At 45.6% G+C, this 60948-nt stretch overlaps 2 protein-coding genes and 4 non-coding genes across 9 annotated transcripts; 4 read left to right on the top strand and 2 right to left on the bottom strand.

The window, feature by feature from the left end:
* Nucleotides 1-7536: 7536 nt before the first annotated feature.
* Nucleotides 7537-33843, bottom strand: LOC112664047 (neuroblastoma breakpoint family member 6-like protein). Of its 4 annotated transcripts, none has more exons than XM_025453210.3 (8): nucleotides 33719-33843; nucleotides 25112-25324; nucleotides 22882-22981; nucleotides 21004-21239; nucleotides 17616-17667; nucleotides 16762-16922; nucleotides 13841-13960; nucleotides 7537-7690 (listed from the first exon to the last, which is right to left on the bottom strand). In XM_025453210.3, exons 2-8 carry the CDS (start codon nucleotides 25287-25289, stop codon nucleotides 7584-7586), a joined length of 954 nt encoding a protein of 317 aa, XP_025308995.1. In that variant the 5' UTR covers nucleotides 25290-25324; nucleotides 33719-33843; the 3' UTR covers nucleotides 7537-7583. The 4 variants fall into 4 exon arrangements, with proteins under 4 accessions (XP_025308995.1, XP_048951821.1, XP_025308997.1 ...); XM_049095864.1 differs by lacking the exon at nucleotides 33719-33843 and adding an exon at nucleotides 33068-33295; XM_025453212.3 differs by lacking the exon at nucleotides 33719-33843 and adding an exon at nucleotides 25533-25688 and having other exon boundaries at nucleotides 7537-8019.
* On the top strand, nucleotides 33404-52663 carry LOC125752730 (translation initiation factor IF-2-like). Its single transcript, XM_049095356.1, has 3 exons — nucleotides 33404-33407; nucleotides 33575-34493; nucleotides 51650-52663. The coding sequence occupies exons 1-2, from the start codon at nucleotides 33404-33406 to the stop codon at nucleotides 34408-34410; spliced, it is 840 nt and encodes a 279-aa protein (XP_048951313.1). The 3' UTR covers nucleotides 34411-34493; nucleotides 51650-52663.
* TRNAV-CAC (transfer RNA valine (anticodon CAC)) lies at nucleotides 46988-47060 on the top strand. The gene has a single exon. It is a non-coding gene; the product is annotated as a tRNA-Val (tRNA).
* On the bottom strand, nucleotides 50407-50480 carry TRNAN-GUU (transfer RNA asparagine (anticodon GUU)). Its single transcript has one exon. It is a non-coding gene; the product is annotated as a tRNA-Asn (tRNA).
* Nucleotides 51040-51111, top strand: TRNAH-GUG (transfer RNA histidin (anticodon GUG)). Its single transcript has one exon. It is a non-coding gene; the product is annotated as a tRNA-His (tRNA).
* An 887-nt stretch (nucleotides 52664-53550) lies between the features above and the next one.
* On the top strand, nucleotides 53551-53622 carry TRNAE-UUC (transfer RNA glutamic acid (anticodon UUC)). Its single transcript has one exon. It is a non-coding gene; the product is annotated as a tRNA-Glu (tRNA).
* The last annotated feature ends 7326 nt before the right edge of the window (nucleotides 53623-60948 follow it).

The following is a 60948-nucleotide window of genomic DNA, read 5'->3' as shown; positions in this document are numbered from 1 at the left end:
CCCATACTCAAGATAAGACAATCATGGAAGACTGACCTAGACTTCATCCAAATGTTGAAAGTAAGAGGTAAGAAATACTAAGCCAGAATTATAAATATTTTGAGATTGTAAAGGAAAATATAACCATAATAAATAAAAAGTTAGAAAAAAGTATCAGGAAATAGAAATAGTAAATAAAGGACCAAATGTAAATGTTGACATTGGAAAGAGTTCTCAAAAAACAATCACTGGATGGATTTAACTGCATAATAGAAATGGCAAAAATTCAGTGAATTTCAAGGGAGAGAAACAGAAATCATCCTACCTGAAGCACAAAGAAAAATAATTGAAAAAAAGAAAATAAACAGAACCTTAGCAACCTGTAGGGCAATATCAAAAGTTCTAACATATGTAGAGTTCAAGAAGAGGAAAAAGAATAAAGCAGGGGGAAATTTTGACATCTTAATTTGTTGAGAAATATATATTTAGTACACAAAGAGCCTTTCATTGTTGGCTACAGCCTACAAAAGTCTGTCCCGTTTCAGGAGAGGGTAACAACCTGCGAACAACTGCAGCTCTTCCGCGGAGCGAGGACCTCACCCACCGCTCCTGTGCCTCCCTTCCTCGCCCCACGGCCTCCAGGCATCTCCTCCACACGCCCCCAGAGCAGTTCACAAGCACAGAGAACCGGACCCGCTGAGCAGAGCAGCCCATTTCCACTTCCAGGGGATGCCCAGAGGCTGTGCCTGTCGCTCACCGTCCGCAGAGCGGCTCAGGCGCGGCGACCGCGAGAGCGCGGGGTCGGCCCGACCAGGGCGAGGTTCCTGTCTGCGCTTGACCGGGTCAGTTCGCACAAGCGCTTTGGTCGCTTTTCAGGCACACAGCCCGCGTGTGAGATGCAGGCAGGACCAGAGCGGGGGTCCTCCGACGGAACGCAGGGCGCGCACAGGTCAGAGGGTCCCCTGTGGCGAGCGGGGGGCTGGGTGCTCAGCACTGAGTCTGAGAAGCCACCAGGGGACCCCCACCACCTCCCCTTCTTCCCCGGAGCCTCTTCTGCAGCCGTCTTTTGCAACACGCCGAGGACTCAGGGCTAAACAGAATTCCCGCGTGAAGGGAGACGTGGCCAAAACTCCTGACCCAGAATCTAGCCCAAGCCGTGGCGGGGAAAAGCGCCGAGTCCCCGCCACGACGTCACCAGGGCACCGCATGTTACTTGGTTTTCTCGCCCCCTCCGTCCCCTCCGTAGACCTACGCGCCAGAAGCTCCGACCACTCACCGATCCTGGGGTCCTGGGGGCCGCCGCCCTTCCTTCCGGGGAAGATCCAGAGGACTGTCCCTTGCCTTCTTCCCCCAAAACCAAGCCCTCGGGCCACGCACTGAGCGTTCAGAGAAAGCAAAGGCGCGCCCGAGCCCCGCCAGGTCCACACGTCCGGCCGCACCTCCGGGCTGCCGCGGAGACGCACCTTTGGGAGGCGGCCGCGGGCGGACACGAGGAGCCGCGAGGGCGCGGGAGGGGAGGCGCCGGCGTGAGAACCCGGGGGGGGGGGGGCGCCTCGCCCGGAGGACCCCGAGGGACGCGGCCGCCGAGCCGCGCGGACGGAGACCGCCTCAAGGAAGGCCGGGCGGCCCAGCTGGACCCCGGGTCTCCGCCACAACCTGCGGCCCCTGCGGTTCTTCCGCTTTAGCTAATGCCAACTCTGCCTCCCCATGATGGGCCCAGGCCAAAGTCTTCTCTCTGACACCAGTTTTCCTCAGACTCTATATCCAGTAAGTCAGTAATTAGTATAGTCTGGTAAATACAGTGTGGACATTGATCTACACCACGGGGTCTCAGCATCGCACCACCCATACTGATGTGGTAACTCTTCGTTCTGCAGGGATTTCTGTGCATCATGCTATTTGAATGCACCTTAGGCTGGGGCTTCCCAGGCCTCTGCTTACTAAGTGCCAGTAGAGGCCAAACACACTCTCAAGTGATAATCAAAGTTTCCAGACCTTAAGCAATGTCCTAATGGGGAAGGGGAATGGGGATAGGGGTAGGCAAGCTTGTCCTCTGTTGAGAAACACTGATGGGCGCTACGACTCCTGTCCAGTCACTGAATTTGGGCTAACGACTCTCTTATAAATGTGGGAAAGCCATCCAATGCATGGCCCTTACCTTATTCAGAGGTTGAGATTTGAGACTTTGGTCTCCGAATCCTCCAGTTGTGCTACCATTGCTCCTTTTCTTTGGTTTTATCCTAAAATTAGCCCCATTCAAGCCTGTCCTGGAAGGCCAGGGCAGTAAAGTTCAGTAAAGTTGTTCTTGACCTTTTTGAAACCTCACACCTTATTCAGTTTAGCCTGCAGAGAAGATTTAGCGATAGTATTTTCTTTACCAGAAACCCAGGGAGCAAGTGAACAGTACCCTCAGGGCAACCTGGGCTGAATTGTAGTCTCTACAGCCTGCACTGCTATCCAGATCCTTTGTCCCACCAGCAGGGGTTCTGTCATGGGTCACTTCTGGTCATTGAAAAACAACCAGATTGGGAGAGACGCCTAGAAGTCAGCTACCTACCCTGGACATGTCCATGAGGGACCCCAAACGAGTGCTGACCAGAAAGAAAAGCAGTGAATCCCTCCTATTATTAGCTAAGACTTCGTTCAAAGAGAAGGGAAGAAATCCTATGAGTTTTCAGGATCTAAAGTTACCAAAAGTCAACCTCATCAGGATCCCTGTTGGCTCATGGCTGGTGCAAATGAGTTGAGTCTCTTTGCCAAAGTAAAGCAAACAGGCATTGGCCAGACTATAGTGAGTGGACAATCTCCAATCTTGCCCTGAACTTCCTTCGCCAGTATTTCTGTGGATTCCAAGGCTGCAACTGAGTATTTTTCATCTGCCCTTGTTCAAAGAAGAAAGGAAGTGTTGGCTAGCTCAGAGGAGCATGGGACTCCTGATCTCTGGGTTATGAATTCAAGCCTCATGTTATGTGTAAAGATTATTTAAACTTCTCAAAAAATAAGGAATCAGGTATGAAGGGAATAGGAAAACTGCTACATTAGGGAAAGCTATCTTTGAGACAGTCACTACCTCTCTCCTTAATTTTAATTGCACTTTCCCAGGTAGATCTCCAGTGTGAGCCCATTTTACCCTCAGTGCACAGCTGACAGGGCCATGTATGTGGTTATGAGATTCACAGATGAATATCTTAAGTATAACTTTTTAAAAATACACATTCCAGGGGTGCCTGGTTAGCTCAGTCAGTAGATCGTGCCACTCTTGATCTCAGGGTCGTGAGCTCAAGCTCACATTGGGCATAGAGCTTACTTTAAAAAAAAATAAAGTAAAAATAAACATTCCAAAGAACATATAATACATCAAGCTCAACTTTGCCACATTTACAAAGATGGAAAAGAATTATATATTAGCAAATAAACAATGTCATAAAAGGGACTTTAAATGTCGGTTTTTCTAAGTAGGCTCCACACCTGATGTGGGACTTGAACTCACAACCCTAAAATCAGGAGTTACACACTCTACCAGGTGAGCCAGCCAGGCACCCTGAATGTCTGTTGTTTCCACTGAAGTTTTTTTCCCCTAGTTATGTTCATCCAATCTCTTCCCTTTCTCAAACTGACATTTACTGCCAAATCCTAATATTAGTATTCTGTTTCCAGACTATTCTTCCCCTTCTGTATCTTTGCCTCTCTCTCATCTTCTTTCATAATCTTCAGTTTGCAACATAGATCTTATAATCTGGTTAGCAAATTAGGGATCCTATATCGGACTCTATTTTCTGGGGCACCTAGGTGGCTCGGTTGGGCATCTGCCTTCAGCTTGGGTCATGATCTTGGAGTCTCTGCTTATTGGGGAGTCTGCTTCTCCCTGTGCTCCTCACCCAGCTGATGCTCCCAATAAATAAATTTTTTTAAAAGGCTCTATTTTCCTAGAAAGAAAAATTATAAATAACACAAGGCTTTATAAGGTTTTATTTCACAGTTAGAAATAAGTAAAGGAAACACACCTAAGATCAAAGACTAGAAAAGTGATCTAAATTTTTTTTGTTCAGGAAAAATCCAGATTCTGCTGAGTGTCACAGCAGACATTTTGCCTGTTCCTCAGCCTGCAGATAATAGATCTACTTTTCCTAGAGAATACAACAGAGAATCTTTGACCACAGGGGTCAACCAATACATAAGTAAGCATGTGTCCTACAATGAAATGAGATGAAAATGACAGCACATCTTAATCTGTTACATAGAGTTTTACATTTTTCAAAATTGAGCTGTTGAAAAAGAAGGCCAGAAGTAGAGGACTTGCACTACCTGATTTAAGACTTTTTGGGGTGCCTGGGTGGCTCAGTCCATTGAGCATCCAACTCTCAGTTTCCACTCAGGTCATACCTCAGGATTATGGGATGGAACCCCCCAGACCTGCCCTGCAGCAGTAGGCTCCATGCTCAGTGGGGAGTCTGCTTGAGGTTCCTTTCCTCTCTCTCTCTTCTTCCCCCCACCCTCTCCCTCTCTAGAACAAATCTTTTTTTTATTTATTTTTATTTTTTTAAACATTTTTTTTATTTATTTATGATAGTCATACAGAGAGAGAGAGAGAGAGAGGCAGAGACACAACAGGCAGAGGGAGAAGCAGGCTCCATGCACCGGGAGCCTGATGTGGGATTCGATCCCGGGTCTCCAGGATTGCGCCCTGGGCCAAAGGCAGGCGCCAAACCGCTGCGCCACCCAGGGATCCCCACAAATCTTTTTTTTAAAAAGACTACTTATTATAAGCTATGACAGGCAAGGCAATGTGCTAGTGGCAGCAGGATACATACACTAATAGGCCGAATTGAGAGCCCTGAAATTGACATCTATTTGGTCAACTGGTTTTCAGTAAAATGCAGTTCAATGAGGGAAGGAAATAGGTCCAATAAATGGTGCTGGAAGTAATAGTATCCCTATTGATGGGGAATGGAGATAAACCCATGTAGACCTATGGCTAGAGGAGTTTGGATTTTATTTAAAATGCACTAAGCTCATCCTCATTTCTCCTAAAAAGTCCCCACTATTTTAAATATCTCAACCAGAAAAATAGCTATGATGGCACTATTGCATCAATGGAAACTATAGACAGGTCTCCTTGAGAGGAAGCATTTTGGAGTAGTCTCTGCACATGCTCAGACATGAGGCATGTCCAAGTTTCCCAAATGCTTGGCTCTGGAAGTGCTTACTGTGGGTTTTCCTTCCCTTCTGACCACATCTGCTGGTGAGTCAGCAGTAAATCTCTGCAGGCAAAACATGGTCACAGTCAGTGCTGGGATTAAAAGCAAACCAAAAGACTAGTCACAGATGCCAGACCTAGTTTTGGATTGGAGCTGAGGCTACTGCTGCCACAACACAGAGTTTGCTGTGCAGATGCTGCATTTCCTTTAGTATTTTCAATGTAAAAGTATTCACAATATTTTGTTGCTTTGTTCTTGAACAGCTTGCTTGTTGACAGGATGCAACAGGAAACACAAATACCAACATTTTTGAAAAATGTTGATCAGAAGGTAGGATACTGAACAAGATAACTAGCCTGTCCTCTTCAAAAATGTAATGCCATCAGAAACAACAAAAACAAAGATATCAGAACAGAGTTCCAGGTAATAAGGACTGAAGTGTAAGTTGATTAGAGTCAGGTAGGGGGGCCCCTGGGTGGCTCAGTGGTTGAGTGTCTGCCTTCAGCTCAGATCAAGATCCCGGGGTCCTGGGATCCTGGGATTGTGTCCCACATCAGGCTCCCTGCAGTGAACCTGCTTCTCCCTCTGTCTGTGTTTCTGCCTATCTGTGTCTCTCCTGAATAAATAAATAAAATCTTTTAAAAAAATATAAAAATAAATAAAAATTAAAAATAACAATTAGAGCCTGGGAAAATATCAGTACCATAACATACACTCCTTTTTTTTTTTCTAAGATTTTATTTATTTATTCATGAGAGACACACACAGAGAGAGAGGCAGAGACACAGGCAGAGGGAGAAGCAAGCTCCATGCAGGGAGCCTGACGTGGGATTCAATCCAGGGTCTCCAGAATCACGCCCTGGGCTGAAGGCAGGCACTAAACCACTAAGCCACCCAGGGATCCCCCATAATATACACTTTTTTTTTCATAACATATACTCTTAATCCTTAATCTCTCTCATATATGTATGATACAGCCACAGATATTAAATGCATCTATATCTATATACATATATATAGATAAGACATTTTCTAAACAATGGAAAAAGTTATAAATGCAGCATATATTAGATATAGTTCTTAAATGTGATAATTGAATTGTATTAATTGTATAATTGTATGGTTATACAGAATAATGACCTTAATATCAGGAAATATATTCTGAAGTATTAGTGGTGAAGTGGCCTTGCATTTACCAAACCAATGGGAATGCAGGTTTGGGTCTATGTAGACAGAGAAAAGGAACAAGCAAACATTGTTGAATTCAGATGAACAGAATAGAGTGATAATTGTATTCTTCCAATTTTTCTATAGGTTTGAAATGTTTCAAAGTAAATTATTTTGAGGGAAATTGATTGTAAAATATGGGAGACTGAATGGCTGAGTCCTGAACTAAAAATGTCCCTCTATGGGTCTCCCCCTTGCTGGAGGGTATGACAGTTCTCAGTATTACCTTCCAGTACAAGAAAATGTAAGTCACTAGTTTGCTGTGACTAGTGACTCATCTAAAGAATCCTTTCCTGGGATCCCTGGGTGGCGCAGCGGTTTGGCGCCTGCCTTTGGCCCAGGGCGCGATCCTGGAGACCCGGGATCGAATCCCACGTCGGGCTCCCGGTGCATGGACCCTGCTTCTCCCTCTGCCTATGTCTCTGCCTCTCTCTCTCTCTCTGTGACTATCATAAATAAAAAAAAATAGAATTATAAAAAATAAATAAAATAAAGAATCCTTTCCTGCCATCCAGGATTTGTCTTAATCAGCTTTACAGCCTGGAAATCTGGTAATTTTGAGGCTACTTTATATGTTTCATAGCTCCAGAATAAGATGTCTGGCTTTTATATTTAATTGCAAAAGACTAATCAATGGATACTTATTTTCAGAAATAAACTAACTGCAGAAAAAAAAAAATCCAAATGAGAGTGATCTGAAACCTGCCAGTTCCTATAGATATACTACTTCTCCCTGTGTATTCTAGAGACCTCTGGGATGTAACTTTTGCTAGACCTGTTCAGGAAGTACAAGAGTGAACAAAAACTCTCAGGATTCTATCATTATTTCTTTGGGTCCTCCACAGGTAGACATGTATAAGACTGCTGCTCTGCTTACAGATGCCTGTGAAGGCAGAATTTTTGCCTGACTTATCTCAGTTCCCACGGTGTGAGACACAATGTAGTTTTGGTATCTGATACCAGGTGCTCAATAACATTTAATTTTGGAATGAAGTGATGCACCCAGACTTGGTTGCTGTCACTCTGGGATATAAATACAGTGGACATATTGTTTGAGTTTCCTGCTGTTAGCTGGAGAACAAAAACTTTGTAATTTTGATTTGTCAAAAAAAAAAAAAAACAGGCAACAGAATGTTATAAAATAAACTCTATTATCTGAGATTTCTAAACTTTTATCCTTCAATGAAAATGAACACATGCTGAAGAGCTGATGAATAGTCTGCAACGACGACATTCGACATTTGGACTTATTCTTGATCCAAGTCCTTGACATTTTCTTCCAGCTGCTGTTGACTCCAGTTATCCATAGGATGAGGGTAGGGAGAGGAAAGGTTAGGCATCTCAAGATCATCTGTGAATCTAGGTGTTGATGTCTCTTACATAGTTATCAAATTTGCAGACTGAAAGGGCTATTATTTCTGCAATCAAGCTATCCCTTTGGAGTAAAAATCTAGAGTGGCTATGAAATCTGAGTCTTAGAGATGGAGCCCTCTTGCTTTCAGATTTAGGACTTTCTCTGTTTTGTTGTTTTAGTTTTTCTCATCAATGGGGGAACTGTTTGTGACTAAGCTTTGTTGAAATAAGAAATTTTCATATTTCCACTATTACTTCTTACCTGAAACAGAAGAAGGGGAGAAAAAAACTAAATTAAATGAGAATCTTCCACTGGTTCTACTGATACCTGAGGCTGAAGTGACAGCTAAGGAAGAAGAGGCCAAGTGCACCCTGAAAAGTGGATAAGCCATGGTGGTAAACTACAGTGTGGAAAGAGTTATATGAGCAGATTAAAGGTAAGAAAAATTAAGGGCCCTCATACCTCCCAGGAGATGTGCCTTGTTTCAAACATGCACATTCAGAAACAGTCTGTTCTAGAAATGAGAGGATATTTTGCATGGAAATCTTGCTCCTAAATGCATGTCATTTTTTGGGTTTTTTTTTATAGGAAGGTGGTGCCAAGGGAAGAGTCCTAGAATGTGAAAAACAGCAGAGTCCTTAGATACTATCTGTAATATTGTGGTTTATAATAAGAAATGTAAATTTGGTCTTTGTTCCAGTTTCTGGCAGAACTCCTAAAATGCTTATAATTACTCTTTTGTTATGTTAATGAGGTGACTTTTGGAAACTGCTGGAGGGCTGGAAGGTGATTCCCCAGGGAACCAACCATGATTTGGAAGACTGAAACTTTTACTTTTTTTTTAAAAGGCTTTATTCATTCATGAGAATACATAGAGAGGAGAGAGGCAGAAGGAGAAGCAGGCTCTATACAGGGAGCCCGACGTGGGAATCGATTTCAGGTCTCCAGGATCACGCCATGGGCTGAAGGCGGCGCTAAACCGCTGAGCCACCCAGGCTGCCCTGAAATTTTTACTCTTATCCTCCTGACCTCTGAGGATGAGAGAGGGCTGAAGTTGATTTCAGCCATCAGCTGCCAATGATTTATTCAATCGTGCCTATGTAATGCAGCCTCCGTTAAAAACCCAAAAGAGGGATGCTTCGGTGGCTCAGCAGTTAAGCATCTGCCTTCGGCTCAGGGCGTGATCCTGGAGTCCTGGGATCAAGTTCCACATCGGGCTCCCTACATGGAGCCTGCCTCTCTATGTGTGTGTCTCTTGTGAATAAATAAATTAAATCTTAAAAAAAATAAAACTAAAAGGATGGGGGCCTCAGTGAGCTTCTGGGTTGGTGAACACACAGGTGCTGGAAGAGTGGAGCTCCCAGAAAGGACATGGAAACTCTGCACCCTTTCCCCATGACCTGCCCTATATACCTCCTCCTTCTGGCTGTTCCTGAATTATATCCTTTTGAAATTAACCAGTAGAGCTCCTGGGTGGCTCAGTCCATTAAGCATCTGCCTTCAGCTCAGATCATGATCGATCCTAGGGTCCTGGGATTGAGCCCCGCATCAGGCTCCATGCTCATCGGAATCTGCTTCTCCTTCTACCTCTCCCCCTCCCCCTCTGGTCATGCTCTCTCTAATAAAATCTTTTTTTTTTAAGATTTTTAAAATTCATTTATTCATAGAGACACACACACACAGAGAGAGAGAGAGAGAGAGAGAGAGAGGCAGAGACACAGGCAGAGGAAGAAGCAGGCTCCATGCAGAGAGCCCGACGTGGGACTCGATCCAGGGTATCCAGGATCACACCCTGGGCTGCAGGCAGCGCTAAACCACTGCACAACCGGGGCTGCCCTCTCTAATAAAATCTTTAAAAAATTAAATTAAAATGGGATGCTTGGGTGGCTCAGCGGTTCAGCGTCTGCCGTTGGCACAGGGCATGATCCTGGTGTCCCAGGATCAAGCCCCACATTGGGTTCCCTGCATGGAGCCTGCTTCTCCCTCTGCCTGTGTCTCTGCCTCTCTCTGTGTGTGTCTCTTATGAATAAATGAAATCTTTAAAAAATTTAATTAATTAACCAGTAATCAGGGCTTCTGGCAGGCTCAGTCAGTGGAATATGCGACTCTTGATCTTGGGGTCATGAGTTCCAGCCCCACCTGGGGTGCACAGATTACATACATACATAGAAAAAAATAAACCTGTAATCTAGTAAGTAAAATGTTTCTGAGTTCTGTGAGCCACTCTAACAAGCTAATCAAACCCTAGGAGGAGGAGGTTCTCAGGAAACTGATTCAGTCAGATGTACAGGTAAAAACTTGGATTTGCTACTAGAATGTGAAGTGGGGGCCAGGATGGAAGCAGTCTCACAGGACTGAACTATTAAGCTTTGGAATCTGATGCTATCTTCTACGAGGTAAACCTAGTAGGTAATGTCAGAATTGAGTTCAATCGTAGGACACCCAGGTGGTGTCCCCAAAATTTATTTTTCCAAAATTTTTCTGTTGGTGTGGGAAGGACCCATTCTATATTAGAATTGGTACAGGAATCTATTTACCATCCAAATACAGTTCCACTTTTGCCATGAGGAAAGAGTGGTATCAAGAGGCTCTATACAGGGAGCCCGACGTGGGAATCGATTAACTAAAGCCACAAGACCTATAAATGAAAAATTTGAAGCTAAAATCCATACCTTGAGCCCTTTCACTACATCTCAAAGTTTAAGAAAAGAGAGAGGAAAGGCTCCAATCTAGAGGAAGCCAACAGACTCTACAGTTTATTGGGTACTGCGGCTGGGACAGGAATAAAACATTATAAAAAGTCTCTTAAGTATTCTTCTTAAGAGATTAGAGAGAAAGAAAGGAATCATCAGAAAAGAGAAAAGGGAATATTAATAAAGGGCAAAGTTAAACCTTGGACTGATCTATTTACACCCTGTAGAGACCATTATCCTGTAACGTTAATTCTACAGCAGGTTGTTAGAGGAGGCAATTAGGTTCTGACGGGGTACCTGGAGGTCAACAATGAGGAAGTCACTGGCAGCTACTGGGAAGATTAGAGTCCTGTCCTGGCAGGGCTCCACAAGAAGCCAGATCAAACCTGACCAACCAAGATGGCAGATGCCATCCATCCCAGGAAACCCCTGCAAATTAGGAAGAAAAAGCCAAAACTCTGCTTCCCACCCCAGGTAATAAATATTCCACCCCCTAAGTTAACAACTGTGAATAGAAGAAACCCAACCTGAGTTGGTCTGGTCTGCCTGAGTTCTGCCTCTCTCTCTGTGTATTCTCTCATGAATAAATAAATAAAATCTTTTTTTTTAAATAAAATCTTTTTTTTAAATTTGTTCCTTAAAGTTTTAGGTTTTTGGGTTGTTGTTGTTTTGTTTTGTTTTGTTTTTTCTGCTATCAATTCTCTTTATGATAGTAAGATCTAGAAGCTTTTGAAGGTATCATATATTTGGTGTAAAGATTATTTTCAAGTTAAAATATCTAAAATCTTATCTGAATTTCATTTATCTGACTAGAGCAGAACATCCTCAAAATACAGCTGCCACTTGAACCTCCCCCCACTCCAAGGGAGTTTCCTGAGAATTCAGCTGCATAGACACAGACCAATAGCATCAAAAAGTCCAAGAGAATTTTCCATACTTTTCCACTGAAACCCTGAAACCCTTTAAGTTGCTTTACAAACTTTTACCTCTGGGTATTCTGGGAGTTCTTCATTACTATGCAACTCCCACATGCATATGTAAATGAACCTTGTCTTTTATCTAATGCTAGTTAATTCAAAGGTCCTGGATCATTCAAACCTAAGTGGGTAGAGGAAAAATTTTGCTCCCAATACTCCTTTAGAATTTTGCTTAATCAAAAGCAAAATTTTTCAAACTGCAATTGGGAACCACTAATAGGTTGTAAAATCAATAGACTAGACTGTTTACTACAGGTTTTACTTAAAGAATGAGGAAGGAAAATAGACACATTACATATAATAAGGCCTTTTGTTTGTTTTAAACATAATATTGGGTTAATAAAGATTTGTGTTTTTTACTGTGTCTTGTAGTCAAAAAAATCTGTAAAACTGCTCCAGAGAGAATATAGATCTAATCCATCTACCCCTTCTTTTCTCTTTTTTCATGCTATACAAACATGATAGTTGAGAGAGGAATGCAAATCCCATCAATGGCTAGTGTTGGTCTTTCATAAGTAACTGTACATTTGGGATATTTCTATATTGGTGACCTGAGATCTCAGTAGGTTGTGGTCCTTCTCACATATTTCAGTTACCTAGTAACCTTTAAAAAATACCCCAAACTGGGATCCCTGGGTGGTGCAGCAGTTTGGCGCCTGCCTTTGGCCCAGGGCGTGATCCTGGAGACCCGGGATCGAATCCCACATCGGGCTCCCGGTGCTTGGAGCCTGCTTCTCCCTCTGCCTATGTCTCTGCCTCTCTCTCTCTCTCTCTCTCTCTGTGACTATCATAAATAATAAATAAAAAAAAATACCCCAAACACATGTGAAACCATTTTAATCAACCTCTAGCTGTGATATCTAGGCTTTTGTGTCAGGCAAAACCTTACCAGGTTCTTATAATGACAGCATGATTTAAAGCTACTTAGGAGGCCTGCCCTATTTCCCATGGTTCTCTTTATTTCTCTCTAACTCTTCCACCATGGGCTTCTTTTCCATTGGGCCTAAAGATTTTAACCTTCCTTTTTATGATCTGAGATGAATCTCTCTTTCTTAATTGGATTGCCAAGGCAAGAATCTCCTTCTGTTTATCTACCTGGGTCTTTACAAAGTTCACCTCTAGATTCCTCTTCCCAAAGCTAATTCACCACAAAGTCTTCCTCAAGTCAAGTAGCTGGGCTTCCCTATGCTTGTACTTGTCAATCATGGATAATGATTTACAGGTAGGGTCACTGGGTGCTGTGGGATTAACATAAACTTCCAGGTCCTTCCATTTTTCTGAGCCACAAGGCAACTGGTTCTAGTAATCTGAGAATAGTCCTATTCAGAAGAGGCCTTAGAAACAAAAGCAACATAGGTACAAGAAGGTAGAAGGAGAAGTGCCTGGGTGGCTTAGCCACTTAAGCGTTTGCCTTTGGCTCAAGTGATGATCTTGGGGTCCTGGAATCAAGCCCCACATCAGGCTCCCTGATCAGTGGGGAGTTTGCTTCTCCCTCTCCCTGTCCCCCTCCTCTGCTCCTGCTCTCTCTCTCTCAAATAAATAAAATCTTAAAAAATAAAAAATAAAGAAGGTAAAAGCAATCTTAGGTGACCTTTCTTAACTGGCACCTAACAGATCAGGCAGGGATGTCTATCGGGGTGGGCACTGCACACAGCAAAAGCTCAGTAAATACCGAGTCTGGTGTTTAGGGGATAGGCTGAAGATATTTTGGAGGTTTGTATATATTTTTGCCAATCTGAAGGTAATTTGGTTTGGTTTGGCTTTTCTCAACATAAGAGTTGAGAATCAAAAGGTGACTGGAATATTATAGTTTGAGTGCAATAAATTTGTATTTTGCCAAGGATCAGTATAAGCTATACTTATTTCAATTTTTTAGTACTTTATTTTTTTAGTACTTTATTTAGTACTTTAGTACTTTATTTTATTTATGAAAATAAAATTGAATTGAATATTGGGGTTTTGCTCCTTTTAAGCTCATGGCACCTTTCTGGTGCCACATTTCTCACATTTCCTCAAAGATTACTGACTTAGAATCTAAATTCTGCTTGCTTGTTCTTTTAGCATTATAAGACAGAGTTTATCTAATCTTGGCAAATTTTACTCAATTAAAATAATTGTTCTCTTACAATTTCCCATCTTTGAGGATTGTTCTTTTCTTCTTAGGCTTGCATTAGTGAGGTGTGATTTGTACCTAAATGATGGATTTCCCAGAGCTACTCATTCCCGGAGCCTAGAGTCTGGGGACATATGGAAGGAGCACCTAGGAGATAGCCCACTCTAGATTGAGGATTATGAGTCATGAGGCTTTGAGTAGCTGTGGCCTCCCCATCATCTTTTGTTTTCATAGCTGAGTATGGCAAGAGAAAAGAAGGCTCGGAGAATGACCTCCTCTTGTGGGTTTTGACCACTTACCTCTGGAAATACGATTCAGGTGAGCCAGAAGGCTCAGACTCTGTTCCCTGATATCTCTGTTTTCATTATACAGCTGGGCAACAGACTCCAGGCTCTGCCTGTCAAGGTTTGTTGTGTGTCCTATTCCAGGAAATAATTACAGTTTAGGCAAGTTAAACAGATTTGCTTGAGATAATGCTTTCTGCAATTCCCTTTCCCTTTCTTAGCCCAGAAGAAAACCCTGGGGACTCACACATTGGGACTTTAATGTGATGGGCCAGAAACTTAATTTTCACAAGGCCCTTAACAAATAGAGCTCATTCATTTGTGTTATCACACCTAATGTCTGAAATGATGAAGGAGACTTTTCTCATGAAATAGCTGCTGCTTTGGTGTGGAAAAAGAGGCCCAGTCACTGTTCTGGTCCAGCCCAAGACTGAGGAATAATGGGCACTGTGTGAGTACAATCCAGGAAGAGGATGTGGGAAGAAGATCCACAGTGTAGACAATGAAGGGTAACCAAGACATTAGGGAAGGAGATGAGGATGAGAATGGCAGCAGCAGAGACCCTCACTCTGAATGACTATCACACGAGAGGAGAGGAGCAGCAGAAAGTATATAGCAGAGGAGCCAACAAGATGGGTTTGGAGATCAGACAACTCTAAGATGGAGGGATAGCTCAGCCTTGGGGCCAATCTCTATCTGAGCCTATTTACTCATCTAAAAAGCAGGAATATTTATCCATGCCCTCTTCTCCCTAGTTGAGTCATTTGTAAGAATAAGTGAAGTAAGGTATATCAAGTTCTTGAAATCTTTGAAGCCTTGCAACACACAAGTCCTTAGATACATACTGCCAGAAGCAGGCAGACTTAGGCCACCCCTACTGTTTCCTTGATCAGAAATGCTGAGATGATGTTCCAGCTTTTCTTGAAGGCAGTCAGTGATGAAAAGAATCCCTTCAGGTGCTGGTGCAGGTTCTGAATCTCATCTTCTGGAGCCATTCCACCAAGACAGGGAATGAGGTAGAAGATGGAGAATCCTTATCACTAATGGGGTGGCCAAGGGCCTCTCAGCAAGATCCCTGCCTTTTACTATTCTTCTGCCAACTTCCTCTTTCATCAGGGATAACAGAGAACTTCCTTTAAGAGCCCTTAAAGGCCCTGAAACAAAGTATGGTCCAGTGTTAAGCAAACTCCACAGGACCACCTCTCAACACAAGGATATGGGAAGTATAAAGGAGGTTGACACAGGTGGAAAACTACCTGAGTAAGGTTTATCTGGTACTAGGAAAGATAAGGCCACCTTTTATGTAAGACTTCTGGGTACTAGTGGATGTCCCTACTAAATACCTCTCCCGCATGATTTATGACTGAACATCTTTTAATAGATGAAAAGACCTCCCTCTACATCTCAAGGTGAAATAGGAAATAGGAACAAGGAAGGCTTTGTAAGGGGACTGCCTGAGTAATAAAAGGCACCTACCATTGGCAAAAAGACAAAACCTGACATGGATTATATCACTATTTAAAAACTCAGTTAACACTGAGTGGATTAAGATAGTTTCATTCTCAGGGTGCATAGGTGGTTCAGTTGGTTGAGCACCTGACTCCTGAGTTTGGCTCAGGTCATGATCTCAGGGTTGTGAGACTGAGCCCCATATTGGGTTCCATGCTCAGCACATAGTCTGCTTGTCCCTCTCCCTCCACTCCTTCCCCTGCTCTCTCTTATAATTTAAAAAAGAAGTCTCTTTCTCATGCCTACAAGAGGACAGAAGACATACAGTTCTCTAATAATCCTAACCATTAACCCCAAAGGAAAGTCAAACAGTCAAGGGAAAGGAGATGAAGGTTGAGGTTTTAATCTTAATCTACACACACACACACACACACACACACACACACACACACACCAGTGTCGCTGCTACACCTTGGGACTCTTACATACCTGGAGGAGCTACACTGGCTAGTTTGGGTTTTTTTAGGAGAGGGGCATGCTAGTGGAATGGCTATTAGATTGGGCCTTTTTTCTAGTTAATAGGCTGGTTGTTGGTTTAGATCAGATGACAGCGCTAAGACTAAATCCACAGCCATTTTTTAAAAATGGTGTCACACAAAGAATGGGAACCCGATCATTTATCTGAAGGTTGCCAAGAGCTGAGCCTTGTCTTTAGGGAAACCACCTGATATTCTGGTACTAACATGAAACAATAAGAAAGCAAGTCATCTGAGGGGAGATGAAGACTGGATATTGGAACCATGATTCTGCATCTCCAAAAATATAGGCAAGACTCTCAGTATTTTGGGATGCTTAGGTGGCTTAGTGGTTAAGCACCTGCCTTCGGCTCAGGGCGTGATCTTGGGGTCCCGGGATCAAGTCCCACATCAGGCTCCCTGCATGGGGCCTGCTTCTCTTTCTGCCTGTGTCTCTGCCTCTCTGTGTGTCTCATGAATAAATAAATAAAACCTTAAAAAAAAAAAAGACTGTATTTCTCAGTTAGAAAAGCTTAAGGGACACTGTTCAGGAACTATAATTAGCAAGGACATTCCCTGAAAGCTATGATGCTTCATTTTAGACAAGGTCTATTAGATTTTATACACATGCTGAAGTAGTGGCAGAGAATCTGCCATGATCCCTTTAACTCTCAATCTGGTTTTTGCCTGGAGTCCATCAGTTTGTAAATGCCAGTGGGAGCCAGAGTGACTGAGGTGAGGTAGACCAGGAGCAATGTATATTACCTGACTCACCAGGGACCTGTATCTGAAACTTGGTCCCAGGTCTGTGTTCAGCCTAATCCCTTTCTCAAGGTTAATCTTTGGGGCCTGCCTACAGAGATGATCTCATTCAGCCTAGACAGAGGTACTAAGCATGTAGAAGTTACTGGAGTTTTATTCTCCATTCTTCCAGTGTTGGAGTTTTATTTTCTTTATAACGGGAGTACTCACTGGTGACTTCCACAGCAGAGCTGGCTTCCTGCACATCAGACAGGAAGGCATTGCTGCTGCGAGGTTGGTGAGAGTCATGGCGACTGGAATGAGTCAAATACCGTTCATCTAGTGAGTCTTCCAGGACTTCATTCACTTCTTGCTGGAGCTCCCTGCTGAGCCTGATGTGGTGATAGGGAAGGAGATAAGACAAGAGATTAAACTAAAGCAACCTGGAACCACAGCTTCACAGCTGGTCCCACCCGACACTCCTGGAAGAGTGCCAGAAACCCAAGAGGCCACTCAGATGAGAGAGCATAACAATCCACTTCTGACTGGGCTTAGTGTGCCTAGAGTTGGGTAGAAGGGAGCAGCCAGAGCTCAGTGTGCTGACTTCACCACAGGCAGATGGGGAAGTAGACTAAACTACTCTCAAATACACTCATGACATGTGCAGACCTAGGATAGTGGTTTGAAAATGCTGCAGACAACTTTTGCTTAATATAATATGAAATGGTCCATTGTATCCTGGCTTCTGAGACAATATTTTGCTTTGTTTTTGTTTTGTTTTTTTACCATACGGATTTTTAGAGTACAGAAACCAGGGATCTCTGGCTACTTTGCCTTTAGGTCAGACTAACTCCAGCTAACTAAACTTGATGAATTACTAGGAAATGGTAACCAGTACAAGAACCAGAGAATAAACAACATTGTTTAAAAGGACATATCACTGTACGATGAATGAATGAAATAGGTACAATTGGCAGTTTCTGAGGGGTTTTTTTCCTGGATCTGGGACTTTGGCCTCTCGGTCTCTTGCTTCAGGAGTCTTCTCTAGACTTTACCATTCCATTATCATTTCATCACTGAGTTACCTGGGTGCCAGTGGCTCCTGTCTATCTCCATCCTTCTTATCATTGTGACTTTCTGCGAATCACAAAATAGAAACAGCTAGTCAGAAATTGAGCAGATCCCATTTCACACATTACAAATATGAGGGCCTATATGACCAGAAATGTAATACTCTACATGTTTGTTCAGAATGCTCTGAGAGAGGGCTTAGGTTGTGTCTTCAGAGAAGTAGCCTGGCAGGCTTTCCTGAGTAACACTGGACAGTGTGTTCCTAGTGTGGTGAATCATCACTATGACATCTGCTACATCTGACATCAAGGCAAAAAGTTTATTTTTTTTTAAGATTTTATTTCAAAAAGTTTAAAATGTCTTTTGTCCAGTGCATAGAATACTTGCTCGGCTACTTTCTGGACTTCTCCAGCTGTAACCTTCATTTTTGCCACACAGCTAACTGGTGGCTAGACCATGGTTGTGTGTCCTATTAAGCTCTCATAAAGAACTCACTGCAGTCTCTGAGGAGCAAAAACTTCAGGAGAAACTACCTAACTCTTCTAACCAAATGACTGGGAAAAGGCACCTATGCATGCCAAAGTGTATGGAGAGAATTTTCCCTCCTTTTTTTCCCCTCCTCTTTCCTGACCTCACCTAGAGACCAGCCCAGTTGCAGAACTGCATTTATTGTCAAGGCAGCTAACAGTGATCTAACCCACAGGAGAGAATCTAGCTCTCTGATCAAAAGAAACAGGATAAAAGGACCTCTTGCCTAAAAAGTGTGAAGAGTGCTCCCTTTTATTTTCTATTTCTCAATTTTCTTGCCTCCTTGCTCTTAAAGTTATGCAGAACTGCAACGTAACGTATGAAGAGACATCTCTGAGAGAACTCAATTTTTCTGAACAGAGGAACTTGGAAAAGGGACTCCTGGGAACCTGAAAGTATGGAAGAAATACCAGAGAGAAAAGAGGCTGAAAAATGGTCTATGAGCTGATGACAAAAGCCCCAGGGCTCATCCCCAAACTGAGTATGTGTAGAATAGACCCAATGAATCATGACAAAGGATTAGAGAATTGAATTACCACACAAACCACCACCTACTCCAGACTAAACCAAGTAACATATTTGCTGGACAGACCCAAACAGCATATCAAAAGCATTGAACACGACCTGACATTGGAACTACTGACTATAGAAGGTGAGACAGAACTTGGAGTTGAACCTAATGGGGCTGATTGTCCCAAAACTTAATTTCCAGAGGGTTTTAACAGGACCCAGGGTCTTACAATATTCAAAATATCCAGAGTACACTACAAAAATATTCAACATAATAGAAACATATAATCATTTCAATAGATGAATAAAAAGCATTTGACAGAATTCAATATCTAGTCAAAATAAAACTCTCAGAAAATAAGGAATAAAAAGGAATTTCCTCAAATCAGTTGGAAACATTTCTTGGTTGGACCATACCTATTCATGTTTGCATTAAGAGACATATTTTTCCCCCTGTTGTCAGCAGTCACTAACATAAAACAAAAAAAAAATTCATTTGTTCATTCAAATATGAATAAATAAAACATAAAAAACCCCAAAGGGAACTTCCTCAACCTGATAAGGCACTACGATTGTTAATTAGAAAACTCAATATTATTTTAAGATTTATTTGAGAGAGACTGTGTGAGGGAGGCGCAAGGAGAGAAAACCCATACAGGGCTCAATTCCACAACCCTGATCATGACCTGAGCCAAAATTTAGAGTCAGATGCTCAAGTGACTGAGCCACCCAGGGGCCCCAGAAAACTCTGTATGATTAAGAATGTCAATTCTGCTCAAACTTTTCATAGATTCAAAGCAATGCCACTCAAAATTCTGGGAGATTTTGTTGCTGTTGCTTTTTTTAAAAAAAAAAAACACATAATGACAAGCTAATTGTAAAATATATATGGTAAGGTGAAGGACCTTGTTTTCCAAAAGGAGTTCTTAGATACAACTACAAAAGCATGATCCATAGGTTGGACTTCATTAAAATTAAGAAATTCTGCTCTCTGAAAGACACTATTAAGAGAATGAAAAGATAAGCCATAGATGGGGAGAAAATATTTGCAAATTAAATATCCCATAAAAGGACTTGTATCAAAAAATGTTAAGAACCCTCAAGATTTGATCATAAGAAAACAACTCAATTTTAAAATGACAAAGTGTGGGACCCCTGGGTGGCTCAGCAGTTGAGTGTCTGCCTTCAGCTCAGGGCATGATCCCAAGGCCCGAAGTCAAGTCCGGCATTGGGCTTCTTGTGGGGAGCCTGTTTCTTCCTCTGGCTGTGTCTCTGCCTCTCTCTCTCTCTCTTTCTCTCTCTCTCTCTCTCTCTGTATGTGTGTCTCTCATGAATAAATACATAAAATCTTAAAATAAAATAAATAAAATAACAAAATGTTTGAACACTGGCTTTACCGAAGATACAAGGAGAGTCAACAGGCATATCAAAAGATCCTTAAAATCATTAGTCATCAGGGAAATGCAAATTAAAACCACAATGCCATATACCCCACACTTACTAAATTACTGAAACAATAAAAAGGAAAAGAAAAAGAAAAAGAAAAAGGAAAAGAACAACAACCTAAAAATATCAAAATATCGAAAGTTGATATTGGGGAACAACTGAAATTTTCACCACACTGTCAGTGGAAATTTGAAGTGGGATGGCCACATCAGAAAACAGTTTGGCAGTTTCTTCTAGGTTAAACATACACTTACCACATGACCCATCAATCCCACTCCTAGATGTTTACCCAAGCGAAGTGAAGTGCAGTGAAAATGCATTTTTACACAAAAATCTGTATGTGAATCTTTATAGCTATTATTCATAATTGCCCCAAAATGGAAATAACTCAAATGCCCTTCAGTGGGTGAACAGATAAATAAAACTGATATATCTATATAATGGAATAGTACTCAACAGTTAAAAAAAGAAACCAACTACTGATACATTTTGCAGATGGAAAATCTGTATGGACAGAAAACAGATTCAGGGACTGGAACTGGGGCAGGAGACAATAGTTGACCTACAAAGAAGCACAAAAAACTTTTAGTGGTGATAGAACTGTTCCGTATCTTGATTATGGTGTTGTTTACATTACTGTATGCATTTCTCAAAGCACACAGAACTGAGGCTACAGTGGACTATTTTTATGTAAATCAATAATCCTTAAAAGAAAGAGGAAATACCTGTGAGGGTTCACCTTGGGCCCAGGTGAGTGACTCTAGGTATTTCTACCTGATAGTATCACTATTAATAGGCTGAGAAAAAGCACAAAACAGCAGGACATCTGGCTAAAAAGTCACTCTTAGAGTCGTTGAAGCATGGAGACTTACTTATGTGAGGATCTAAAAGGTCTCCGTAGCATGCAAGCCAACTTACCAGTGGTGAGTTTGCTGGCTAGGCTCTCTGCCAGCTGGCTTCCTTGGGCCAGTTGCTCACAGAATCTCTGCCCCTGGTAGGAAGCAATGTCAGTGCTCCTGAGGAGGCCCTCAAAAGACTTGACCGTGTTCTTTGTATGCTGAATAAAAAGGTAACAGACACCTTTCCCTTCCTGTATCCTCTGTCGTAAGTGGGTCAGTTCTTGGGCCTGAGCCTGAATTAGGGGATCATATTTCCTAAAGTAAAAAGAAAAGTAAAAGGTAACAGTGCATAGGTTACGGAAGTTTCAGCAGAGATATCTCATAGAATGCCCCTAAGGAATTTCCCAAGTTGAATTCTTACACAAGTTGTGGGACTTGCCTGTGGCAGAGGGAATGAGGAAACAGCATTGGGTTTGTTTCTTTGTTTTTCATTAACCTTACTTTGAAAAGATGCCCCTTCAGTTTCTCAGTTAAGCCCACATCCATTTCCATGGAATATATATCATCAAGCATTATGCAGAAAGTGACATGCACACACACACACAAACCTCATATAAAAGTATTCGATAGGTAGATGTGGTGTTGACTCAAAGGATGAAAAGAAAATCCATGAAAGGGTCAAGAAGGACAGCATTCTTTGAAAAAGAATGAAAAAAAAAAAACCCATAATAAGTAAGAAGACACTAAAGAGTAATAAAGTTCCAAGTAACAACAATTACATCACTCTAAATGGGTTTTCACCATTTTCTAATGATTATACAAATACTCTACATGGATTCTAATCTAAAATGTGAGCTCTCTGAAGCTAGAGACAGTGTCACATACTACCCAACTTACAGTACCCAACAGAGTGTATAACACAGGTAGGCACTCAGTCAATACTTAGAACCACATAATCCTAAAGCTGGACTAGACATTTATAGTCATCTACCTCATCTGATGCCTGAATCTCCTCCCTGCTGTCCTACTAAGTGATACTCTACAGATTGTCTTTCAAACTCTATTCCACAGAGTTCCTATAAAGTGTCAGAGCTGGTAAAGGCATAGACTAAAGAGCAACAGAAGCTCCAGACCTGGGCTTCCTGCAAACAATTATCTCTGTTTTAGTAGGTTTAATGAGTTTCTCAGATTTAATTTCAACAGAGTTAAAAGATATCTTGAATGCCACAATCCACCCTGTATTTGAAACCCTTCTGAGGATAAACAATGTTGGTCCTCAGCACATTAATAATCTATTTTCTATACAACAGCTGCTTGATTATCTATCTACCTAATAGCCCTACCAGTTAGTACTTCATATAGTATGATACTTAGAAAAAAAATCAAAGTTGAGAAGGAAAAACATTTTTATCCTGAAAAGGCACTTTGGAAAGCTTGGAAAATATCTCTTGTGGTAGAAAATGCTAGTCCATTAATGACAACCACCATACCTATAAAAAAAAATAAAAGCATAATAATTACAGAAAATATTTGTTGAGATGACCTCCATATGTGTCAGAGATGGTTCTAACTTGTAATCATGCATTTAATCTTCATAACCTTCTGAAGGTTATGATACTGTTCATATTTTCATTTTACAGATGAAATAGCTGAGGTAACTGAGATGTAGGAAAGTTAAGGAAATTTGCCCAAAGTCACACAGCTGGAAGCCACATTGTTAGTATTCTATCTCAGGCATCTGTCTCCATTTTATTTATATGCTATTTAAGGAAGGACCCCAGAGACTTAACTACTCTACCAACTCACTCCCATAACCCCACAGTTGTCTTTATCTAGTTCTGTGCCTACCATGTACTTTTCTGTTTCTGTCCTTGGACGAATGTGCTCCTTATACTAGCAGCCTGGGCTACCCCACTTCAAAATAGTAATTCACACTTTCCCACAGGTACCTCCTTACCCAAGTCTTGCAGATGGTTTCATCTTCTCTGCCAGCTCCCTGCCAAACTGCACTTCCTCCTCCAGCATGGGGTCAATGAGGGCTTTGTACTCTTCATTCTCTGAGAAAATAGACACACTTGCCTCAGTGGAAAGCTGGACATGCTGCTATAGTCACTGCCTTCAATGGAAGAGGCAAGGTCCATCCCAAGTACAAATATAACTCCATTACCAAGCTCCATACTCCGATATCCACATCTCATTCCTCAATCTCCTACAATTTATTATCAAATTCCTCAACATGGCATTTGAGATATGAGGATAGAGAAGTTCATGGGCAGGTAACTTACTGAAGATTATTAAACTAGAAGGAAACAAGTCAGAATTCACATTGAGGTCTGGCTCCAAATCTTGGGCCACTTTACTAAGCCTAAGCCTCGTAGGCTCTTAGGTAAACCATTAACCTGGGACATGAAGTAGTGATTTCTTGTGTGTTGAGGGAAGGCTCCAAAGATTTTTTTTTAGATTTTATTTATTTATTTGACAAAGAGTGAGGAAGTGAGACAGAGAGAGAGAGAGAGAGAGACCATGAGCAGGGGGAGGGGCAGAGGGAGAGGAAGAAGCAGACTTCCCTCTGAGCAGGAAGAGGTGGGGCTCAATCCAGGGACTTCAGGAAGATGACCTGAGCTAAAAGCAGCTGCTTAATCAACTGAGCCACCCAGGCACCCTAGACCTCCGAAGATTATAGGACTAGTCCTCCTATGTTGAGAGTTTCAATAATCCTCATATTTCAAAGATTTCAAAGTTTATCTGGATACAACTGTGTAATATGTATATGAAGGGGAAATATCTGAAAGACATGTTCAAATGCTACCAGGTGTTGTGTTAGATTAGAGGGAGAACTAATACATAGTGCTTCCATGGCACTGGTCTAGTAGATTTTTCAAGAATTATCATCATGCTGTCATCACCACTAGTTAAAAAGGTAAATATTCTTATTACCATTAGAGATGAGGAAATTGAGGTATAAAGAGGATAACTTGGATTTTAACCCAGAAGTCTGACGCAAGGATACATGCTGTTAATCACTGCACTGTAATATCTTTACACCGAGATCTAGGATGATATCTTTTTTCTTCTTTAGCTTCAAAAAATTTGTCTTACAATTGTGGTTTTAATGAATGATGTTAATAAAAAAAAACACTTATATTTCCATACCCCAAAGCTCATCTTTTTTCTTTAATAAGTAGGCTTTTTAATTTTTCTCCATGTCTAGTAAGTTGGATAGCAAATTTTATCCCCCATTGATTTATTGAAATATAACTGTAGAAATTTGGAAGCAAACTCAACTTCAATATCAGCAAGAATCCTCCTAATATTCCTATCTCTCATGTGCCCTCACTTGCATCATGTTTCCTTCAGTCACTATAGCTTCCTGCGGGCCCCATTACCAACAGTTTTGGAATTGTCCAAGGATTTCCAAATGTGAGAACTGAGCATGGAGACGGAAGGGCCAGCTCCTACACTGACCCGGTCTGCTGGACTAAAGGCCTTGCCCACTTAGCCTCATTCTCATTTTGGCCACACATCTCAAAGTCCAGATCCTGGACTAGCTTGCTGTCTGCAAAGCTCATATTCAGGGAGAGATTGAAAAGGTGTTACAGAGTCTCTGACTTTCCTGGAAATACTTTCAATATCACCAGCGTGTGAGGAACAGCTTCTTAGAACTTGTGTAGGGAAAAAAATCTTGCTCCAGGCATAAGAACTTCCCTCTGTGTCTGCTACTGATGTTCTGATCTCCAGGTATCTGTGGTTCAGTTGGGAACAGATAGTTCTAAGCTCCTATAAGGCAGGAAGAGAATACTAACTAGTACACTTCTAGTGCATCTAGTATAATGCTTTGCAAATGGGTACTTAGTAAAAGTTGGAATTGAATCCTGAGATTTAATTAAGCCAACAGTGATGCTATATGTTTCTAGAATCTGACACATGTTCCTGAGACAGAAAAGACAGCTTAGTGCCGGAACCAAGATTTTAGCTTCTGTGCTTCTGTAAACTTTATCCCTTTCTGCCTCAGTGTTTCCATCTTTTGCAAACTGAGGGTAAAATACTCACTTCTACCTTCCTAGGACTGTGGTCAGGATGAGATTTATTTTGATGAAGAGAGAAGAATAAAGTAGAGTGTTTAGTTTCTCCTAGGGAAGATAGGCAATCATTTATCACTATGGTGACTGTGAACCCATAGGGCTTACTATATTTCTGCAGCTGGTTGGCCAAGATGTAAGCAGTAGCCCTGGATGTGAGGAATCTCTCTGTGAGGTCTCGGAAGTTCTGTTCGTTTTTTTCCAGCTGGGAGCACAAGTACTGGTTGGTTTCCAGGCTGCTTATTTCTGTCCTTGGATCAGAGAAAGTAGTGAGCGATTCTGCCATGATGAAGCTTGTGGTGGTAGAAGTAGAGCCAGAACCTGGGGAGCAGAAACCCAAACAAATAATTAGAAACAAGTGAATAGATTATGGTGATGGTTGCACTGCCTGGTGAATTACTAAAAATCCTTGAACTGTACAACGCTAATAGTAAGTTTTATAGTTTGTAAATTATACCTTGCAGTGTCATTAAGTGGGAAAAAATGGACTTAAACAGGTCAAGAGTATACAGATGTAATTCATACTTACTTTGGGGCTAAACTTTGTAAGCATTCCACAGCTGTAACAATTCTTAACCACAAAAACAAGGCCAGAGCTCAGAGCCTAGGGCACTGCCTGCACTCAGGCTCTGTTAACAGTGCCAGACAGAGCATCCAGCCTGCCTGGACTGTTCAGAGTCACAATAACAGAACTAGAAAGTGGGGAGTGTCATGGAATCTTAGATGCCACTGCCTTCCAGTAGCTGAGGCCATGCTGATACACAAGGCCACCTGGTTTGTTGTGAAGGTCACCACTGACAGGACCACCCTCGAGCCCTAAGCAGCCACTCTCAGTATTTGTAGGTCCATGTGCTGATACCACAAACTTATCTCTTTCTAAATTTAAACATATTTTCATTGTTTATTCCTTTAAGTGCATAGAAAACACGAAGGAATCAATAATTTTCCAAATTATTTCATTGTCTTAAAGACTGTTATGAAGTCACTTCACTTTTCCTTCATGAAAAATTTAAAACTTTTAGATACTCTTGGTGTTCTTTTGTTCTCTAGGTTTATTCCATATTAGTCTAATACTATAAGAAAAAATTCTGAGTAGAATATTTAATGTGTAAATAACTGTAAGGATTTCTATCTCATGTCTGAATTTTCTTCCTGCCATAGTCCAGGGTTATGTCCTGGGGAAGCATACTGACTTTTCAAAACACTTGAAGTCAAGTTTGACTTCCCTACTTCCTAGCCCTGTCCTACCTGTGTGGGTTGCTTTGTGTTTTAATCTCTATATACATATTTTGAGATTGTCACTTATGAATTTTATTCTTGCTCCACAGGGTATCTTTCCCATTTGTCAAAGTCATGAAAGAGTTTTTGTATAGGTCTTTGAATGCATGTAGTGGCCACCCTGGGATGACTTATAAACTAATTGTATCCTTTACGTCCAGAGTAGTTTTTGCAGAACACTGACAGTTTGTGTTGGCCCATGTATATTGACTTGCAGTTGTTTTCTCAGAACAAGGTAGAAATCAGGTCGTGGGTGGATGGTGGTTGGTTGTGATTCACAGCATTCCTGTGCAATGACTTCATGATGTAGAGGCTGAAGTTTTCAAGAGAGGCACAGTTAGGAGAGCAAGGCATCCCCTGACACCTCCTTACTTCCTACGGAGCCATTTCTCCCTCAGGTTTTGTGAGTCTGACACTAGAGAAACTTCTCTGGAGTATCTGTCTCTTCCCATTTTTCCAGGCTAGTGGCCCATACTTGTATGACAATGGCCACCTCCATATGTGTCACTGAACATTCATGACAAAGTGAAAGATGACCTGACAACCTACCTACCCCACTTGCCAACTTGAACTGGACTATGTGATAGTATTGGCTTGTGAGATATCTCAAAATTTTATGATTTCAGTCCTTTTAAATGTATTGAGGCTTTTTTTATGGCTTAGTGTATGGTTGAATATTCTAAGTACAATTGAAAAAAATGTATTATTCTGTTCTTTTTGGGTGGAGTGTTCTATAGATGTCTGTTATGTCATGTTGTTTAAGTCTTCAATCTCCTTATTGATTTATTGATCTTCTGCCTGGTTTTCTACCTACTATTCAGAGTGTGGTATTGAGGTATCCAACTATTATTGTTTTGTTTTGTTTTGTTTTTTAAGATTTTATTTATTTATTCATGAGAGACACAGAGAGGGAGAGAGAGAGGCAGAGACATAGTCAGAGGGAGAAGCAGGCTCCATGCAAGGAGCCCAATGTGGGACTTGATCCCAGATCCAGGGATCACACCCTGGGCCAAAGGCAGACACTCAACTGCTGAGCCACCGAGGCATCCCTCCAACTATTATTGTTGAATTGCCTATTTCTCTCTTTGATTCTGTCAGTTTTGGTTTCTTGTGTTTTAGGACTATTAGATGCAAATGTTTTTATTAGTATTATAACTTCCTCATGGTTTAACCTTTTATCATTATAAAAGATCCTTCTTTATCTCTCATAAATTTTTTTAAAGAATTTATTTATTTATTCATAGAGATGAAGAGAGAGAGAGAGAGAGAGAGGCAGAGACACAGGCAGAGGGAGAAGCAGGCTCCATGCAGAGAGCCTGACGTGGGACTCGATCAAGGGTCTCCAGATCACGCCCTGGGCTGCAGGCGGCGCTAAACCGCTGTGCCACTGGGGCTGCCCTCTCATAAAATTTTTAAAAATTTATTTATTTTTCTGAGAGCGAGCACACACAAGCTGGGGGGAGGGGCAGAGGGAGAGAATCTCAAGCAGCAGACTCCCCGTTAAGAACAGAGCCTGATCCAAGGCTTGATCCCAAGACCCTGAAATCATGACCTGAACTGAAATCAAGAGTCAGACACTTAACCGATTGAGCTTCCAAGGTGCCCCTCTCATAACATTTTTTATGTTTTAAAGTCCCCTGTCTTTTTTGTCTGGTACTAGTATAGTCATTCCAATTTCCTTATGATTGCTATTTGCATAATTCTGGTATGTTATATGGCAAAAGGGATTTTGCAGATATAAATAAGTTGACCTTAAAATGGGGGAAATTATCCAGGTGAACTGACCTAATTACATGGACCCTATAAATTTGGGTCTAGAGGTCAAAGAGCCGAGAAGTCAGAGAGATTCAAAGCTTGTCAGGGATTCATTGAGGGAGAAACTCCTCATTGCTGGCTTTGAAGATGGAGGGAGCCATGGGCAGAGAAACCAAGTCCTTGATCCTACAACTTCATAATTAGTGGTACCTAAAATCATAAGCTGATAATTTTTTAATGCATTTATAATATCTGCCATACAGATTCAGACAGACTCTCACTGCTTCTGTGCATCCTTCTCTTCTGTTTTGTACTTGCATGTTACTTTGTCTATCTAGATTTGGAGGCATAACTGCCAGTTATCATTCAGCCTTTTCTCTTTTTTTTGCACGTTCTACGTCTCTTTGGAGCCAAAGTCACCACTGAGGGAGGCTGAGTACAGGCAGCTGGTGTTACTGGAAGCCACAGGATTCTGATTCATCTAGACTCTGAATTTCACCCACCTGGAAGGTCCAAGCACACTCCTCACATCTTCCTGTCCGCAATATGTGGTTACTGCATAAAATCCTTGCCCTTCCCTGGACCCATGACATCTTTACTATTATTGGGGTATCTGGCCTACCCCAGAGCTACTCCTTTTCCTGGAGGTTCACTACCTCAACCCCACTGCATAGGAAGAAGCTACTTACTAGGTGACCAGCTCAAGGCCAAGTATGCAAATCAAGGTTAAATGGTGACCATGATACTTTGTCTGGATCAGTCAGAGGTGTAGGCAAATGTGCCAAGGATATCGTATCTAATATTCTACACTACAGAATCACACCAGAACTTAACTCCCCACCTTGAAAGATATAACCTGGAAGAGTACTTGTTATACTTCAATCAGAATACTAATCCTTCCAGAATCATAACTTGGCCCCTAATGCTTTTATTTCAAAAATCATTGCCAGGTTCTCCATATTTTTTTCGTTTCACAGCTTCTAGTTGCTAGATCTCTACATAGACCAGATTAACCTGTACAATAAACAGTCTAACAGAAGTAGTAAAAAGAATTACTGTTCTAATCTTGTATACACAATAAAGATTCCCACTGATACTCTGCAGAGGCAGCAAATGAACTGTGTTAGAGTGAACAGCAAACAAATACATTGGCCAGGAATCAAAACTAGGTAGTCCACATGAAGCCACGGCTACTGCCACTGAACTACCAATGGTCTGAACTCAAGGCTCCTTGCATAGTTCATAACATTCCCAATAGTTCAGGTTCAGGACTCAGTGACTCCATAGGTGCCAACTATGCTGAGAGCCCTTCTGGTTTTGGAGTTTGGTTTGGAAAGAATCAGCTAAAAGAGAGCTGCACTACATGAGGCTACAAATTCCCAGCCGGGGTCTGAAATCTAAAATTGTACAAAGGTCTCCATGCTCCAATGACACCTTGGAGACTTGACTCCTAAGAACCTCTCTAAGACCAAGTTCCATAACATTTCTTCCATGGGAGCTTCCTTAGAGGGATTTTTAGTGGCCTTTATTTATTTCAGCTGTTAGAGAACTGACTTGAAGCCAGAAGGTCAAGGCACACCAGGGTTGTTACTTGCTTTCGTCCCTGTTTTCTAATTTCTAAGCACTGGCAGAGGTTCTTCCTTCTTCCAATATGAATCCATGTTTCAAAGCTAACACAGTATAGTTCCCATTGCCTCAATTAAAGTCAGTTCCTGGCAGTTGGGCCCTGCAAATCTTCTTCCATCATCTCTCAGGGTCAGTATGGTCCCAATAGCCAAGGGAGAGAAGATTGCTCCTGGTTGATTACTCCTTTGATTAGCGTGGTCCAGATGCCTTCAGGACCTTGATAATTAGGAACCAACATGTGAGGGTGGTGCAAACTTTTGGAAATTTGTCTTCGAAGAGTAAGACCCAGGCAAAGCAACCACAAACTCAGTCTTAAGCCACCATATATATTGCTGTGTTTTTTCCACACTTGGGAAATAAACCAGCATCACCACTAGCAAGAGCAAACTGAGAGCACCCTGGCAGCATTTAGTGAAAGTAAGTGTGCACACATCCTGTTCTCCAACATCCCACCCTTATGTGTATACCACAGAGAAATTGTGTGATTCCATGATGAGGTATGAATGGGGATGATCTTTTTAGCTTTACTTGTAGTGTCCAGGACGTGGGAACAAATTAGATGCCTATAAATGTGAGGAGAGAAAATAAAGATAATAAAAAGAGACAGGCCACAGTATTCTGTGCACCAGAAAGATATAATGAGCTAGATATTGAAAATCGTGCTAATAGGAAAGATTAGGAAAAGAAAAAAGATCTGCGGACTAATCTTTTATATCAATTAGAGTTCAGTTTAGAAAAAAATACTAGAAAGCTATTGATTTCATCTTGGAAGGACTGGAGAACAGTGCTCACACACTCTCTCTTCATCAAAGAAATAAAATCTTTTTTTAAAAAAGTGGTTTTAGGGTGCCTTGGTGGCTCAGTTGAGTGTCTGATTTTGGCTCAGGTCATGATCTCAAGGTCCTGGGATGAAACCCCACATCTGGCTCCCCACTAATAGACAGTCTGCTTGTTCCTCTCCCCTTTCCCCTCCCTTGCTTGTGCATGCTCTCTTTCTTAAATAAAATATTTATTTAAAAAAAATGGTGGTTTTAATCTATCCCCCTAAAATGGGGACCATGTTTTTTTTTTTAAAGACAAACACATTTAAATATACAAAGAGAAGCTACAATAAAAGGACCTATACTATACTCATTAGAGTGTATGCTTTTGGGGGTGGAGAAGGGAATGGGAGATGAACTAATAATGAAAGAGAAGGAGGGGGAGCCCGGGTGGCTCAGCGGTTTAGTGCTGCCTTGGGCCCAGGGCCTGATCCTGGAGACCGGGGATTGAGTCCCACATCGGGCTCCCTGCATGGAGCCTGCTTCTTCCTCTGCCTGTGTCTCTGCCTCTCTGTGTGTGTGTCTTTCATGAATGAATAAATAAATAAAATCTTAAAAAAGAAAAAAAAGAAAAAAGAGAGAAGGAGGAAAGGGCCTTGCTCAGAGCACCCAATTGCCACCATGTGTTCTGAACTAAGGAACAATGTTATCTTTATCCTATGCCCCTAGGATCTAAGAAAATCCATAGGTCATCAATGACATGGAATTTCAAAAAATGCTGAATATTTGACCAGTTAAAATAGGCAGGAAGAAATTTGTTTTTAACAACAGAAATCACACAATGAGGTGGGTAGAAGTGAAAACAACTGTCAGCAATCTCCAACCAACACTAAATACAACTAATTATGATGGATTCAAATCCTCTCAAATTGGATGTAAAAATAAATTCCAGCTATGGCAGTGTGTTAGACAGACAAGGGCTATATATTAAGAACAGTACAAGTCTGTCCCAGGCTAATTTTAAGGCATTGTAAGTGAAAATATAACTCTCAGACAAAGACAAAGGGTAAGGTGAAGCTTTTAAATTGGCTAAAGAAGTGATATTCTAGTGTCTACAGGAAATGTCAAATTGTTTTTCCCTGGCTGCCTTCTGTGGCCAAGATGGTGAGATAAAGGAAAGAAATCTTGGAATCTCACTTTTTATTCATCCTGTATAGGTTTCTGCAAGGCATCACAGTTTGAGGGGCACCTGGGTGGCTCAGTCGATTGAGTGTCTACCTTTGGCTCAAGTCATGATCCTGGGGTCTTTGGGGCATCTTGGGATGGAGCCCTGCATCAGGCCTGCATAGGCCTCCCTGCTCAGTTGGGAGCCTGCTTCTCCTTCTCCCTTTCTCCCTCTCTTTCTGCTACTCCCCCTGCTTGTGCTCTCTGTCAAATAAATAAATAAAAGCTTAAAGACATCACAGTTTAAAAGCTGCCTATTTGATTCTTGGTCTTTTCTAGACACTCAAAAGAAGCTTCAGAGGTGAGAAATTCAATTATCACCCAGGTTTTCCTGAGTAACTCAGCACATACTCAGAGCCAGCTTCCTGAACCTTCACTGTCTAAAGAACTGGTGAAAAAAATGGAAGGAAAGGTTTGGGAGGCACCAAGCAATGGGAAGGCAAAGAGACTGCTTTAGCCAAGGAGGAAATTAACTTTCCATAGGTCCACGCTAGATTTAGGACCAGACACAAGAGTCTGAACTAATTTTTTTTTTTTTAAGAATTTAAGTAATCTCTACACTCAGCATGGGCCTCAAATTTACAACATGTGAGATTGAGTCACATGCTCCACTGACTGAGCCCGCCAGGTGTCCTATTTTCTGATGTTTTTCTAGAAGTCTGTTATCTACTTTGGAAAGAGATTTCCTCCCAGAATTAGGCTCTTTCAAATTAGATATATTTTTTGAAGATTTTATTTATTTATTCATGAGAGATACACAGAGAGAGGCAGAGACATACAGAGGGAGAAGCAGGCTCCATGCAGACCCGATGCGGAACTCGATCCCGATACCCCAGATCACACCCTGAGCCAAAGGCAGATGCTCAATGGCTGAGCCACCCAGGCGTCCCTCAAATTAGATTTTTTTGAGTGCCATTGCTTTATAGAGCTACCTTACATAAATCCCCTAGTCAAGCCTCTGCTGCAGGTGTTTTCTATGTGCTACCAGTTCCAAAGAGAACAGCCGTGGAAAGCTATCTGAGACTTGCTGTTTCAAAGTCCTTCCTGAGACACTTTTTGATTAGACCTACTGCAGCAGTTGAGAAACAAACATCTCTGAATTCAGTAGCAGAATTCTGGCTTCCATGTGGGAGGTCTGGGTTCCATTTGTGGTCAAAGGAGTGTTTTCCTTGCACTTTTATGTGTCCAGTGCCCTCTGTTGTATTATCTATGGCACTAACAGGACAGGTTATTACAGGGTTGTGAGACTCAGGAGGCAACACTAGAAAGGAAAAAAGGCAACTATACCCCTTAGGTTAATTCCAGAGCAGAACATGCTGAGGTCTAAACAAGGGATTTTTCAGAACTGTCTTTGAAAAGACAAGTATGGTGGGTCATTCTGAACACTTGAAACCAAAGCCATTGCTACTTCTGTCCTTACCGAGGGCAGATATCTGGAATTTAAGGCGTTATGGGTCACTGATTAGCATCTGGGTCTTGGGCTGACCTCCGACCAGCATCTCACTCGGGAGTATCAAGAAATGAAGGTCCAGGAAGGAGAGAAGCTGCGGGGCCCAGCAGACACCATAATGACTGGGGAGGCATTAGCAGCCTAAGGAAAGATTTGTGCAAAGGAATTAGCGAGGATCTGAGGGATGCTACAGAGAAGGGGCCTCAGACTCTTCTGTGGAAGTAGGCCCTAAAATATTTTTGTCACTCCTGTTTATTTTATATCCCCCTAAGCAAGACTTTTGGTAGAAGGTTCATTTTAATGCTTATGGGTAAGCAGCACTGGGGGCAGGCCATGACAATCACTCGCTCGGGAGGTTTAGAGGAGACTCTGGGAAAGGAAAGCTCTTAGACTCAAGTCGTTTGTGTAGGTCTGTTTTCATCAACTCTTTTCCTCAGCAGAGTAGACGAGTGTGGCGAGGGGAGGCGCCGGCGTGAGACCCCGGGGCCCCGCATCGCCCGGAGGACCGCGAGGGACGCGGCCGCCGAGCCGCGCGGACCGAGACCGCCTCAAGGAAGGCCGGGCGGCCCAGCTGGACCCCGGGTCCCCGCCACAACCTGCGGCCCCGCACTGCCGACCCACCTCCGCTGAGGCTCCGCACGCTCGGGCCGCACCGCGTGCTCGGACGCCGGCCTCCCTCCCCGCCACACACCCGCCGTGTCGGAAACCGCGCGGCTTCTCTCGTCAGCCCCGGTCCCGGAGCCACGCGCTCTCCCTGCGGTCGGTCTCCGGCAAACGGCTGTCCCGACGCCGGCGGAGAGAAGGACTCCGCTCGCGACCGCCGCTCCGCCAAGACTGCAGGGTTTGCGACCTTTAACCTGGGGACCGCCGGCTGGGCCGCCGCGGAGCCGAGTCCTGGGCGCTGCGCGTCACACGAGCCTCTCCCGGGCCGGCCTCGAGGGGCAGGACAGGGCCGGGCCCCCTCGGCGCCGCCGCTCCCGCCGGGTCGAGCCCCGCACCCCCGCGTGCGGCCGGCGGACCCGCTCCGGGCGGCGGCGATTCAAGGTGTCGCAGCCGGCGACGCGCAAGTGCGCGGGGCGCGCGGACGCACCTCACCGCCCTCGCGACCCGCGCGGGCCCCCCGCCCCCCGCCCCCTGCGGCCCTCGCGGCCCCGCGTCCTCCCCCGCGGGCGGTAACGTCCCGGCCGGCCGGAGCCGCCCAGACGCCCAGGCCCGAGGGCCCGGGAGGAGAGGGGCCGCCTCCCCCGAGGTCCCGTCCCATATTCGGCTCCCGAAACGCTCTGGGAGAAACGGAAGGGGAGAGGTGGAAATAGAGCCGAGGGGAAGGAACAACTGCAGGCCATTTCCTTCTCTAAACGCGGCGGAAGATGAAACCGGGGTCCCGTGGCTGCCGAAGGTGAGTGTCGTTCCCGTCTTGGGGGGAGCCTCGGCCTGGCGGTCAGTGAGGAACCCGCCCCTGATCCATCTCTCCCGGGGCTTTCTGTGGATTCCAGGAATGCAACTGGGAAGTGTATCTTTAATGCACTTCCTTGACGGAAGAGTACTTTAAAATATTCTAGCAAAGGAAATGGCTCCTGATGGGCTTTGAATGCAGGCTTCCAGGTGTGGGGGAAACCCGAGAAACCAACTGTAGAGGCTACTTTTAGGCAACAGGCTTGACCAATAGAAAGTAGAAAGGGCCCAGGGCCGGCTATACACCCCTCCCCCCTCCCCCGGCGGAATACAGACAGGCCCTCAGGTGACCTACCTCGAAATATTCATAGGCCCTAACTAACTTAATGGGCTATTTACAATCAGGCACAGTTACTGAAAAAGGGAAAATGCCATAGTCGCCATACCTTCTCACCTTTTGCCTTTATTTTTTTTTTAATTTTTTTATTTATTTATGATAGTCACAGAGAGAGAGAGAGAGAGAGAGAGAGAGAGAGAGAGAGAGAGGCAGACACATAGGCAGAGGGGAGAAGCAGGCTCCATGCACCGGGAGCCCGACGTGGGATTCGATCCCGGGTCTCCAGGATCGCGCCCTGGGCCAAAGGCAGGCGCCAAACCGCTGCGCCACCCAGGGATCCCACCTTTTGCCTTTAAATACAGCCCCCACCCACTGCCTGGGTTGCCCACAGTCTCTGCTTGGTGACCTGCCCACCACTCCCCTGCCGTGTATTCAATAATCTTCTTTTTGTTCTGCCTCAAATGAATGCTTTTACTGCCTGTGCCACTGGGCCCTCTGCCTCCATCAGTAAGGCCCCCACATTTGGGGTCCCCCATCCCAACAGGAGACACCACAGCAACTAAAACTAAGAATGTCACACACCTAGGGGCACTTCAGCTAGGTAGACTTGACTCTCAGGTTAAGCCTCTCTTACTTTCAATGCATTGTTTGTGGAACTTACTTAAATATACATTCAAAAAATATATAAGGAGTAAATCAAGTCCACTTTTTGCTATTTTTACACAGATGGAAAAGAAGAATCAATGATAAAGTATCATAGATAGTCTTTAAATATCTGATATTTCCGTTAGAATCTTCCTCTCATATATATAAATAACCAGCCAGCCTCCTTTTTTTAAAAAAATATTTTATTTATTTATTCATGAGAGACACACACAGAGAGAGGGAGGCAGAGACAGAAGCAGGCTCCACGCAGGGAACCCGACGTGGGACTTGATCCCCGGTCTCCAGGATCACATCCCGGGCTGAAGGCGGTGCTAAACCGCTAAGCCACCTGGGCTGCCCCATCCAGCCTCCTTTTATCCAAAATGTGATATTCATAGCCAAACCCTAAAATCAGTTTACTCGTTCCAGCCTATTCTGGAACTGTATCTAAACCTCACTCCCATCTTCCTTTGTATGAAAAAAAAAAAAAATTTCACTCTCCTGTAGTTGTCACCGTGCAACCTCATTTGGCAAATCAACCCAGCAAATGAGGCTCTCCATGAGACACTCTCCCTAGAATTAAGCAGAAAATTTAAATAACACATTATTTTTCCTGAGCAGAAATAATTAAAAGGCCTTGAAAGTGAACTAATGTTTACTTCAAGAAAAAATTCAGAGTAAACGCTAAGTATTGTAGACATTGTGCCTTTCCATCATCTTGGCAGACAACTGAAGATTTATTCTCTTCAGATCAACCAGTACATGTACAGGCTTGGTACAATACTAAAGTGAGAAGGGAAAGTAATAGCATACTTTGATCTGTGTGATGATTACATAAGAATATGCATATTTCAAAATGTATTGAGCTGTGCAAAAAAAAAGTACAAAACTGGCAAACTGGGTGGCTCAGTCAGTTAAGCGTCTGACTTGATTTTGGTTCAGGTCATGATCTCAAGGTTGTGAGATCAGGCTCCGTGCTGGATATGGAGCCAGTTTAAGATTCTCTTTCTCCCTCTGCCCCTCCTCACTTGCTTTCTCTCTCTTAAAAACAAATAAATAAGTTGGCAAACTTGTACTACCTAACTTTAGACTTTCTATAAGCTCTTCTAAGCAAAACAGTGGGAAGTAGCATAAGAAAAATAATATAGACAAATGGAAATTAGTTGAGAGGCCTGAGATAGACTCTCCTACTTATATGGTCAGTTTTCAATAAAGACTTAACATTCTTTTAACCATTGAGTTGGTTTATTGAAACCAGTGGTGCTGTAAGAAAACTCTATTCCTACTTCATAAAAGTCACAAAAGTTAACTTTTTATGACTCATAGATCAAAACATTATAATTCTTAGAAGAAAACATATGAAAATATCTTTGTGAGCCAAGTAGGCAAATATTCCTAGCACATGGCACAGAAAAAACTTATTTTAAGAGAAGGGAATAGTAAATTAGACTTTATCAGCATTTTGAAAATCTACTCAAAAAGACACCATTATGAAAGGAAAAAGGCAAGCCATAGACTGAGACTAAATATTCAAAAAAAATACCTGACAAAGTACCTGTGTTCAGAATATATTATGAACTCCTAAAGTTTGTTTTTAAAAATCAAGCAATGCATTTTTAAAATATGGGGAAAAGACTTGAACAGACACTTTAGAAATAAAGATTTGTGTTTATTGACTATTATATCTTTATTATAAGAGTGCTCAGTATCATTAGTTGTCAAGAAAATGGAAATTAAAACCACATTGAGATATCATTACACTCAGTAGAATAAATAAAATTAGAAGTCTGAAAACACCAAGTCTTGGTAAAGATGTGGAACTATGTTAAAAAAATCATTCATGAGAAGGACGCCTGAGTGACTCAGCGGTTAAGCATCCGCCTTTGGCTCAGGGTGTGATCCTGGTCCCAGGATAGGGTCTCACATCTGGCTCCTTCAGAGGAGCCTGCTTCTCCCTTTGCCTATGTCTCTGCATCTCTCTGTGTGTCTCTCATGAATACATAAAATCATTTAAAAAAAAAATTCCTGGGGGCACCTGGATGGCTCAGCAGTTGAGCCTGCTTCTCCCTCTGCCTGTGTGTCTGAGTCTCTGTGTATCGCTCATGAATAAATACAATCTTTAAGAATTAAATAAAAAATCATTCATGACATTTGTTAAAGAACAGTGAGGCAGGCTTTATTCAGGAGGACTACTATTAGGGGGTTTTGCTGTAGATGATGTGGGGAACCAGTTGCAGAGTTTATCTGAGAACTGAATCTCATAGTCCTCAGCACTCTGGGGATATGGGAGGTCCTGAGTCCCCACACAGATTCTTGACCACATTGTTTTCCTGATACAGCTCCTCCGCTCCCCTTCCTTGAGTCAGTAGCCTATTCTTTTACCCTTTGAAGTAAACATGTTTTTCTCTGCTCCCCAAAGTTAATCATTCCTATAGCCAATCTGCTAGCTCTCTTAATAAAAGCTGGAGGAGACTCAGCCTCGGTCTGAGTCCAAATCCAAATCTGAGGCTCGGTCCCCTGTCCCGCAGATTAAAATTCAGTGAGACTCCGAGTCTTTCTTCATAATCCTCATCTCTGACTGTCCTGGCTCCATGGCAAGATGAGACCAGGCTCAACTCCGAATACAAGGGAGAGTGGGAATGTATAGCCTAGAGCAGAAGCAGTGAGGGTTAGTGAGCAAAAATTTACTAAGAGGGATCCCTGGGTGGTGGTTTGGCAGCGGTTTGGCGCCTGCCTTTGACCCAGGGCGGGATCCTGGAGACCAGGGATCAAATCACACGTCGGGCTCCCGGTGCATGGAGCCTGCTTCTCCCTCTGCCTGAGTCTCTGCCTCTCTGTGTGTGTGTGTGTGTGACTATCATAAATAAATAAAATTTATTTTAAAAAATTACTAAGAAAATGTCAGGAGTAAGGGGGAAGATTCTGGCTAAATCAACCCAAGGGACTCTTGCTGAAGGCCTGCCAAAATGATCAGAGTTTAGTCAAGGAGAGAATTTTTGTGAACAACTAGAACTCTCTCTCCTACATTCTTGGCATGACTACAAAATATACAGCCACTTTGGGAAATATTTTGACAGTTTCTTATAAAATTAAACATATACCTCTTCCTCTTTGGTTCCATCAAACCCTCCTTTAGGTGTTTGTCCAAGAAAAATGGGGAAAAAATGTGTCTACAAAAATCCTAGTAATAAGAATGTTCATAGCAGCTTTATTCACAACAGCTCAAATGGGAAACCCAAATATCCATTATCAGGAGCATGGTAAAGAAATTGTGAATTTCTATGCAGTGGAATCCTACTCAGCAATAAAAAGGGAAAAAATCAGATATACACAATAACATGGATAAAATTCAAAGACATGCTGAGAGAAACAAGCAGACATCAACATACAGTACATCACAGAGTCCTGTGATCCCATTTATAGGGATTTCTAGAAAGAGCAAAACTAAGTGAAATAAATAAGGATGTGGGTGCTTGGGTGGCTCAGTGGTTGAGCATCTGCCTTTGGCTCAGGTTGTGATCCCAGGGCCCTGGGATTGAGTCCCACATCAGGCTCCCTGCAGGGAGCCTGCTTCTCCCTTTCCTTGTGTCTCTGCCTCTCACTGTATCTCTCATGAATAAATAAAACCTTAAAAAAAAAAAACCCCACTTCAAAATAAACAAGGATAGTGGTTGTCAAAAGATTCAGAGGATGACAATATTCATTCATACTTTTCATTCATACTTATTCATTCATACTTTTAACGTGAATGATCTAGTAAATCCCAGCACATCTGACGACAAATGAAATAGAATGCTTTTAATTAGTCCCATTTTACAAAACAAAGAATGAGGTACTTGACGTGTGTTTATCCAAAGCCATACAAGGGCAGAACCATTTTTTTCTTTTTTTTAAATTGAAGTATCATTAGTGTTATATATTAGTTTCAGGTGTACAGTATTCTATACCAAGATTTCTATACCTTACTCAGTGCTCCTCCTGATAGGTGTACTCTTAATCCCTTGTATCTATTTCACTAGTCCCCCTAGGAGCAGAACCATCTTTACACCCAAGAGCTGGTCCTCTGGAGCATGCATTACTTAAGTCTTTCTTCTCAGACTTCATTATATCAGGATTCCTCAATTATAGGGAGGGGAAGAAAAGGAAGAGGAAAATGGCAAGTGACAGAGGGATGGAAGTACAATTTTTTTTAAAGATTTGTGTGTTTTTTCATGAGAGACACAGAGAGGCATACATAGGCAGAGGGAGAAGCAGGCTTCCTGCAGGGAGCCTGAAAGCAGGTCTTGATCCCAGAATCCCAGAATCATGACCTGAACTGAAGGCAGACGCTTAACCACTAATCCACTCAGACTTCCCAGAAGTATAAATTCTTAACATTCCCTCCCCATCTCTTTCTCCCTCCCTACTTTTCTCCCCCTTTTCCTCCCTCCTGATTTCTCTCCCACACCAGCCCTGACCCTTCTCCCCCATTCTGTTACGTCAGGAACAATTCTCACCTCTCTGGATCCAGCTTCTGAACTCCTCCCTGCCCCCACCCCACACAAGCCTCCTAGGAGGTCTCGTTTCCCTTTCTGACTCCCACCACTTCCCCCACCCCTGCTGATATTTCCTTCCCCACTCCCAGGGATGGACTCCATCTACCTCTATGAATACACTGAGCTGGTGAGCTGGGCTTGGAGAGCTCTAGTACAGAGGATGCACAGTAGACCTTTCCTGTTACCTGCTGTATGGGAAGCTAAGCAGTCAACCCAAAAAAAGGCTTTTTACAAAGAACTTTCTGCCTTGAAAGACTTTTCATTCTTAGGGTTCTTCAAGGGACTAGAAGCTAAAGGAGAATTTATCCAACAAGTCTGAACAGAGCTTCCTGGTGAGGTGTTCTTGGGGAAAAGACAGGAGCGACCATCACCATGACCTCTGCCTTCATGGACTCCTTTGATAGACACAGGAAACAAAAGCAGAGGCCTCTTGGAAGGGCAGGCAAACTCTCATCACTGGGTGAAGACACAGCAATGGAAAGAGCCACCCCGGGAGCACAACAGGCCTTCAGTTTCCCAAAGACCCACAGAGCTCAGGTCCTGGGAATTGCAGCCCTGGGGTCTCTGCAGGTGCTGGCAATAAGGCAGGAAAGGAGCAGGTTGTGGCAAAACGGTTCTGTTGCCCTTTTAGTTTCAGAATCCTCAAGTGCACCAATTTCAAACCAGGCAACGTGATTGAGCTCTGTTTTGCGGAGCTTTAGAATTTGTGGTTTTCCTAGTGGATGGGCAGCAGAACATCCTGGGTGCAAGTGACAACTGCCTATGATATCAAGGGAAAGGCACAATATAAAGTCTCTGTGGTGCAATTGGTTAGTGTGTTTCGCTGTTAACTGAAAGGTTGGTGGTTAAAGCCCACCCAGAGATGGAGTGCCTGACTTTTAACTCCATGCCCTGTGTATCACCTGCACACTGCCTCACATAAAATCTGCATGACTGGATTCTGGGTCCTAGCCAAATCACATCAGTTAACTCTTTTTTTTTTTAAGATTTATTTATTTATTTATTTATTTATTTATTTATTTATTTATTTATGAGAGAGAGAGAGAGAGAGAAAGACACAGGAGGAAGGAGAAGAGCCCGACAGGGGGGACTCGACCCCGGGACTCCAGGATTGCGCCCTGGGCCAAAGGCAGGCGCTAAACCACTGAACCACCCAGGGATCCCGACATCAGTTAACTCTTAAGTAACAGCCTCCCCATCTCCCCAAGTGAGGGGTATGATGTGGGAGTGTGGGATGGAGATTACCCTGTGAGACCTGGGGTGGGAAAAGTCATGGGATTTCTGTGGTCTGTTAATGTTCTGTACATTAGTTGGTACTACATCAGTAGTTATTCAAGTTGCTTGCATTGGTAAGGTTTTTTTAACGGTACAGATTTTATACTGTAGATTTAGTACACCTTGGTTGAAAAAATTTGGGGGTGCCTAGGTGGCTCAGTGGGTTAAGCCTCTGCCTTTGGCTCAGTTCATGATCTCAAGGTCCTGGGATCAAGCTCTGCATCTGGCTCTCTCCTAAGCGAGAAGTCTGCATCTCCTTTTGCCCTGCAAGCCCCATACCCCATAAGGAAATCTTAAATAAAAGTTTAAAGCCACTTGGCTATGTTAAAGTTGAAGTTGATACTTCTGGTTTGGACAAGGCAAGGAGGCAAAGTAAGTTGAAAATATTTGTTGTGATATTTTTGCTGTCCTCAGATTTTTGGTTTTCCTCTGCTATCTGCTGTCTAATTAATTCTGTGTTGGTCACAGCCATTACCTTAAGCTGACACCCAACTGTTACATACAGGTGTGTCAAGGAGAGACCAAAGTGTTCATGGTCAAGTCTGCTCTTTTGAGAATAACTATGACTCAACAAGGGTGGTGGTGAAGTTGAGAAATCCTAATGGAGATTGGGGTGCAGTTAGGCTTAAATAATTCAGAGATGCCAAAGGAAGGACTCTGGCAGGTATTACACAAAGAAAATTGAGGGTAGGGGAGTCACCACATTCATCCCACAACTAAACTTTCAAGAACTTTTGGAGCATTCACACGTAGCCAAAAGATTGATCTGACGGGTTGGTCAGCTTCACCAGAATGAACTGTCCAGACTAGCTATTTGCTGGCTTTCAGCTCATCTGTCTGCCAAGGAAAGGAAAAAAAAAAAAAAAAAAAAAACAACTCCCCATTCTCGAACCTTCTGTGTTTGTTTGTTTGTTTTTTTCCTTTCTGCTCTCTTTCCCATCTCTCTTATAAATCCTGGCTTTGTCTTTGTTTAATGACATTCTTATAACTGTTCCAATTTCTGTAAGTCAACAATGAGAGATAACTCATTCAAAATCTCTTTACTACTAAGATTGACATATAATTTTCATATTCATCTCTGTATATACATCATAGCTCGGAGGTGGAGATGCTTCTGAGGAAAATGTAGCCATTGGACCATCCCAAGACAGATCCTTTCTAGTCTTGAAACAAAGCCAGTTCCCAATTAGAGGGTATGGTTCACATGCCCACTGTAATTTTCTCTGTCACTCTCCATTCTGGTCCTTTGTGTCCCACTCTCAGCTTCTGGTGGATCTGAGAGACCTGTTGTTTGCTTTGCTCTAGGATACTCTTTCATTCTGGGACAGACTTGGGGAGTGAAGGGTATTGGCATCCAGAGTCAAAGCTCCTAAAGTGCCAGAGCTTTGCTGGCAACCTTTTGGTTCCCATCGAAGGCCAAGACCTCCCCATCACTATTTAAGTCCTACCTCAGAATTGTGTCTTTACTTGTCCATCACGACCATTGTTTCTGTGGCTTCCATTTTTGTTCTGCGGTCTTGGCTGTGCTATAGAGAAATTAGCTTTGCAAAATTGAGTAAAAATGCTGCTCTTGGAAATCAAACGCAGTGACCTGGGGAAGGGACAAAAATTCTACCAGAGACCCTCAATGGCTGACATGACTCTCTGATTCCTTGCATCAATCACCTAATCCACACAGAGATTGCATGGCTCTGTATGGCCTCCTGCCAGCAAGAGCCTGGAGTCATGCTCTTGTCCCAGGAACTTTCAAAAACAAGGAAACTTCTGCACCGTACAACAGTGGACCAACACAGAGCTTCAGCAACATCAGTCAAACCCGGGAGGAAAGGCATGAAGCCACCACCTGGTGGCTGGCCGAATGACCAGCCAAGGGACTGAGACCCCATCTGTGAGAGAGCAGGACTGGCTGAGGCTCCCTTGACTCAGGAAGGTGTATGGCTCTGATGAGGAAGCAGAGACAGCTGGGGACATATGGTCCCTAGGGTTGAACTGACGTTCAGCTGTACCTAGGCAGCTGAAAAAAGCCCTCAAGAATTGTTACTGGGGGCTCCTGGGTGGTGCAGTCCATTAAGCATCAGACTCTTGGTTTTGCCTCAGGTCTTGATCTGTTGGGCTCTGCACTCAGCAGAGTCTGCTTAAGACTCTCCCTCCTTCTCCCTTGGCACTTCCCTTCACGCATGCTTGCTTGTGTGTGTCCTCTCTCTCTCTCAAAGGCATCTTTAGAAAGAATTATTATTAGATGTGAAGTGTCATTACTTTGCTTACTGCCACAGAGAAATAAGGCAGATGATTTTATGGTATGATGATTATTCTCTAACCTGTGTTATCTCTGCTCTAGCCACTGGCCACGTGTAGCTATTTAAACGGAACTAGGAAGTACAAAAAACAAATTTGAAACTTCGCTTTCTCAGCACTAGCCACAATGCAAGCACTCAACTGCCATATGTGTCCAGTGGCCTCCGCATTTGAAAATGCACATCTGGCTCTTTCATCTGGTTTGTCAGTTGCACATAAGATGATTTTATTTCAAAGTCCTGACTTCGTCTTCACCATTAGATTCATTTTAGTCCATCTGGTACATCCCTAGCACCAGCAGCTCCTGTGTCTGTACTGATCTCTTGGTTTTTCCCTGAGCTTTATTTGAGGGGAGGGCTCTCTGCTTTTCCCTTGGCTGCTAAAGAAGCCAGCATGTCATGTTTTCCCTTGGCTGGCAAAGAAGAACCATTCCATGCCCTGGCTACTGCAGGGCAGTGGTAAAACCGGGCATGACCGGGGTTTTCTTGTGTTGATCATTCCAGCCCCAGCATTGCTCTAGGTTACTGTAAGGCTGCCTCAAGGGAAAGCTTGTGGAGGCTCCTGAGCTCTGCTGATTACCTCTGTTCTTAACCATAACTACAAGATTTTTTCCTTTTATGTAATTTTATAGTTACATCCTGTTTGTGCCAATGCCTACTGGTGTTAGAATTGTGATGCTGATATACAATTAATTTTTAAAATAAATTTACTGCATAAAAGATGTAAATCAAAGTATGGAAAATATTACCTAATCGATGCTAAAGGTCCATGGATGTGGCCAAATATGGAAGTGCTATGTTCATTAATGAACTTTGAAAAGCATGGTTCTGTCTCATCTTTATGGGATACCCTCCCTTCCGCTTGTCACTCCAAAGCACTCCCTTTGCCCTAAGTCAGTAGGCAGGAGTGCTCAGCGTCTGTCTCCTCTACACTTTGAACACAAAAGGCAGTCTTTTTTTTTTTTTTTTTTTTCCGTCAAGCTTCAAGGGAGCTTCCATGTTCAGACCATTAAGAAGAGTCGAGATTTAGAGAGAAGATGACTGGGAAAAATTAGAGAGGGTGACAAAACATGACAGACTCTGGGAAATGAACAAAGGGTAGTGGAAGGGGAAGGAGAAGTGGGCGGAGGGATGGGGTGACTGGGTGACAGGCACTGAGGGGGGCACTTGACGGGATGAGCACTGGGTGTTATACTATATATTGGCATATCGAACTTCAATAAAAAATATTTTTAAACTTTAAAAATTAAAAAAGAAAGAAGAATCGAGATTTAATAAAAAGTCCTGGTTGGGACATGTGATTGCATGGTCTCTGGAGCCATGGAGTCTGTTTCGGGGGAAGACTAAATTGCTGTGTGTGTTCTTTCTCCTTTATTTCACCAAATGATTCTCAGTGTTTCGTAGGCTTTACTTTGAATCTTCTCTCTCTCTCTCTCTCTCTCTCTCTCTCTCTTTCAAAATCAGGGAGGTTAAGAAAAAAAAAATCACGGAGGTTGGGCAAGAAGGAGGGGAAGCAAATCTTGGTGAAGTCTTCTCAGTTAACACTGGCAGGATGGTCAAGCCCAATGGCTCTGGAGGCAAACTGCCTGGCTCTGAGTGCCAGCTCTCACCATCCCAGGGCTAGGGCCCTTTGAAAGTCAGCTCGGCCTTTCAGTGTCTGGGTATTCACACCTGCAACGAAGGGTGGTAATAAGCTACGCTATCTCAGGTCGTTACGTGGACTAGACAAGTTATACGCGGTACAGCACGGAGGGACGTTGTGCTGGTCACACAGTGAAGCTCTGAGAAAACAGTTAATAGTATTATAATTAAGACTTTTTGGGATCCCTGGGTGGCGCAGCGGTTTGGTGCCTGCCTTTGGCCCAGGGCGCGATCCTGGAGACCCGGGATCGAATCCCACGTCGGGCTCCCAGTGTATGGAGCCTGCTTCTCCCTCTGCCTATGTCTCTGCTTCTCTCTCTCTCTCTCTCTGTGTGACTATCATAAATAAATAAAGAATTTTAAAAATTAAAAAAAAAAAGACTTTTCTTTCCACCTAACTGCACCACTGCTGACTTTCGACATTCCCCAGAATAAATGAGGAGTATTAAAAGGTTTAGTTGGCCTCTTCCCCTCCATATTGATGAGTAGCACTTGGACAACCGGTTACTTGATAATTTTGATGGTGATTTAACTGACAGTGGAGATGGCATGGCAGGGAACTGGATCCAACTTCATGAAATCCTTGTAGCTTGGACAACCATGATGAGATGGTTTAGCTCATGGAGGACAGTCTTCTGCACATGCTTCTAGCAAGTGCTTTTAATATCCAGCCAGGCTTACCCTAAATATTATTAGAAAATTTCAAATATGCACCAGTGATCCCCTCCTATTTTAAGAAGAGGGAGAAGGAGAAGAAGAAGAAGAATGAAGAAGAAAAGAAGAAGAAGAAGGAGGAGGAGGAGGAGGAGGAGGAGGAGGAGAATTATTATTTATCTAAAAGATGTAGATTTCCTCTTTCAGTGATGATGGAGTATTTGTAGTAAACCAGTATTCACCCTGAAAGGCAAGAAATAAAAATAGATAACAAGATAAAAATTTTCATCAGAGAAACAGAATCAATCTTATTTTCTTCAGGTCTGCTGTGAAGCCACAGAGAGACTCCAAGGCAGCCCACCCAGTAGAAACGGCCCTGCCCTCCGCAGTCACGGCTATGCCACTCGTGGGCTCTGTGCCACTTAGAACGGTTTCTCGCACTTCCTTTTCATCCCTCCGTTCCAAGGCCTGGATTTCTCTGGACACTGTTCGACGGTAATGGCCACAGGCCTCCTGTCAGCGGCTTTAAAGCAGCCCAGGCAGGAACCCAAGGGACCACTTTTGCCCAGAGGGTACCAGAGTCTCCCCCTTCATCCCAGAGGACCGCGGAGGAGCGCACAGCGAAGGGCTGGGAACCGAGGCGCTCAGGGCCGGGGCCGCGGGGCCCGCGGGGGCGGGGGGAGCCGGTCCCCGGGCTCCTGGGAGGATTCCCAGCCCCGAGCGCTGACCGCCCCGCGGGGACCGTCCCGGCGACCGCCCCAGAGGGCGGGTGACCCCAAGGGGGCGGCGGGGGCGCCTGGGGCTCGGACGCAGCTGACCCGCCCCCCCTTCTCCCGGAAGGGGGGTCCCAGCACTGGGGTCCCTCCAATCGGATCTGGAAACCCTGCGTTGGATGCGGATCCCGAAGCCGGACTGCCGAGGCCCCCAGAGTCTTGGGCGCCCGGGATGGTGGAGACGCGGAACCCCAGCCGGGCCGCTCGGGGCTGCGGTCCCCCGGCCTGCAGGCTCGCGGGTGCTCCCAGGGGCCTTTGCACTCGGCAAAGAAACTGGTGGGCAGAACAGTAGTGGCAGCACCAGGCTTTTCAGGGTCCTGGCAGAGGGCGCCGCCGGCGGCCTGGTTTCCGTAGTGTAGTGGTTATCACGTTCGCCTCACACGCGAAAGGTCCCCGGTTCGAAACCGGGCGGAAACAGCCCTCTTTCTTACCCCAAGTTCTATTCTTGCTCCAAACACACAAAGGACCATGGGCTCGGCCAATGGGGCCTGGGCCTGCTTGCGCAGCTCCCTTTGCCATTCAGAAATAAACAAACAAAACAAACCTCACGCCTGAGGCTGGATGGGGTTCTGCTGCTGCCTGAAAGACTCAGACGCGCCAGCACTTAACAACCTGACTGGCCTCCTTGGTCTGCTCCCCCTCACGCTGGAGATCAGGCCAAGAAGAGCACACAGGGCAACCTGGACTTCAGGTTACTTTTACATCCAGAAGACCCCTGATCTGCTCCTCTGGCCCTAAGTCTCCTCTACAGGCTGACGGGTGCTATGGCTATGAAAGCCAACACGTTCTTCCCTGTGCAGCAACCTTGGGCAGCAACCTTGGCTTCCCCCCCAACCGCCCCCCCCACACATACCCCACCATTACTGAAAGGTAGATTTGCCTGTCAGAACTATAGAAAACCAACTGCACCTGGGACTCAAGCCAAAGATGCGAAGATTAAGAGCTTTGGGCTCCACCTAATGAGCCCACGGGGACGCCAAAGGAGCCTTTCAGGTACCATCCTCAGGAGGGCCCTTGGACTAGTTCGAGGTCATGAAGTAGAGGGACTCTGCTCCTTGCCTGCTGAGAGCCAAGGCCGCCCCTTACTCCTAAGGAAACGGAGGCTCAGAAAGAGAGCATGGCCCTGGCTCTGCCACACACAGGGCTAAGCTAGACCAGAATGCAGCACAGGCCAGTGCCCTCGTGGTCAGGCCTCAGAGCCCCAGGTGTGGCTGAGGCTGGGAGAGGTGAGGAGCAGGGGGTAGGGCTGGGAGCCATTGGCAGCTGGATTCAGCCCTGGGCCCATGGGACACCTCCCCACCCCGCTGTTGCTCTCTCTGACTGGGAAATCTAACCTTTATTTTCTGGGTTTTCATCTGCTGGCGCCAAAGCAGGGGTCCCTTTGGGACTACACTCTGTCACTCCTCTAAGGCCAACAAGCAAACTTTGAAACATACAGAACAAGTTGCAGGGGTGGTAATATACTGTATCCCTCCCCTAAGTGCACCAGTGAACATTTCCCCGCATTTACATTCTCCCTCCATCCTCATATTTACAGACTGGACATCATTTGAAGGCACCTGGCAGACATCTCCAGACAATTGGTTAGGCTGCTCTTGCTCCCTCCCTTGGGCAATGTCCCTCCAAACCGGCATGACCTTTCTTCAGAGGCCAGGGGAGGGCTTTGTCCTCTGGAGGAGACCGGCTTGTCCCTTCAGGAACCAGACATCTCTTGCCTCCAGGCTGCAAGGAAGCTTCAGGCAGGTGGAGTGTTATTTGCCTCTTCCGGGATAGTGCAGGCCAGGTGTTCCCTGTGTTTGTAGGAACAGGATTAGGTGACCATGCCCCCAGCACTGCCTGCCCTCTGGGCTCCTTCTGGTGGGCAGTGGGTCTAGGGTCAGCCTGAGCTCTAGAACCTTCCCACCCCGGGGAGAGACCCTTCAGGGAAGTGCAGCTGCCCCCTTGGCTCCTGCCCTCCTGGCTCTCTCTTCCCTACAGGGATCTTAGAGGGTCCTGGCCCAGCCAAAGTTGAAGAATCCTTTCCTGGGGTGGGAGGGGGAAGGGAGCAGGTGGAAAATTCTCCAAAGGGAAGGGAAAAGTTTTCAAGAGCTTTCTGGAATTATCTGCATTGGTGCTGTCAGGTAGGTGGCTGCCCTGTGATGATGGGGCTTAGTCTTGTCCTGGCCTTGAGTTGGTCCCAGCTCCAGTCTGAGTCCAAACAGACACAGGCAACCTGATTTGAGGTGTGTATTCAATTGTGCCTCTCCCCAAAGTGGGGTAGTGACGGAGCTTCTATTTCTCGGACCCCCACTGGGGGTCCAAAGATGCTATTGATGGGGTTTCCTTCCTTCCTTCCTTCCTTCCTTCCTTCCTTCCTTCCTTCCTTCCTTCCTTCCTTGTTTTCTTCCTTCTCCTTCTTTCTATCCCTCTCTTTCTTTCTCTCTTTCTTACTTTCTTCTGGTGTTATATTTAAGTAATCACTACACCCAAGGTGTGTCAGCTAGAGCTCACAGTCCTGAGATCAAGAGTGAAGAGTCCCATGCTCTACCAAGTGAGCTAGCCAGGTGCCCCTCACATTTCCTTTCCCGCTGAATCTGTGACTCAGGGAAGGAAACAAAAACAAAACCAAGAAATAGTTTAGCTGTAGATAAATGAGTCGTCTCAGTGCTAGGTACAAGAACAGAAAATCAGGTGGACAGTAAGGATGAATCTCAAATACTTAAACACTTCAAAGGATTTTAATATTTTCTATATAATGGCACAGAAGATGTATATATCATGTCATATTTCATAAAAGGACTCCTAGTGTGCATCAGATTGGTTTGATGATTTTGATCTAAAAACTGCTTTATGTTGCCTTCTAGATTTACTAATAATGCAGAAAATATTGGTAGATAGTATTGTAGTTTATACAAGTCTTGGGCTTATTTTCTTTTCAAACTCCTAGGGACACTTAGCTGCCTAAATTTACTCTACTGGTCTAACGAATACGCTTTCCTTCCAATACTATTTAAGAGCTTATACGATACCAAAGTATGTATTTCAGTAAGTTACATATATGATAAAATTTAATGGAGATTAAGTCTTATAATTCTGGCCATCATACTGACTTGTTATTCTTACAGTTTGGGGGTGGGGGTGGGGACGGCGGGTAAACCTTTTAAGGTATCTTATATAAATCCGAACATGCATTTCTCCATTATTTGTCAAGTCAATCTGCAATTTCAAGGTCTAGTGTCATCTTTAAGTTCTTCCAATGATATTAAATTGGAGGAATGTGAAGAGGTAGGAGATGGCTTGGAGGGAGGCTGGTAAGTTACAGGTGTGTGCTGCTATGAAGCCTGAAGCGGTCGCTGAAATAACAAAAGAAAGAGTTATAACTAACCCGTCAACAGGGAAAAACAAATTGGATGATATAGGAACCGTGGAAAGACTATGTTAGAGTAATTGCTCTTCCGGGCCTCTACCCTGCAGAAATATTTGTCAGGTGGCCAAAAATATGTGCACGAGAACGAGGATGACAGCCGTTATCTGTAACCATAAACACCTAGGACCAACTTACCGGAAAGAGTATAAGGAAAGGGACAAAGGATGGCAGCAACTGCACTGTTAAAAGGCATTTAGAGGGTTGCAGCCCTTCGAGGATTTCCGGATTCTCAGCCATGGGTTTTTCTCCTCCAGAGTCCGCGATGGCCTTATGGCCGGCCTCGGCCTCGGCCTCGGCGTCAGCCCTCCGGTGGTGCCCCCGCCAAAGGACGTTTTCTAGGTTCTAAAAAGGCCAACTCGTCCCTGGGTGGGCTCGAACCACCAACCTCTCGGTTAACAGCCGAGCGCGCTAACCGATTGCGCCACAGAGACCTGCGGGCAGTCCCCGCCCACGTCCCACTAGAGAGCGAGCTGTCACTCGGCGCTAGGGGGAGCCACCCGCCTTCCGTCGGCGGCGACCGGGCAGGGCGAGGCAGACGCCCGCGGCTTCCGGACGGTTCCTCCCTCCTGTCCCTCCCTCACCCACCTTGGGTGCCGGTGGCGCTCGGCTCACTCCCCTCCACGGCGGTCGGAGCTGGGGAGCTGCGGTGGTGCTGGAGGGGGTGGTCAACAGGGGCAAACGCCCAGGGCCGCGCGGGGCAGCGGGGGGAGGGGGTGGGGGCGAGGTGGCGCGGGCCGCCGGAGATCCCCAGGACCCCGTGCCGAGGCTCGGGCCGGATGGGGGTCAGGAGATGGAGGCTGGGGGTTCTGCGCCGCGCATCGGCGTCGAGGGGAAGGGGAGGTGTATCCCCTCCCCAGGGTGGTGGGCCCGCAGGGGACGGCGGCAGCAGCCCTGCGGTTTCTTCGGAAGGAACGCGGCGCCGTACCTGGAACGACTTTGCGTCCAGAGGCCCCGCAGCGGCGGCCGAGCCCGCGGCCGGAAGGGTGGCGCGCCGTGATCGTATAGTGGTTAGTACTCTGCGTTGTGGCCGCAGCAACCTCGGTTCGAATCCGAGTCACGGCACTCTTCCCGGGCGCTCGCCGCCTCTCCCTTTTACCTGGCGTGGAAACCCGCCCGCGGCGCTGGTCCCGGGGGGGGGGGGGCGCAGACGGCCCGGGGCGCCAGCAGGCCTTCCCCCGGAGCAGAGGGAAACTCCTCAGTGCACTGACCCGGGCACCGTCTCCTTCTGAGTCTGAGCGCAAGGAACCTGAAGAAATGCTTCCCCCCGCCCCCTTGGTGGTTTTTTTTTTTTTTTTTTCCCCTGCAAAAATCTTTATTGCCTCCATTTGGTCCACGTTTTGGGAAAGGGCTCCAGGATGGTTAAAAGCTGCCTAAGTGGCTGCAGGGCCTAAGGTTCAGGCACAAACCCTGGCACGGGGGGGGGGAGGGGCTGGGTGTGCCAGAGGAGCCCCTCAAAGCCTGCTGGTCTCCAGAGGCTCCTAGTCGTGCTTGAGAGTGAGCCTTTCGAAAAGACAGTCGCCCAGCCCAGCCTGGGGGGGCAGCTGCGGAGGTTAGTCAGGTGGTCGCCCATCTTCCTGATGAGTTTTACCTCCTCATCTAGGAAGTGGTTCTCCAGGAAGTCACAGAGAGGGGGATCCGCGCGGGCAGAACCCAGGCCCCGAATCACCACAGTCGTCGGCCCCCGACCGGCCTGCAGGGAGCCGCGGGGCCGCAGTGGCCCGGAGGCGGCGTCTCCGGGTTCCTCACTGCCTGCAGGGGCTGAGAGGCCCGAGAAAACTTCCGGTCGGATTAGCGACGCCTCCTCCGTAGACCCGCTGAGCCGCTCGAGCCCCGGCTCCGGGGAATCCGCTTCGGGGCCTTTTTCAGTCAGTTCCTGGCTGGCGTCCTCCCTACCGTGCGCACAGTAGCGCCTCCAGTGACACCGGCTACGCCCTCCGGGACTGTGAGATGCCGGCGGGCAGCCACCCCACGCCACAAGGGGTTTATTCCTCAGGAGACCCCCCGAGGGATCTCGGTCCCACGTCTTGGCCAAGACTGGGGTTTCCTGCCTGTCCTCACAGCTTGAGCCGCGCTGCTGGGAGAGTGGTGAGCGGTGCTGCCTCCGCGGGATGCGAATAGCCAGCGTCCCTGACGGCTGAACACGCGGGCACTGTCTTAGCGCTTTGCTGGCCTGCGTGTCTTCTTTCCCCACGGAGCTGTGCCATGGCCTCTGCCCCCCTAAAACACGGGGGCCAGTTGGCAGGAGCTCCTGACACATTATAGTTACAGGTTTGGGGATTTGCTCGCCTGCTTGTCTTGTCAGATTCGTCGTGGGAACATCGTCGCCCTGTCTGTGGCTTGCTGCTTTCACGGTCTTGCTGGCCTCTGCAGGAGCAGATATGCTTACGGTTGATGGGGTCTGATTCATCAGGTCTTTTTTTATATATACACATTTTCCCTGGGTCCTGTTTAGTAAACCGTTCCCTGCCAAGGGAACCTTTCCTGGGACTTCGGAGTCCCAAAGTCTCCTCAAAAACTGCTTTAGACCGTCAACCTCTATGTCTCATGAGGCACCTCCAATTAATTTTTGTGTGTAGTGTGAGGTAGAAATAAAGCTGTTCTCCCCGCCCCCAAACATTGATCCTATTTTCTTTCCACGAGGACATGTTTTCATTGAAAGCGAACTCACCGGGTCAGCTGTTCGGCAGTTTCAGGGTCTCGGTCCATTCATCTGGTTGTGTCTCCTGACGCCACTGGCACATTGCGCGGTCCGAAGGGGCTCAGAGTCGGTCCTCACGTCGGTAGCGTAGCGTCAGCCCCGCCCCCCCGCCCCCCGGGTCTGTGCGTTTTCACACAGCGCAGTACGTTTTGAAACGACTAACTCATCAGACCGTCACCCAGACCCAGACACGCGTTCACTTCATCCCTCTCACCTCAGGGTGGGGCACGTCCCTCTCCCCGCCCCGTCCCCCAGGGGTCTAAGGGCCTCTCTCGCACCGAACCGCCCCCCCCCCCCAAGGTGAATGAGGCTCCGGTTGTCTGCAGGGCGGATGAACAGGCCCAGCGTCGTGGGAAAGCTACAGGGGCCGCAGGTTGTGGCGGAGACCCGGGGTCCAGCTGGGCCGCCCGGCCTTCCTTGAGGCGGTCTCCGTCCGCGCGCCTCGGCGGCCGCGTCCCTCGGGGTCCTCCGGGCGATGCGCCCCCCCCCCCCCGGGGTCTCACGCCGGCGCCTCCCCTCCCGCGCCCTCGCGGCTCCTCGTGTCCGCCCGCGGCCGCCTCCCAAAGGTGCGTCTCCGCGGCAGCCCCGAGGTGCGGCCGGACGTGTGGACCTGGCGGGGCTCGGGGCCTCGGGGCCCTGGCGCGTCTCCCGCGGGCTCTCGTTTGGAGACACGGGGAGGGCATGCCATCCTGAAAGGGCTCCTGGGAGGCCGGGGGACCTCCTAGAGGCCGGACGCCTCCCCCAGCGCGGGGGAAACGGTCCCTCCCGTGGGAGGCCCCCGGGAGAGGGAACTGGCACCAGTCTCCCTGGTGGTCTAGTGGCTAGGATTCGGCGCTTTCACCGCCGCGGCCCGGGTTCGATTCCCGGTCAGGGAATCACCTTTTGCCCGTCGCGCGAAGGGACTTTCTTTCCTCTCCGGAGGTCCGCGCGGTGTGCGCCCCGCCCCGAGTCTCCAACTTCCGCGGGCCGGGCGGGGATGGGGGTGGCGGAGACGATACCGGGCCCCTTCTCAGGGCGCACGGTGCTTGCTGCCCTCCAGTCAACCGCCTGCAGAAGCGGCTTCAGAGGCTCCCCGGCGGCCAGCTCGGGTATATGCTCCGCCGCAGAGCTTCAGATCCTGCGGGGATGCCCCAGGGGCGCAGATCCGGCTCTGCTCCGAAAAACTGAGCTCCGGGGGCCAAGCCACGTCGCGGTGTTGGTGTGCACCCCGGACAGCGGCCGGTGGGCCCAGCTCCCGCAGCTCGGCTCTTGCTGAGCATAAAAGGCTTGCTACGCGTTCGCGCGTTCGCGTTCGGAACAGGCGCCTGGACCCGACGGCCGCGAGAGTTGGGAGGAAGAGCCGCGGTGGGAGGGGTGCGGTCCTCCTCCAGGGCCGTCCCATTCGCAGATTGAGCGGTGTAGGGAAGTGAGGTTACTGACCCAACAAAGGCAGCAGGTGAGGTGTGCACAAGATGGAAAACTCTTACTGCTTCCTTCAGCCGAAGGTAAGAGTAAACATCAACACCAGGACATCAAAAACGATGATACCGCAGGCAGATCCCACAGTTTCTTCCGGGGCCGTTGCATTTAAACCTTGTAGACTCTTCCCAGGCGCTGGGCATACTTTCCCATTTTACCTTTGATACTGACTCCGAACACCTGTGGGGATGAAAGCGACGTCTATCCTGAAGCACGAAGACAGCAGCGGGGCCCGGGGAGGTCTGTGCACCCGGCTGCAGACGCAGCAGGTGCGGTAGGAGACGCGGCAGCGCGGGGGTGCGGGGCGGGGGCGTTGGATGCGGTGGGTGCGAGCGGCTGCTGAAAGGCGGACGGCCTAGGCGGCGAACTCGTGGATTCAGGTGAGGCGGGGGAGGGGGGGGGTGAGTCGCCTGAAGTCTTTTGGGAAGCGGTTTGGAGGAATGGCGAGGGTTGAGTGGCGATCAAGTTGGTGACCCTGTGCGTCTGAGGCCGCTAGCCGGTCCTCCCCCCAAACCCCCCGCGGGGGTCCTAGGATTCTGAGTGTGGGTCTTCCGGGGGAGCTCCGTCTGGTGCATTCTGGCTGCTCTTGCCCCCTGCGGGTCCCTCGAGCGTGGGGGACTCAGCTGCACGAATGCTGTGGGTCGGGACCGGGGCTGGCGCTTTCCCGCGACGTCTCCCAGTCCCGGACTGATGCCGGCTCTTCCGTGGCGTCACCCGGTTCTCCTCCTGCCTTCTCGGGCCGCACTGCCACTTCCCTTGTGCCCGCGCTGGTGACCGGGAGTCGCCGAGCTCAGAGTTGGCGGACGCCTATCACCGGCCTCCTGCTGGTTTTCTTTCCTTAGCAGCAAAATTGCGATGGTCCCGAGAGCCTTTCCGGAAACCCTGGGGCTCGCGCCCTCCCCTCTCCCACGGGCCTAACCTTGGGCCGAGAGTCCCAGAATCACTCGCCCAAGTAAGTGAGGTGTTTTTGTTTTGTTTTGTTTTTTTGCCCCCTGTGTGCTTTGCGGATCTTTCCTCCTGGGGTTGTCAAACGGAGGGCCAAACTTGCTCCTTTCCCCTTTTGTTGGTTCATACTCAGACCCAGGGCTTGTGCGCAGTGTGGCATCGAGAGGCTGCTTTTGAAGAGACGTTCCGCGGATGGAGCGTGGATGCTGTATTGCAGGTGAGACCACCTGGCTCTGGCAGGCCAGCGGGCAAGCCGGCACCGGAGGTTCTCGCAGGCTTCCTTCCCTGGTGTTTCACTCCAAGAAGTCCAGGAATTTTAAGTCCATTCCTGTCATCCTGGGTAACCTAATGGTAGACTTCTCAAAGTAAGAGAATACAGGCTATTTCATTTTCGATTGCAAAGTCTTTTTGGTGTTCGTTTGTATGTTTTTCCTTAAGCTGGTCGGGATCTTTGAGAGAGAGAGAGAGAGAGAGAGAGAGAGAGCCTAAAGGTAGATGGCAACCTTACCACTAACATTTGCAGGTGCCAGTGCAAAGAGTAAAAAAGAGAGGCAACAAAGCTCCTTAGGCTGCTGGGTGGATTGCCAGGGTAGCTTATTTTGTCTTCTATTCGTGGTCCTCGAGGGCCAGGAACAAGGAAATCGACTTCTCAGTCCCAGGCTCGCGCTAGAAGGATTATAGCAGGTCCTCACTACAATAAGGTGGGATTCCCAAGGTCTAACTAAGCCCTTGGGGGTAGGGGTGATCATATCTAGTCCTGCCCCTTCCGGTCCCAGGGCTCTTTGGACAAGGCGGCCTTGGCGCTACAAATAATATAAGGAAAAGGAATGTTGAAAAAGCCCTTGAGAATAAATAAATAAGGAAGGAAGCCCAGAAGCCAGCAGGCACCTGGCTGGCTCACTGGGTAGACCATGGGACTCTTGATCCTTGGGGTTCTAAGTTCCAGCCCCACGATTGCGCGTAGAGATGACTTAAAAATAAAATCTTTAAAGATGAAATAAAATACTTATAAGCCCCTGAGGAAATGTGGCCACGGGCTTGACCTCTACTGAATTTAGCCTTGAGTACACATAGCCCGGGTAGTATGGGAAACCTTAGGCCATCAACTTGTTTCCCAGTCTTAACAAACCCCAAGAGCCTGCCAGAGGATGACATATTCTAAGGAGAACATATTCATCCTGGTGCTGTAGGGGTACCCTCCAATGACATTTATTTCAAGAGAATCAACTAGCATCTCAAATTCAGTTATGAGACATAAGAACAAAATCTCATGTATCTGGAATTTTAGAGATGCTTCTATCAATCCTTGTATCAAAGCAGACATGACGACGGAAATTAGGAAATAATTCTGAATCAAACAAAACTGAAAATACTACAGCTACTGCCCATGAGGTGGCAAAACCAGTCTTCGAGGACAATACACAGCTTTAAATGTAAATCAGGACGATTAGGGCGGATCCCTAATGAGCTAAACCTCCATCTCAAAAAGTTACAAAAAGAATGACAAGAACAGCAGAAGCAGATGGGACCAGAAATGAAATAGAAAAGCAGGAATTTGAAACTTAGAAATAAATGTTAAAATTTTAAAAAGAAATAAAATGAAAAAAGAACATTGGAAATAAATATACAAAAGAGAAAAATGAACGGTTGGATCTTTGAAAAGACTGCTCTGATAAAACCGGGAAGAGGAAAGAAGGAAGTCACGACTATTGAACTGCTAGACATAAGGAAACAATACGTGAATATCATAAACACGTGTATGCCAACCAATTAAAGGCTTTAGAGGAAATGTAGGTATATTGCCATAGCGATTTGGGCAGGGGTGGGGAGGAGGACTAGTCCCTACAAGCTTCACATTAAAAAAAAAAAAATTAGAATTCAAAAGTCTTCCAGCAAAGAAAGCTCAAGGACCAAAAAAGTTCATTAGAAGAAGTGACTCCAAAAGCAAAGAAATTCTAAAAACATCAAAGAGCGGCAGAATTCCCCAACTTGGTGTTATGAGTTTGGGTTGAAACCAAAAACTCCAGAAAGGCAATTTGTGAGAAACAGAAATGAGAGGCCCGACTTATTGCTGAATATCCATAGCTTCAAAAATTATTTAAAATACTGAATCGCGGGGCGCCTGGGTGGCTCAGTAGTTGAGCATCTGCCTCTGGCTCGGGTTGTCATCCTGGGGGGAGAGGGGGTCCAGGGATTGAGTCCCGCATCAGGATCCCCACAGGGAGCCTGCTTCTCCCTTTGCCCATGTCTCTGCCTCTCTCTGTGTCTCTCTTGAATAAATTAATAAAAGCTTTTTTAAAAAAATGAAGTACTGAATCAAGATATATATTTTTAAAATATGTCGTGATGAAATTGGTCTTACACCGGGGAAACAGTTGGTTATCATTAGAAACTAGAGTAATTCATCACATTAACGACTTAGAGAGGAAAATCATAATCACTAAAAACACAGAAAAGGTGTTTGAAAAAATTCATTATCAGCTTATGATTTTTAAAAGCCTCTTAGCATAACAGGAATAGAAGGAGCAGCCCTAATCTGCTAAAGGGAAGCTTCCAAACTAAAAACAAACAAAAAACCTTCAGCGTGTTAGAGTTGATGATAAGATGACCTTCTCCACCACCACCCTACCAATTAGGAACCATCAGGAAGCAGACAAATAGGCCCCCTGCAACCACTTCTCTTCCCCACTGTGATGGAGATCTTAGCCAGTAAGAAAACGCAAGAAAAGGTATGAGAAGTGAAAATGAAAAATGAATACTATAATTATTTACATCTATGGAATAAGTTACTAAAAGCATTAAGGAGAATCGAGTTTCTTTGATATGTCCACAAATAGAATCAGAGAAAGCGGGCTAAATTGAGGATTCAAAAAACAAAGGAATTAAAAACATTATAAATGTTCAATGATTATAGCATATAATAATTCGATCCCATGTAGGAGGTGGGGGGGGGGTTGACAAGGGAGGATGAAATGTGATCCCTATCTCCACCATAAGCAAAATCACTTCTAACATGGATCAGGCACCAAAATGTGAGACGATAAGGCAGATGATTTTAGTTGGTATTAATGTAGCAGCGTATTCCCATGATCCCAAGCGTAAGCAAGGATCTAAAAAATAAGACAGAAAGACTAATTCTTAATGAAGAGGCTGAATCTCTGTCCATCACAACACAGAATCGAGAGTAAAAGGTCAAGTCACAATTTGGGCGAACTTATTTGCAGTCAGCATAATCAACTGGTACCGAAGATACTTAATGAGATCTTGCAAAACAAGAAGAAAAAGGCAGACCTATAGGAAAATCACCAAGGTTGGGAAAGAAACAGGGAAAATTCAGCTGGCTAACAAATACATAATGGTGCTCAAATTCATTACCCCTAAGGGCTTTCACAATGAAACCCTAATGATAGAACACTACAGAGAGGAAAAATAACACCACCACCACTAAGGATTAAATGGGAGTAGGGGGACACTTCTGGGCGTCTCAGCGGTTGAGAGTCTGCCTTGGGCTCAGGGCGTGATCCCGGACTTCCCAGGATCCAGGGAAGCCTGCAGGGAGCCTGCTTCTCCCTCTGCCTTCTCTCTGTGTCTCTGATGAATAAATAAATAAAATCATTAGAAAAATAAATAAATGGAAGTAGGGGATGAGGTAGAAGGTTATGACCCAGTAAAGCATGGGAGTGATACTATTTTACCTCTTCATCAGTGTGTAGATTACACAGGCGTGTGCGTTGTAATCTTTTGTGATATGATACATACAGGTTCTGTGCACTTTACCTTATGTTTGTTACAATTTTTCAACAACACCCCCTCCCCGCCAGCCTCAGTCCTCCCAACCCCCAGTCCTCCCCAGGCCACCCCCAATGAATGACAGAGAGGATGTTGTTGAGATTCCAAGATTTTGTTTCAAGAGAAAGATGTGGACATTACTCTTTATGACATACCTCCAAAGACAACCCTATGCAGACCAGGCCCATGAAGTTGACTTTTGGGTTGATGTGAGCTCAGAGACTGCTCTCCAAGAACCAACCCTAATTGAAAATACCTGTAAAGGCTAAATTCCTTTAGTCCTATTATTGGAATACTCTGAAAAGGCTACTGTAGGCAGGAGCCTCCTTTGCTTTCTCCTTGTTTATTTCACAACTCTTTCCTCCTCTCCCTCTCCTCTAAGCTTTCCAGAAATTTCTCCTGCAGTCCTGTCCTTGTGGGTCTCCTCCCTGCCCCCCCCACCCCACCAACTTCCTCCAGCTTCCTCCTTGAAGATGGAGAAGGAAGAGGGGGAGGAAGGGGAGACCGCCTGAATAGGAAACAAGCATCTCACAGGCCAGGAAGAGGGGAAGGAAAGGAGGCAAGGACAATGGGTCTCAGCAAACAGTAAAGGGGAAATTTGGGGGATGGTACAGCCCTTAAAACCTTTACTCCACCCAGTGAGTGAGTCATTTCCTTTACATGAATCAGAACTCCTCCTCCCTGCCCAGACCCCCACCATCTAAATCCCAATTCCTGTTTCCAGAGAAAAGTGTGTATCACTGTTCAGAATGTATTCATTAAAATTTCGGATTTCCAAGAGTTTAAAAATAATGGCTGAAACAACTTCTGTGGTTCTAACGTAGTATCGCCATCATTCTATACTCAAAGGTACAAGGACATCTACGGGAATAACAAAATTCTTGAAATTGAACAAATTTCAAGTTATTTTTAAAATTTTTAAAGAAAAATTGTGTCTATTTATTTGAGAGAGAGACAGAGACAGAGAAGGAGGGGGTGGGGGTTGAGAGAGCCTGAGCTGGGGAAGGAGCAGAAGGAAAGGGAGAAGCCAAATCCCCCTGAGCAGGGCCCCCCAGGCGGGCTGGATCCCAGGACCCCGAAATCACCACTGTGCTCAGGGCAGCCGCCTTAACCAACTCAGGCGCCCCTAAAATCAAGTTTATTTTTTTAAATGGCAAGGGGGGAACCTCCTCCAATGTCACTGATCTTCGATTTTAACCTATTGTTAGGCAGGTGAATCCTCCAAAGATTTTCCGGTGAAAATTAATCACCCGACGTGTCTAACGCAGTGGTGCCCTCGAATCCGAATCCTTTCCGAGGAGCTTCCAAGAGCCAGAAAACAAACCCGGTCAACAGTCCCCAGAGTCTTTAGTTCCTTCTCCCTTTTTAAAAATAGACTCTCCGGGCTGACACCTGTTGGGGCGCATCGCCCGGCCGGCGGCCTCCTCCGGGGAAACGCGACGCGCCCGCAGGAGGAGCTCAGGCCGCGGCGGCCGCCGACGGCAACCAGCTGGGCGGCAGGTGTGGGGGCGGCGGCGCGACCCGGGGCTTCGGGGCGCAGCTCCCCTCGCGTCCACGCGGGTCCCTCTCCGCCTGCCTCTGCCTTCCTCGGGCGGCCGGCGCTGCCGACCTCCCCCCTCCCCCCCGGGGGGTGTCTGCGGGACCCCGCGGCAGCTCTCCTCCGGGGACCTTCCTGTCTCCATCCTCGCTCGGTGGTGGTGAGACGTGGACCAACAGGCGACCCCAGGCCCAGCACGCGCATCAGTGACCCGGTGGCTCTTTGGGTTCCGTGGGTCCTCCAGGGCTGGAGGCTGGAAGTAACTGTGGTCTTAGGTCCAAATGGTCTACACCGCAACCCCCGCGGAGACACCTGCTCGTGGCAAGGTAAGAACTCGCGCGTGAGGTGGTTGCTGTGCCGCGCGCCAAATGCTCTTCCACGTAGGCCCAACCCCGGTGTAGATCGACTCCTTATTGCTCATGGATTCCTCTCCTCAGAGTTGCCCTGAGGACTTGGGGTCTCATTTCCCTGC

This window comes from Canis lupus, chromosome 17, assembly GCF_003254725.2.
Source record: "Canis lupus dingo isolate Sandy chromosome 17, ASM325472v2, whole genome shotgun sequence".
NCBI lineage: Eukaryota > Metazoa > Chordata > Mammalia > Carnivora > Canidae > Canis > Canis lupus.
The sequence above is the reverse complement of the archived record's forward strand: the minus strand, read 5'-3'. Positions and strand labels throughout refer to the sequence as shown.

Bases quoted from the DNA above. Each gene is read 5' to 3' on its own strand.
- LOC112664047 (XM_025453210.3), bottom strand. From the start codon at position 25,289: ATGGCAGAATCGCTCACTACTTTCTCTGATCCAAGGACAGAAATAAGC. The intron at 17,668-21,003 runs GTAAGTTGGCTT...TGTGATTCGCAG, and splicing joins AGCCAGCAAACTCACCACTG to AAAGTCACAATGATAAGAAG. The intron at 7,691-13,840 runs GTAAGTGGTCAA...TGGAGTCAACAG, and splicing joins CCTGAATCGTATTTCCAGAG to CAGCTGGAAGAAAATGTCAA.